Here is a 72,089-nt window from a genome sequence, read left to right as displayed (position 1 = left end):
AGCCATCCTGGCAGCATTAGGGGCCGTTGGAAGTTTGGCCGGCGGTAGCGCCGCCATCGCAAAAACCGTCATCGACTCGAAGAAGAACAAGGCAGAATTGGAAGAACAGAAACGTCACAACCTGGCTATGGAGAAGAAGGGGAAAGGTATAACCAAAAAACAAAAAAGCAACCTCGATGCTTTGAAGAAATATAAAAAAAAGAAGAAGCCCTGTCCAACTTCGATATTGAATCTCTGATCGAACTGTTGGGAATAAAAAACTTCAGGGGTGTTTTCATGTCCGATTCTCTACCCTCTGCTGTGAAGAAAAGGGAGTATGGCGTGGTCAACCTGGACAGTTACAAAAATCCTGGTACACATTGGATATGCTACCTCAAAATTGACGATAACAATGCATTTGTTTTCGATTCGTTCGGTGGCACACCGCCTGCCAGGTTGGTGAAGTATCTCAGTGTTGCCAACCTCTACTATAATGACAAACGCATTCAGGGTTTCACCGATGTTAACTGCGGCCACCTATGCCTTTCCGTTCTCGCATACATGTCTAAAATAAATAACCCGTCGGTGGAACATTTCCAGAAAGCATTGTGGAATCTTAAACACGATGGGCGTGTTTCATCTCACGAGCGAATCTTCGATCTTGAAACTCACGCTGCACGACGACATCGTCTATCCTAAATCCGTAGCTCTGCGTGCATTCTACAGCATGTACCTCATACCTAACGTCACGCAGCACAACAACAAAATTAGTGTCGGAAACGAACACATCGTCGTCACGCCAGGCCAATACAATCTTTCCACTTTGCAAGCTCAGTTACCCAAAGGCACGTACCTTTCTCAAAATTCGGTCACGCACAGAGTGGAAATCCTATCGGCGACAGAGACCGTGGACCTGGGCACCATGGGAGAACTTTTAGGTTTCGAGAACGACACCAAACTCGAAGCCGGCATCAAACACACGGCAACCAACATTCCTAAATTTCTAGCCATAGAAACTCTAAACGTTCACTGCAACGTGGCGGAAGGCATGATCACGAAATCCTCGGACGGATTGTTAGGAAGTCACAAGCAGACAGGAATCATAGCCACATTCAAACCTAGTTCCGAATTCATGGAACCGATCATCTACACACCCTCTTCGCCGATCTATTTTCCAGTATGTCGCAACCGCATAGACGACATAGAGTTGGTGGTGACAAACGAGAAAGGAGAGGTGGTGGATTTCGCAGGTGCAACAACCACTGCCATCGTGGAGATCAACGTATAATAAATAACACGCATAGTAAAAATGGAGCAAATCGAAAGTTACGAATTGCAATCTTTCCCTCCCAACCGTCGCACGTTCGCCAATTTGAACGAAGCGAACAGGGAGATCGAATACGACGTGGACGTAGGCGACGGGTTTGTTCATCCTCACAGAGCGGACCTCTACCTTCAATTCGACGTGGTGAAGAAAGAAAGCGGAGACGCATTTCCACCCAATGCAAATTTGATACTCGTGGACAACTTCGTGCCTCACCTATTCTCGCAGGTGGAGGTGAGGAAACACAACACCGTCATAGACAGAATAGACTATCCAGGCATCACGTCGACGGCAGTGGGAACATTGAAATTATCCAAAACTGACGCAGCATACTACCAGGCGGGAGGATTCGAAGCGGGGACCAAAATATCGACTAGAAGTCACACGGTGCTCTTTCCCATGCGTCTGCTGCCGGGATTCTTCTCGGACTACAAAGAGATCATGTGGAAGGGGGGATTGCGCGTCACGTTTCGAAGAGCGGCCAACGACAACGACGCACTGATGCGATACACCAACTTGAACGCTGACGGCACGCCGATAGCCAACACATTACCCGAAGCGGCCAAGTGCGTCATACGGAGCATGGAATTGAGAATGCCGATCGTGGAATACGAGACGAACTACGCCCTCAAGTACAAAGCAGAGATCTTGAAGAATCCGCAGGTGCCGATTCACTTTCACGGTTACCAGTGCGTGCAGAAGATGGCGTCGGGAAGTCACATGGAATTCGACGTGACAACTCAGTTCAACAACATACAGTTCGACATGCCAGATTTCGTCGTAGTGTTCTTTCAAACCGGGCGCGATAACAACCAGGAAAAAGATTCCAGCAAATTCGACGACTGCAAGATCAAAAACATTTATCTCAAAAATGGACGCAACGAAGTGTTCCCGCGCGAGAATTACAACCTCGACATGACCAAAGACGATTATCTCAAACTTTACGAAGCTTACACGGCTTTCAAACGCGTGACCGAGGGAAGCATGGACATGTACTACACCCCCAGCGAATTCAAAATCCGCAGGCCGATGTTCGTCATCAACACATCTAAGAGAAAGCAGGTGGTGGTCAACGATCGAACCAACATCAAGATCGTCTGCGAGTTCAACAGTCCGTTGCCCGAGGACACCGTATGCAGTGTGATCCTGGTCGCCGAGAAGTCCTTCGTCCACGACGTGAAGAACGAGAGGGTCACAGAGCAGTTTTAACAGATTTTTAACCTCTTTTCTTGCACAATAAGAAATTTTTGTACTAGCACAATCAGTTTCAATAGCACAATACAAAAATTTCACTAGTTCAAAATCAGTTACAATATTAATTTCATCAGTTATGAATTACAATATCATCAGTTTTTGTACTATAGCACAAGACAATCAGAATTTTTGCACAAAAATTTTGTTGTTGTTGTTTTTACATGAGAAAATTAACAATAAAATTCTTTTTTTTTATCGTTTCAGATGCTGTCGAACATCAAAAACACATACACATACACACACTAGAAAAAATAAGCATGCAACTTTATTTGTAACACACACATACATTCTCCATCTTCATCAAAAAATATTATAATAAACATAATTATTATTATCTATATCTCACAAAATTCTATATCCAAAAATATTACAACATCAAATAACACTAGAGTCGTTAGTACACGTTGCATGCATTACGGAGGTCCTCTGTAGGGTTTCATGGAAGTTTGGAGGAAAAAAAAAAACACGTGAAACTCTACAGAGGTGTGGTTATCTAGAGCCGCAGCCATTAGAACCTTTTTGGGTTGGGCACCACGCACCCTGGCGGGGTTAGGGGCCAGGCATCCTAAAAACAACAATTATTATTTGTTTGTTTGCGTCACAATACTGAAATAAAAAGAAGTACGTACGTGTGTGTGTGGCGCATCGTTGCCGCGAGAGAGGTTTGCAAAAATCACGATATACATTGGCGCTCGGGACTTGGAAATAATGCATATTCGCTCACCACTGTTGCCAGCTTAGTCTCTCTCTTTAGCTTACAGCAACATTGGCATCTCTATTTTTTAGTTATAGGTGGGTTGCCAATACACTCTAGTTAATAATGCTACATATTATACACACACACGCACACACATACTGTGCTACCATCCATCCATCCCTCTCTCTTTTACGGCAGTATATATTTATTACCAGCTCTCTTGCCCAGTGTATGTTACACCAGTATATAAATTAGCTAAATTCTTACCAAATAAAAAAAAGCTGTAGGTAAATATTAGCAACACTATCGGTTGTTTAACTTTTCCCTCTCCCTCTTCTCTCTTTTTTTTTTGTAAAAAGCTATGGCAAAAATACCAGTAGGTTGGCAAATTGCTTTATGCACTGTAAAACCTCAAGCAGTATTGCCAGCTCCTTGCTTGAGGTTAGGTTAGACCCAAAAACAAAAACCTTGGTGACTTTTCAAGTAAAATGTTGGCAATACTCCAAGACAAGCCTCAAGCAGTATTGCCAGCTCCTTGCTTGAGGTTAGGTTAGACCCAAAAACAAACCTTGGTGATTTTTTTCGAGTGAGGAGTTGGCAACACTGCAGAACAAGTCTCAAGCAGCGTTACCAGCTCCTTGCTTTAGGTTAGGTTAGACCCAAAAACAAACCTTGGTGATTTTTTCGAGTAAGGGGTTGGCAACACTGCAAGGCAAGCCTCAAGCAGTGTTGCCAGCTTGCTTGAGGTTAGGTTAGACCCAAAAACAAAAACCTTGGTGATTTTTTCAAGTGAGGAGTTAGCAACACTGCGAGCGCCACCGAGCGCCATTTTCGGGCGTTGAACTCTCTTTCCCCCCCTACTCACCCCCATAAACAAAACACAAGAGGGGCGAGGTCAGGAGAACGAGGTGGTCAAGTAACCAGACTACCACGAACACGACCAATCTATCTATTAGGGTAGGTGGAATTCAGATGCTCAATGATCAACCGACTGGCAGGAGCGGTACTCCGTAATGCTGCAAGATGAGGTTCAGCCTTCTGTGCAAAGGAACATCGTCTAACTGGTCTGTCAAATCATTTTGTAACAGATGAAGTTACTGCTGTGCATTCACGCGTTCAATAAGGATAGGTAGGCCAAGAAGAATGTCGCCAACCATTCCCCACCACATGTTTATGGAAAATCTGTCTTGGTACCCTGTGACAAAGGTTGAGTGAGGGTTTTCCCGAGCCCAAGTGTGTCTATTACGGCTATTATTCACACTGGTACAAGTGAAGGTTACCTCATCAGTGAATGAAATCTAATACTCCTCATTTTACCTTTTGTGTAACAAGCGTCTCGATCGAGATACCCAAATGTAACCCTCAGGGTCCCAAGCGTCTCGATCGAGACGCTGTGTCAAGGTCGTAGTTTTTACGTTATAACTTTTCTATTTTTGACTAGAATTTCGATTTTTTTTATATTGTTCCTAACACATGTATTTAACAGAAATGTTTTTTTGCATTTTTTTTGTCTTCATAAAAATGGAGGGGAAAAGGCGGGAAAAGGGACTTCTCTTATGCGTCTCTTTTCAAGGGAAAATTTTTGCCGACAAAGGAAGACTGGCTTTGTTGTTCTAAAGCAATGCTTTTCACTCCCTCCTGTTAACTGCATTCGAAGGAAGCTTGTTTATCAGTATCCGATGTCAAAATGAAAGTTTTCCGTGAGGGCGCAAGCAGGGCGTGGGGGGTGGGGGAGGGGGAAGACTGCTTGTTGAATCTGCGTTGTGAGAATGGAATTTCGAACGCGCTGAAGGAAACCTTTGTTTTTTTAGCACAAGTTGCAACAGGGGTTATCCTGCATTGTCTAAAAATATAATTTCAAGCAGCTGCAAGAATCGGCGCTCATTTTTCACTGCGTTCTAGCTTTTCGTCTGTGAATGTTGTGCATAGGTGTCGTTTTGTGCCCAAGTGCGAGGACATTTTTTGGGTGAAGTGACAATTTTTTAAAATAATTTTTGGGGATTTTCTTCCTCTCCCCCTCCATATATACGCCAAATTTGCATAAATTTTGCATTTTGTGCATTTTAATATTTTTTCGGGGGGGCAGGGGGAAACCCCATTTTTTAAAAAAAAGCATTTTCAGTGGATTTCCCCCTTTCCCCCTCTATATATACGCCGAATGTGCATACATTATGTATCGTCTGAATCTGTGATTCATTCTGCGTACAACGGTAAATCGTTCATATCTCCAGGGCAAATAGTCTCTGAGCTAAAGTCATTTCAAGGTAACTCTGCATTTTGAAGCTTGAATCAGTGGCCGACCATTCCTTTTTGGGGGTACAACTCAAGTTACATTGGTCATATGATAATAATGCAAATATTTTTGTGTTCCTTACATGTTAGCGATCATTTCCATGTGCATGTCGACACTGTCATGTACTTTCTTCTTGGGAAGAGAGTAGGGGAACCAAATTTTTTTCCCCAAAATTTTGGAATTTTGAGAGTTAGCCCCCTCTCCACCGCCACATATACGCCGAATTTGCATACATTTCATATAGTCTGAATCTCTGGTTTATTCCGCGTACAACGGTATATCACTCATCTCTCTAGGGTAATTAGTCTCCGATCTACACTCATTTAATTGAAACTCTGAATTTTGCTCAAAATCGGCTCGGGGCAGAGAAGCTTACATGTGAAAATGGCCTTGGGACTCAAAAGGTTTATTAATATATTTATTTATTTACATTTTCTTATGGATGGCGAAGTTAAGGCACAAGCCTTTTCTTACACTTAACCATCTCTACTTAATATTTTACAAATTTAGTTGAAATATCTAACAGTTTGCATAATATAAAACATCAAAATACCAAAGAAAATAAAAAAAATACAAAAAGAGAAAAACTCACAAAAAAGAAAAACAGAAATAGACAAAACACAAAAATACACTTATATGCTGTAAGAAACGTAACAAATGCACGTACAGAATGAACACACACATAACAAAAATACTTAAAATACAGAAAAGTCGGTCGGTGTTTGTCCTACAAATTTAGATCAAGAAAGGTTTCATTTTATTTTATTTTCTTGTTTTCAGTACTGGTAAGTTGCCTCCAGAAGATGCTTTCTTAATTCTGATTTGAAATTGTCGAGAGAAGAAGAGTTTCTTATGTCATTGGGGAGGTCGTTCCACGCTCTGGTGGCAGCGACAGTGAAGGAATTTCCGTAAAACGCTGTCTTGTGGGAGGGGATGGTGAGCAGGGAGTTGTTTCGTGAACGGGTAGCAAAGGTGTGTGCTGCGCTTAGGGGTTGAAATCGTGAATGTAGGTAGGGGGCTTCTCTTGAATGCACTATTTTGTAGAGCGCTGTAAGAGCGTTGAAGCGACGGCGTGTTGAAAGGTAGAACCAGCCTAGGTCTTTGAAAGCTGGGGTAAGGTGGTCAAGATGTTTGATGTTATAAATAAAACGTACACATGCATTTTGTATTCGCTGTAGACGTCTTGCTAGTTCACCGTTGAGGTCAACATACGTCAAGTCACAGTAGATGATATGATCCATATTTTTATGTGACGTCACCAGTAGAAGATATGTCACTAATTTATTTATTTTTGTAAAAGAAAGCGTAATTTCTTTGTTATCATATGAAATAATGAACCTTGTTTGTAATGTATATATCTTTTGTTTAATGTTTATTGTATTTTATGCTCTGTTATGAGTAGTTTAATGTATCTTCATGTTTGCAAGAGTACACTATACGAATTTGTATTTCTAAAGATGTGTAGATGTCAGTTTTGTTGATAGTATTCTTTTATAGATAGGGAGTGATTCATCTGTACTTTAATCTGTGTTCTCGAAAATAGTATAAAAGCGAGGATATCGCGTAAGAAATCATCACACTTTTCGCCACGGATCGACGAAGCTTCTAAAATTAAAAAGAACTCCTCGGTGTTGTGCATACATCTTGGTATGGTAGTTCGGGGCGCAAGCTAGGCCTATGTGATCATAGGTACGCCGATGCCATGCATTGATGATATGCACAATACTGCAACCATTCTACGTCAAATAATAAAGTTAGCCTAAGGATTAAATTGGAAATAAAAGGCTAAAGAGCAAATATTGGCTCAGTTATCATTGCATATCTCTTGGTGTGGTAGTTTGGGGCGCAAGCTAGTTCTATGTGATCATAGGCTTGCCGATAGCCACGCATTGAGTTTATGCGTTTTAATTGAGTCAATTCATCGACAAAGCGAAATCCTCGCCTTCGTCTCAAGTATAGTTGCATTATAATTGCAATAAATAAAGAATAAAACTTTTCAGTTTATACATACGGCAGTAATGTGGTTTTATTTCTCTGTGCTGTGAATATTGTCTTTGCCTAACACTATCCCTGTACCTGAGAGGAGTCTGTGTACTTCACCGAGTCTCATCGTTCACCGCTGAGTATTATTAAGTTAATATTAATAGTAAAATAATACGACGCGTTTAAATAAAATAAATTCCAGAACGTATCATAGTCTATTTGCGACAAAACTAGAGATTCCACAAGTGTTTTCTTTACCTCTTGTGGTAAGAAGTTTTTAGGCGGTACAGTGAGTGTAATGCTTGGTAAGGTTTTTTGCATATGGCCTTCACATGGTCACTCCAGGTGAGGTTTTGGTCCACAACAATTCCCAGGTCTTTGACCGAAAGTCATAGTGAAATGGGTTTTCGGTCTACAAGAATGTCCGGGATGGAGGACTTCGCTGTTGTGGATATGAGGTGCCGTGAGCCAACTAAAATACATTTAGTTTTCTCAGCACTTACTCGTAGACCGTTTGCCTGAGACCACTTGTAGACGGACGTTCATAATATCAGCGTTTAGGGCTTTGATGGCCATATTGATGTTTGTTTTAGGAAACGATAAGTAACATTGGACGTCATCAGCGTACAGATGGTAATTCGTTGATTGAAATGTTTCCGATATGTCATTTATGTAGATGGAGAACAGTAGCGGAGACAAAACGCTTCCTTGGGGTACACCGCAATTTATCGACAGCCATGACGACTTATATTCAGAAACGAATGTGCATTACTGTCTGGCTGCTAAGAGTGATCGAGTCCAGTCAACAGCGGGTTGGGAGAAGTTGAAATAAGATGACAATTTTGTCAACAGGATATCATAGTCGACGGTTTGGAAGGCTTTGCTGTAATCGAGGAGAACCAGCATTGTAAAGATGGGCAGGGGCTGTTGCTGACTACATCATCCACACTCACAACCGGGTCAAGAAAGTGTGAGGCGATACCCCTACACCCCCTATACGAGACTGCATTGATGTTGATGGCGGCATTTTTATTTATGTTTATATCTCAGTTCTCGTTCAAAATCTAACCCATGTTCATATGAACTTCTTTGCTTACAATCACACATACTATCTTACCAAAAGTATTACCACTTCCTCCCGGGACACCCTGTATACAATACATACATAGGCCTCCCCGATAGCGCAGTGGTAGCATGGCCGCCTTGTAATCAAGGGGTCCCGGGCTCGATACCCGGTGGAGGCACATTGTGGTTCGGTCCAGTAGGTCCAGTCCCGATTAGCCTTTCTGTGCATAAAGTGGACTTAAAACAACATATCAATCAATCAAAAAATACATACATATATACATAATCAATTCACCCACCCCATAACAAATTAACAGCAAGAATCATATATATTGTCTCTCAAATGTGCGAGGTCCTTTTCCTCCAAACAATTGTTGTTCGTGCATTTAAGAGAAATCCTTTAGCAGCAGTCCTTCTCTCCCTGGTAATTTACAAGGCATTACAGAAAACAAATTGCAAGCGAAGCGAGCAAAAAAAAAAAAAAAAAAAAAATCAGATCTAAATTTTTCTTAAATGGAAGCAATATTGATTCAATATGGCGAAAAAATTTTCATGGAGCGCCATGGCATTCACTTTTACATTTTTTTCATTAAATCTTTCGGCGTCCAGGGCCAACTACTGCCGATCTCTAGCTACGGCTCTGAACTTGACAAGACTGCAAGAAAAGCAGACATTGCGAGCGACGCGAGGAAGAAAATTTTACGAAACATATTTTTATTTATAAACAATTTGAAATCGAGGGAGCAATTGCAGCTCTGTACCCCCTGCAGGTGCTCTTGGTAGCCTGGAATTAATAATGCAAGAGAGAGACGTGCTCTATCCTAAATTTCTAGGTGAAAATATAATAATTTATGAACGTCTGAACGTCTGGAAGGGGGCCAAGGATGGGCACATCTCCCCTTAGAAACAGAATGTTAACCTACAAGTACATTTTCAAACGTATAATTTTATTTCCGTCGTAATAATTTACATTAATTATTATAATGGGGATGCAGGAATGCGATAATTTCAAATTCAAGGTATGTTTTTTTGAGGGGGGCAACACTATTTATTTGCATTTAATTGCATTTAATTGCATTTTGTATTTACCATTAAATCCTGTATTTAGTATCTATGTAACCCCCATTTTTCAGTATTTAATGATTTTATTGATTAATTTCTGTAAGAAAATTAAAAGTTTTAGAGAAATGATATCACACCAAAACTTTCTTTCATGTGTGTTACTTGGGGTGTAAGGGGTACCTTCCACGTAGGCGCCCAAAATCAACCTCACTTCCACGTAGTGCACCCTGGACTAAAGACTAACGAGGCTCTGGCGACTGGCACTATGGCCAGTATAATTTTGTGTGTGTTGTCCTGTTTTTTGTCCTTGTGTGTGCTGAGGGCCCGTTTACAGCCTCAGCTTTTAATAGAAGTCAGAACATTTTAAGAGTTTTAGTTATGCAAAGTTATAGTTGTTATTTGTAATGGTAAGGGGCTGGTCCTTGAATAATGTGACGGGAGCAAAATAGCCTAAGTGCTGACGCTCCCAAAATTTTAAATTCAAATTCAAATTCAAATGTGTGTTACTTATTATCTAAATGCTCATGTGCTGTGTTGACTGTGAAAATAAATTGAAATTCCATTATAAAATACGGAAATTTACATACTGTGGTCATAATAATAGTTACTATTAAATAACACCAGTCTGTGCCTACATAGAGTGTGTAAAATAATTAATATTATCGTGCACGCGGACGATCTGTGTTTAATTTGAGTAAATTTTAGACATGTACAATATACATTCTCAGATATCTACATTTACGTATTTATTTTTGGAGGGCTTTGATGATTGACATGTAATTGCCACGTGGTACAGTCACGGACACTGCCGGCTTGTAACGATTCCATTGAAAGTCAATGTATTTATTACAAGCCGGCAGTGTCCGTGACTGTACAGGCACGTCACAGTTCTGGGTAAAAGCGACATAGTAATGGCAGTTGCCTCAGTCAAAATGTGATTATCTTGATCTGGTATTATTGCTCAAACATGAATCAATCTTTAGCAATTGTGGCAAGATAAGAAATACAATGTTCGTATTTGAGGTTTTAAGGATCCTCACCAAGTGATCGAATATAAAGCAGTTGTCCCTAGCTTCTAATACACACTTGGCGAGAACTCAAGTATTGTTTATACACCTTTTCAGGTTCAAAAAGTGGCCACAGTGAACTTAAGTATCATTCATAAAATTTTGGTGGGTTACACTGTGTAACAATAAACACTATATTTCAAAAAGCCTCAAGTTGCTGTTATATATGTGTATGCATTTTTGGATACCTTTAAACGCCAAGTATTCTTGTACATAGGGATCCACTAGTATTGATCGGCAAATTGTCCATGACTAATTTCATTAATTTTTCCCTGACATCCTATGTGTTTTTAAGCCATGGATTTTTAACTATGCTGGCGCAGAAGTTGTCAACAGCTTGTTTGAGTTTTCTTTTAATTCTTGAAGCTCCTATTGGGTCAAATAAAGTGAACGTACATGATAATGGAAAATTTTCGCGGCAATACTCATGAATCCCACTGTACCTGATCAAAAATTACATTGTTTAGAAACAAAAAATGCAATGTTCCAAGGAATTGTTTCTTCCTACAAAATTTCGAAAAAGAACCTCTTCACTATTACACGTTTTTCCTCAGTCTGGTCATGTATTCTGAAAACAAATATTACTGAGTGAGTATGGAATTTCAACGTTGCAATAAACACTTACCTGGTGTATTGTCCCCAAATGTGGAATGAAGAAAACTAAGCCAAATACTAGTAATCCATACAACAATGAAAACCATTTGGCAAGCGTCAATACTTTCTGTTCTGAAATCCTCCAATAGGAAGCAACGAAGTCCTCCATCGTTATGGTGGCCAGCGAGTTAAGAATAGTAGACAAAGTGCTGTTAATTATTTCACATTACGTTAATACATGCAGATATCTAAGTTACAGTACTTTCTTAAGTATTCTTGAACTAGACTTATAGAATTAAAACTAGTTGGAGAGCCACTACGTGCTATGTAGGAAGTTTGATATATCAACACTCTATTAGTTATAGCAACTGACTAATGAGAATAATTTGCTCATAAGTAAAATGTACTCATGAGAATAATTTACCTCTTATCAACGACTGACAATGTAAATGTTTATCTACAAATTGTTAACGAACCAATATATTTTGGCTGTGGTCAATTTGCGATGTCATTGTTTCAGCTTTGCTATCGTCTGATGCCAACATACAACAAATACAGATATATTGAGAGTCTTTTCGGTCCATGTACAGAATTTTGCAAGGAGCTACGAGAATGCAGACTCCAACTGCTAATATAACATTAGGACAATTTCCTCAACCAACCACAAGCACCATCCGAGTGTGAGATAAACCACTTGCATTCTAACTTCAGCCACTTTTGGGAGCTGCTTAGCTGTAGTAGTGGTCTTTGGTTCTTACTTTGTTGTAAACAGACAAAAAATTTGAATAATAGTGGAATGATTTTCCAAATTACAAATTACATTTATCTTATTTGCTACCGAAAGACAAATTAATTATATTTTTTATCCATCTCCATCTAGTTTCCAGAATGCAGTGTCAAATCTGGTAGATAGAACACTGGAACTCTCAAATCAAAGCTGCTCTTGCGTTCAATTGTTCTATCTGAAATTTGAATGATTAATTACAGCATAAATACCTAAACAAACAACTAACAAACTTTCAGCACAATCGTGAGAAAGTTCCAATACGAGGGTCACTATTTATATTTTGAGCCTAAAAATGAAAAAACAGGAATTTGGCATTGAAAACTGCTTTCTTGTTTTTCGAAGTATTCTCCTTTATGGTCAATACACTTTTGCATTCGTTCGAACTATTTGTCAAAGCAGTTTTTCCAATCTTCTTGAGACACCTCCAAAATATGGTTTTTGAACGCATCAACGGCATCTTCCGCCGACGAAAATCGTTGTCCACGCAATTTATTCTTGACATTCGGGAACAAGAAGTCATTGGGTGCCAATGACCCATCAATTCGATTTTTTGACTGTTCATAAAGTCGGTTCTTATACGAGATGTGTGACAGCTGGCTGTTTACGTTCCGGCTCATATGCATATATCCATGATTCGTCACCTGTTACAATCTTATATACGTCTTTTGAAGCACCACGATTGTATTTATTGAGCATTTGTTTGCACCAATTGACGCGAGCGTCTTTTTGGGTTTATGTCAAATTGTGTGGGATCCAACGAGAACATACCTTTCTCACAACTAAATGATCATGTAATGTTTTATATATGCTGGTGGAACTAATGCCTATGGTTGCCTCACTCTCACTGTATGTCACATGACGATCTTGCAGTATTAGGTTTTGCACAGCATCAATGTTTTCTTGAACAACAACTGATTTTGGACGACCTTCGCGAATCTCGTCGGTGAGCGAATGGCGGCCACGATTAAATTCGTTATACCAGCGTTTCACAGTGGCAAAGGATGGGGCTTCATCGCCAAATGTTGAAATAAGTTGATCGATGCACTCTTGTCTTGATAATCCACGTCGAAAATCGTAAAAAATCATCGCACGAAAATGTTCACGAATTAATTCAATTTTATTGTTGTCGCGCAATCTCCAAGGCAACATAAACAACACAAATCAAGCTATTGACAAAACATTTGAAGTACGTTATGGTCAATAATGCCAGACGATTCCGTGCAAACGTCAAATCGCGCCTAACTTCAATCAGTGTTGCCAAGGCTCAAAATATAAATAGTGGCCCTCGTATATATATCATCTCAAACCTTAAAGTGATCTCCTTAAATAAATGATAAATTGTACATAGAACATTTACATTCTCAGTGGACGACGTATCTAGATATACGTATCTCAGGAATATTATTATTATTATTATCATTAATAATAATAATAATAATAATAATAATGTTTAAATTAAAATAATTACATTAAATCAAATTAATTCTAATTACAATATATAAATTAATATTATATTTTTATCAAATGAATAGATTAAAAGACGGTATATAGAATAGAGACATAACAGCGCATATTCATTATGTAGCTTACCTGTGGTTAAGATCTAAATAATTTACATATGCAAATACCCTTTCACTAAACTAAAAAAAAAGGTGACGAATTTAATATTTATTGAATAGCAAATATGATGTTAGATGCAGTTGGAGAAATGTAAGGTTTCTGATTAATATTTTATAAATATTATTATAAATATTCTTTCTTAAGTCTTTCAAAGCCGTATGATCCTAATATAATCCTTGCCTTCCAATACGTTCAGAGGAAATTAATAACCATCGATTATACAACAAACGCTAAAAAAGTATATTTTCATTACTTATTTTTAGTATACTTTGTGAGTCTCTCGGGGGGGGGGGGGGAGTCAGAGGTCCGGACACCCTGAACCCCCATAAATACATCTTTTCTTGTCCAGGCTCTGCTCTTCAGCTTTTGAACGTCATGTGCCAGAAAGCTATTTGTCAAACATCTGAGCTAAATATTATTTATACCGAGACTCTTGTTCTATACGCTGAAGGAATTTTAATGAAATTCTAGTTGCGTATTAATGCCTGTGTATATTTCGGGAATAGAGAAATATAGTTAAACACGTTGTTGTAATTAATTGTGTGAAGACTTTAAATATATTTTGGTTTTTGCAGAAAGTATTAACCAAACTTGAAACTTTTGGATATTCTAATAAATTAGAATATGAGTTCGATTCCAATCACAAAAGTGAATGTATGTAATATTCGTAGTTTACTAGAAACGAAATCGAGATAAAGTTTGGAAATTTCACCTCAAAATATCGTTAGTCTAGTTTCATGAATACGTTGAACTCTTCCCGATTGTTAATATCATGTTTTTAGTTTCATTGGAATGAAGACAGGTTTTATTGGTGTTGAAAAGTTAAGGAATCGCTGGTTTGGAAATTTCCTTGCACTCAACTGCTACTGTACATTCACGATGTGATGATAAATGATGATGAAGATAAACTAACAAGCACGCCCATTCCCAGGTCGAGCTTGAAATCAGGATCCCCTGGCATTATAGCCCAGTGTGCTAACTACTCCACCACAGAGATCTGCATTGATGGCAGGCATTATACTCAATAGATCATATTAAGCTGTTCCTTTACGAACAGTTTTCCCTTTCTTAAGTATGGTGTTACCTTTGGTCCAAGAAGCACATTGTCCAATGATACAATTTTACTTTCAATTATCATGTAGTACTATGGATGAAAAAATAATACACAGCCTGTAAATTAAAATAGGTATTTATTAGACGAATACAAACAGACTCACGTGAAAGGACCCTTCGTACACTACTTCTCAACTAGTCCCTTCCCGGTTCAGGGATTTATCCCAGCGCTACATAAGGTTGATGATGTCTGTCACATAGAACTCGGGATCCTGTTGTCGGAGCCCAACGCTTGCGTCCTGGCCTGGAGGGTTTTGGGTGTCATGTGCTCCATCATCCAGCATACTTCCCGGAGCTTGCTCTGAGCAATTACCATCGCTTTGCTCCTTTGAAGAAGCATCTCAGAGGACGCCGGTTTCACTCGGATGATGTTGTCAAGCACGAAGCAAGGGTTGGACTCCAACAACAGGACCCCCAGTTCTACGAGACAGGCATTATGAACCTCACGAAGCGCTGGGATAAATGCCTGAACCGGGGAGGGACTATGTTGAGAAGTAGTGTATGAAATGTCCTTTCACGTGAGTCCGTTTGTATTCGCCTAATATATACCTACTGAAATTTGTAGGCTTTGTATTATTTTCTTTTCGAGGGGCTGTATATATTTTGGCATTTAATTTGAATACTACATATTCTTTTCACAAATATCCAAAGATAAATAGTATATACGAGTATATTGTACGGAATGGAGTAATGAAGGCCATACCTCAATGTCCCACAGAGAATTAATCCCACAAATAATCCTGCAATGCCTGGATAATGGCCCATCAGATCCATCATGAAGTAGGGAATTATTTGGTCTGATTTCGCTATTTTCTGCAACAGTTAAAGATGTTTCTGTTTTACATACAATCAAAGGAGAATACCTTTTTATCTCATTAGGTAATCCCAGTAATAGATTTACTGTAAGGTTACCAATATGTCTTAAAGTAACGAAACCCACAATGAACAGATATTTTACTTATTTTAATAACGACCATTCTGACAATCAGTTGTCTCTACGTGTATGTGTGTGTGGATTAATATCTTTCCTTCACCATGATTTCGCACCCTGGGGAAGGGGGAGGGGCAGTGGCCGGTTTTGGGAGTTTATCATCGTTACTATACTTGACCCTTAAAAATCTATATATCAGTATCGGTGATTTATTGCTAAAACTTAGGAGAATGGGGGTTAAATGTAGAAAGTATTGATAACATTAAATTTCAAAGAACAAAAATATTCGAGTGATCACTATTATTTCAAATAACGCAGAACTATTTCTATTTCACAAAATCTATTAATACAAACAAAATAGGGTAGAACGAGGGAAATTGGTTCACGTGTGAATTTGGCTGGGTTTTGAATTTGCGCTTTTATAACTCTCAGACCACACGGAAACAATTCATTCCAGCTTCAATATTATGTTCCCACCTCCGTAAAGAAATGAACACTTCATGTTACGAGCCCAGGAAGAGCGTCAGTTGAGGTTGGTCTGCCTTTTTTGTTGGTGCCATTCTTAAGCTTTCTAATGCTCTTGTTTTGTAAAATTTAAAGTGCAATGGATTTTTGTTTATATGTATAAATATGATTATTTAACAGACCTGTCCCTCTTGTACGGTATATTATGTACTGACTGCATTTGGTGAACAATGTATTGTTCTGTCAATAATTTGGGGCGATTCAGGTCTCTTCTAGTGTGGTAAGTATGGTAATTATTTTGTTTTCCCTTAGAACTAATTTCATCAATATTTTCGTGCTACATATATTAGATACATAAATTTCCCACGAGAACTGTAGAATAAGTATATTGTTGATCTGCCTAATTGGCAATACGGGGATATATAGGTAGAGACACTCGATTTAATTTGTCACCCAATATTTTTTACGACACCCAGACCATACGGACCCGAATGCGGACTAGAAGAATACCCTCTCACTTCCCTAACGCAATCTCTCTCCTCTCCTGGTACCTCCTCACTTCAGTACGCCATTCTCTCTCCCTCGCACCACTTTCTCCCAAAGATCTCCAAACGCAATTCCCGATGTGCCACTACTTCCTCCCTGCCAATGTCTCTCACTTTTCCTGACTCAGCAATGACATTGCCCGATCGGAACTCTCACCTGCATTCCTATTTCAACATCTCCTTCTCTGTCCACAATATTTTAGTTCTGACCCATCACAAGAGGATAAATTGGCACCCAAGTGATTAAGAATTGTTGTCAATATATTTTTAACACGACAAATTGTTTTAATTGAAAATGTTTTATTAATATCAGGAATCTTTGCAATATATTCAACCCTTCGTCGTTCTAGTTAAGAGCAGTTTCCTAGAGGCTCTTCTCTCCGAGTCAATGTAGCCAACTAATTTGGCTGTGAACTGGGGCGCCCACTCCCGTGCCTACTGGCTCTGGCCCACTTTTGCCATGAGTATACATTTTGTACGTGACGTGATATTGTTATATTGGCTGCGTCGCCCCTTACCTCCCTCCCTACTTTTTTATAGACGGAAAACTAAGAATAAATTGTCATCACTTTAACGTTAACGGCAATAGCAGCGTCCCCACATCTTTGGCACCTAAAATTACCCTAGAGGCAACTTTATCCCGCCTTCGTGTATCTAGCTCCTTGAAAGTCAGTTTTAACTTAATTTAACGTGAAAGTTAGTTCCTTTATGTGCATCAGGTTTGGCAATACTGCCAGGATGGCCATAGAAGACAAGGGGAAATGCATTGCGTTTATGGGAGTATTTTTTTATTGTTCTCTTGGGAATATTAAACTTCGGATGCCATAAAAAATATATCAACGTAAACACGAGAGATTTATTATGATTTTAACCATCGAAAAAGTCGAAACTTTCATTCGATTAGCTGCAACTTGAAGTTGAAGTTGTTGAGTTGTTTTCTCCATAAGGATTACGTGGGATTCTGAAAATTCTCACTCATAACAGTTATCAAATATCGTGTCTAGCTTAATAATCCAAATGGAAAAGCACTTCCACATGTAACGTGGGGAGAAATTCATACTCTCTCATACGCCAGGATTTTTTTTATTAGTAGCCGTATCCATTCGAACGAGATAGAAATAAATACGCAACTGGTGCGTAACTGAAACTCCTTATCTTAAGGTGGGGCCAGTGTCCCTACCAACATGAAAAAATCCATGGGATGAAAAGTGTGAAATAATTATTTCGTGAATTGCAAAATATCTAAGAATGCTGTACTTTTCCCAGTAAATTAATTCTACATTAAAAAATGGGGAAAACAGGTTAGTAAACAGTAAAGAAGAAGAAGGGACCCAAGAGCAGAAGGAAGAAGAAGAAACATGTGTAACTTCTGCACGTTATCATACGGTTTTCAAAAAGGTCATACGGTAGGTGACTGGATTTAATGTCAGATTGTGATATCAAGATCGTTTGGTTAAGCATTGGGCCGCAAACAGTTGCCTATGGAGTATGTATGTACTGTTGGATCCATGTATTACCGTGCGAATGTCCATCACCATGTTCGTGCACTTTATTTGACCCAATAAGAGCTTCAAGAATTAAAAGAAAACTCAAAATAAGTTGTTGACAACATACATTAAAAAATCCATACCTTAAAGACACATAGAATGCAAGAAAAAGATAAATGAAAATATCCATGGACAACTTGCCAAGCAATACTAGTGTATCCCACTGTAAAAGCAATAAAATAACTGTGTGACTTGGTTTACCCAGCACTGATCCGCTGATATCATGGGAAATATCTTGTCACAACATACTTTTGTTTAACATGCATTATACAGTTGCTCAGAGATGAATTAAAGTTGAGTGTTACATGTTGTTTGGATACTTCAAAGTCTGCTTTCTGTATTGATAGTTCCTAGAAGAAAATATAATTTTCACCAAGTTAAAGAACTGTTTTGAAATAGTGACCCGGTTTCTCACAATCTACAATCTACAATCTACCATACTACTAAAGGGGCCTTGGATTTGTTTCCTGGAGGAGTTACATTGTACAGGGCTTTGCAATTGGAATCCATTTTGGTGGTTCAGACCCGGTCAGTTTATCTCACCACAAACTGAACCTAAACAAGCCCTTCTAATTGTCCTGATGTCAATATTATATAGAAAGAGCTGTTTTCAACGCATCGAAAAAGATAAACGTTATATTTCCAGCATTTCGTCTTATCACATGCGTACATCATGTTCTGAGCTTTTCCAAGAAAAATATCAAGACCCGCCTATGATACGGAACATACGGAATGTAATCTGTTGATTTATGGAACATGCTTCTTGGTGAAAGAAAGACACTTCATTCTTAAACACACAAATGAGAGAAATTCAAAGGCATGATCGGAAATAGAGGTTTCGTATTCGAATTCCATCCTCAGTTTTCATTCCTGTTTATCCGCAATTTCTCAGGAAAAACTTTTCTTGGCGCCATCACAGATAAGTATATGTGCGATGGATGTTAGAACAGACACCGATTTCTTATTTAGTTTTCACAAGGCTTAATCAGATTTATCCCCTTTAATTTCAGTTCACTGGAGCTGTTAGTGAACATTTTGTAATATGATGTGTGATGGAGTACTATAGCTCTCGAAATGGGTGAAAGACACCCATTTTTTTGAGCAGGATAACTGAAGCAAAATTTGACCTTTCAAGATGACATTCATAAAGCTACTGGACACTTTGTAAAGCTGGTCTGAGATAATTCACTGAAGAAATGTTCTGTAACAACTGCGGTACGAAAATTAAATATGGGAGATTAATAATTTAATCTACCGTAAAAAATTGAAAATCACTTAGTTGGTGAAGAGTAAAGATATTTAGACTTTGAGCACAATATTTTCCGTAATTTTGGAATTCTATTACCTCCAGGAAATTCCGTAGTGTATAAAAAGAAACCAAAGGATTTATTATCGGTTAATATTTATGTCCAACATTTGAAAACTCGTAACATATATAAATTTAATGTTAATAGTGGCTACTGCAGATTCATAGTGAAGATACTTTAATTTTTTAAAAATTTCCTCAAGAATGAAAATTTGAACAAAGCGGGTAAAAGAACGAACTACGGTTGAGTTTTTGTTTTAAGTCTACTTTCTACACAGTATCGCTAATAGGACTATACCTACAATTTAAAATTGGATGCGAACCACTATGTGCCTCCACCGGGTATCGAAATCGAGACCCCTAGATTCTTAGGTTTTATATAGTATTTCTCGTTACAGCATTACTTGATACAAGATTTTTGGCAAATGTGCTTACCTGAGATAATATAGGATCGCAGTTATAGTACTTGGCGTATACAATCAAACCAATGAAGCAAGTGGGGATGAAGAAAAATAATTTCAGAATCCCATAATACATCACCGTCCTGAAAAATAGATAGATCCAAATGTATTCTCCAATTTTCTATGATTGATTAAAAGTTTTCTTCTATTTTCTAGAATACTGAATGCAAGTGAATTATCCTAACACACACGCGAGTAGTGGTATTGACTGTATTATAAACCCAAGAAAGGAAGAGCTCCCCTCAAGCAGAATTGGCTACACTTAAAACAAGCTCAACATGCCCATATGAGCTTTTTGCTCAAGTGTAGAACCCTGCCTAATCCAAGATTTTTGTAAAAAAGCCCTCATGGATTCCATGAGAAAGGAAGAGCCCCCTCAGATTGATGTGCCTATACTTACAAAAGGCACTTCTGTGAGATTGTTGTCCATAATCCTGTCAAAAATATGCTCCTCTTGATATTTTTTTTGGCCACACTTAAAACTAGGCCAAGACACACACACCCATACTCACCCATATACATACACACCCACCCACACCCACACACACATATACATACACACCCACACCCACACATATTTACTTCCGGTCTAAGTTCAATTGGGCACCAGGCTCAACTTGTATATCTAGTATTAAAATAATATAATTCTTCTAGAATTGCTCTGTGACCCTCTCATTTCTTACATCATAAACATATGATTTTTCACCTATGAGAATAACACTACATATAGTGTCATCAGGTAAAGCCTCATGGAATTCACAGATAATTTTAATATTTGTTCTGTCATTCACCACAACTTGTTTCCTTTTTGAAGCATTGATTACAAACATGGGTCTCTGTGCTTTGAATTCATCTGGTGTGTAATACATGTCAGTATTGCCAGTTGTGACCATTTTGAAGGATGTAAATGCCTCATATAATTTGAGGAAATCATTCTTGGACATGTCTAAATTATAATTCTCTCTAGGAAATACCTCATTTCTGCCATTTTTAAGATATATGTTCTTGATGTTGCAGCTATCAAATTTGCTTGAATTTTTTTCCTGATTGTTGTGTCTCCCAGTCTGAAACAATACCACCACAAAATCAGGCATGTCATATTGAATACTGGAGAATGAATTTGTAGCATCAAATTCATAATATGAACCAGATGCGGGCTTCTGTACGCATTGATATGTATAAAATTGCAGAGGAATCTGTGGATTTTTTATTATATCAGCTTTGTATTTAAGAGCATAACTGGCCTCATACTCAACAACAGGGATTCTTAACTCCATAGTCTGAATAATGCATTTGCCTGCATCTGGTAGGGTATTAGGCAGAGCTTCTCCTGTGAGGTTTATTGCACTGTACCTCATCAAGGCATTATTATCATTTGCAGCTCTTCTAAATGTGATTCTTAACCCACCCTTCCACATAATATCTTTGTAATCTGAGAAGAATCCTGGCAACAGGCGCATAGGGAACAGCACAGTGTGGTTCTTAGATAATATCTTATCACCAGCCTCAAATCCCCCGATTTTGTAGTATGAAGCCTCGGTTTTGGATAATTTTAATGTGGCCAAAGCTGTGGAGGTAATGCCGGGATAATCCACTCTGTTTATAACAACGCCATGCTTTCTGATCTCAATTTCAGAGAATAGATGAGGCACAAAATTGTCCACCAATCTTATATTTGAATTTGCCGGATAATCTGTTCCATCGAGCTTTACAACATCAAATTTGATGTATAGATCTGCTCTGTGGGGGTGTATAAAGCCATCCCCTACATCAAGATCAACCTCAATCTCTGTGTTGGGTTGATTTAAATTTGCAAATGTCCTCCTGTTTGGGGGGAATGATTGTAGCTCATAACTCTCAATATTTTCCATTTTCTTCTTGTATGTATTTTTATTTAAATGTTAATCTCTATGATTGCAGTTGTTGTGGCTCCAGCAAAATCAACTAATTCTTCTTTTTCATTAGTGACCATCAATTCAATATAATCTATTCTATTATGGCACACAGGAAAATATAATGTTGGGGATGGATTGTAGATGATAGGCTCCATGAATTCAGAATTAGGTTTGAATGTTGCAATAATGCCTGTTTGTTTGTGAGTGCCTATGCCATTTGATTTCGTGATCATACCCTCAGCCACATTGCAGTGAATATTCAGAGTCTCTATGGCTAAGAATTTAGGTATATTCATAGCAGTGTGTTTGATGCCTGGTTCAAGTTTTGTGTTGTTCTCAAATCCTAACAGCTCTCCTATAGTAGCCAGATCCACTGTTTCTGTGGCAGATACAATTTCTACTCTGTGAGTGACAGAATTTTGACTTAACACTACACCTCTGGGTAATTGAGCATTTAGAGTGGAGAGATTATATTGCCCTGGAGTAATGACAATTTTTTCATCCCCTACTGCAATTGTGTTGTTGTGGTGTGTAATATTTGGGAACAGGTACATGCCATAAAATGCCCTGAGAGCTATTGTTTTGGGATATACAATGTCATCATGTAATTTGAGTTTCAATATTGAATTTTGGCTGGTGAGATGGAATACCCCCATGATGTTTTAAATACCACAAGGCTTTTTGAAAATCTTCAATTGATGGTTTATTTATTTGAGACATATATCTAAGAACAGATAAACACAAATGTCCGCAATTAACATCTTTGAAGTTTTGAACACGGGCATTATTGTAATAAAGATTAGCTGATTTTAGATATTTTATTAAATTTTCAGGTGGAACACCTCCAAATGAATCAAACACAAATGCCTCATTTTTTAAATATTTAAGATAACAAATCCAGTGAGTGCCCTGATTTTTGTAATTATCCAAATTAACAATGCCACACTCTTTGCTGAGTGGTTGTTCCGGTAAAGAATCAGACATGTACACACCTCTAAAATGTTTGATGCCCAATGGCTTGATTAAAGCTTCAATATCTTGGTTTGTAAGCGGCTCTTGTTTTTTTTAAACTTATTCATGGCTCTTTTAACACCTTTGCCCTGTTTCTCCATGGCCAGGTTATGGCGCTTCTGTTCATCTAATTCTGCCCTATTTTTCTTGGCATCTATTACTGTTTTTGCTATGGCAGCTGAACCCCCAGCCAAGCTCCCAACAGCCCCGAGAGCAGCTAAGATGGCAGGGATGGTAAATATAAATCCCCCCACATGTGATTTTTTTCTTGATTGCTGTAATTTTTTTAATTGGGGGGTACTAAGTAACAATTTCATACCATGCCCCTTTGCAATACAAGAATTTTTTTTCTTGCGCTGCTTTTTGGTCAAAAGACTGTCAATAGTTTTAAGAGATTTGAGACCTGCATAAGGTATTTGATACATAACACCCTTGGCCTTCATTATAGGTTTATTATATACATATTCACAACCCCCACCCCAATTTTTGTTTGGTGCTCATAGCTATGGTGGTTCCCAATGCTGCTATTTTTTCACTCAAAGAAGCATCTTTGCTTACAAATCTGCCAAATGCAGCCTCTTCTAATTTCTTGTCTGCAACATGTCTCTTATCAAGATAAGAATGTGTGTTGTATGCAATATCATGGTCTCTACAAGCAGCATCTAAAGGATTAACACCAGGATCCCCTCTGTTTAATCTATGATCCAGTTTTGTACCGGGACCACAATACTGATAGCCTGGAATGTGTAGTTCAAATGGCAGCTTGTTTATAATGTCATTAACAAGGCCCCGACCCTCAGAAATATTCCAAAATTTAGGTGGTAGAGTATTAATAATTTTTATGAGATATCCAATCCCCTTAGTGTCATTCACTATAAAATTAGACAATTTGGTGCTTATCATGTCCATAATTCCAACTTTTTCATTGTAAAAATTGTTGTTGCCAGCATTTTCCTCCCCAGCTATCACCAATAACCTATCTACAAGTTTCCTGACATCATCAACCCACACAAATTCTTTAGGCAGGGTGTTGTATTGTTTGATTCCACTGCCAGTCTTGATCTGTGACCATATGGGCTTGATTAAATTATTGTATTTTGCCCCACTGCTCGACTTGACTCTTTTTTTGTGGGATCATTGTTCTGGTATAGAGCATCTGATTTTATTAATATTTCTTTGTAATCCTCATAATCTTGATCTGTATAGCTGCCAGGCCTTTTCCTAGTCATCAGTTCCCACAATCCAGGCGTGCCGGTGTACTTAACAAAAGCACCTTTTTCTCCAAGTCGAGATTCTGAATATACAATTATATCATCTCCCATAAATGTTACTCTGAAATTGCCAATTCTATGTATGATGCTGCCATCAAGCTCTGTGTCAGCATATAAGCCAAACACCTCATCTTTATTGTCTTTAGGTGTGGTTAAATATTTTTGAGCAAGAAGACCCAATTCAATAGGATCCTGACTAGCCTCAATTCTTCTAGGAGCAATAGGACTAGGTGTATGAATACTGGAAAGTGGGGTGAATGGATAATCTAATATGTTCCTAGCAGCTACAGGTACAAGCTCTGTGAGCAAATTTTGATTCTGCTCTGTAACAGTTTTGATATTCTTACCTAAATTATTAATAGCATCAATTACAGGCTGTTCTGTTTGTTTGTGTTTTTCATAAATTCCACGGTTCTCTGATTTCCATCCCTTAAATCTTTTTACAAGATAATCTCTTAACTTAAGATCATCAATTATTGGCCTTTTCATGGTTATTTATTTATGTTTCAATGTCTAGAAAATTGTTGATTTTATTTCTGTATTTGCCACTATTGGGTGTTCTTGTCATATCAATTGTGACAAACCCATAACTGTCCTGGTTCCAGCACTTGCTGCAAAACTTGGAAAAATCATTGTAGCTCAAGTCCCCACCTACATATTCATCATGTATGTGTTTGAGGTTGGTATGGTCTTGATGAAACACACATATAAAATTGCTGTTGTCCCGGATCAGCTGCTTGGGTATTTTTGAAAAAGTCTGTGCCAGGTAGAAACAATCAATGTTTTTGTGCCGGCCCTGTGTAAAAAAATTCCTAACCTTGTTTTGATTATCCAATATAATGTCATCAAACACAACAACAGAATTATCGAGACATTCATGAAGTGGCTTAACATCTGGTTCAAAAGTTGCAATATCCAATCCATCATATAGCTTCATCAGCTGCTGATATTTTAATTGTTCCAAGCTCTTAGAGAAGATATACAAGTGCCTGTTTTTCCAGTCTAACCAGTTGGGTGCCAATAAAAAATTATCAACCATTAGTGTAGTTTTACCACAAGCAGATGGCCCAACAATAAGACACCTAATATTATCAGGCAGCAAGTTGCCATTTCTCTTATTCTGCTGTTCAGGTTCTGGGAGCCTTTTTATAACATCCCAGGTGCTCATATTATTATTTTGTTTGCATCGATCCAGCTGTGTTCTGGAAGTCCTAGCCATTTGACAAGTAACTTGTTGCCTTTTCTGCGGATGATTTTTTCTATGAGATATGTGTCAGGCTGTTTAGTTTTGCTGAGCTCTTGTTCATAGAACCTGCCTTTGAGAATTTCTCCTCGGTGATCCTTTATTATATATGTGTTAAGAGTCCCGGGTTTAACCTGAACCACTGTAAATAATTCAGTGCTCCAGTTTCTTGAAAAGCCTCTCTTGAATAAGTGCTTATATTTGCTGATTCTTACTTGATCACCCACCTTGTATTTGGCCTTTCTTGCTGTTGGCCGATATTTAGGATAATAAACAGTGCTGATCAATTTTTGCTCATCAGATGAAGTTACTTCAGAGGGTTTCATGTTGATTGTGGAATGGACCGAGTTGTTATATTTATGTAGAAGTTCTGGAAGAATATTAATCCATTTATAATTACCTTGAAGTGTGAATTGTTTATACATAAGATTTTTTAAGGTTCTGTTGAATCTCTCTACAATTGAGGCCTTGAGGTCACTGTAACTCGAATAATGTTTTATTGCCCGGCTTTTAATAAATTGTTGAAACACAGAATTATAAAATTCTTTGCCATTATCTGTTTGCAAATAGCGCGGTGATCTTCCACTCTGATTGATGATTGTCCTGATGGATTCTGTAACACATTTTCCAGTCTTGGATTTGAGTGGCACAGCCCAGGCAAATTTTGAAAATGTATCTATTACAGTGAGTAGATACTTGTAGCCCTTGTTGATTTTGTCTAAGTTTTTCAACTGCCCACTTGCCATTTCAATCAAGTCGCTTTGCCATAAATCATCTATGCTTTTTGTGACTACTGGGAGTCTCTTAAAATTATGTCGGGCTTGTCTGTGTAATTCATCAACAATAATTTGTCTAGACATAATATGTAAACAAGAATATTGCAACTATGGGGTGTTCAGCAGCTGAGACTGCAGGATTTTCTAAATATAATTTGTCCCCTATTTGTATTTTAAATTCCAAAGAGCCATCATCTTCAACATATGCTGTTTCTAATGTATTGGGATCTGTAAAATCCTGTAACTCTACACTGGTGATTTTCACTTTGTTATCAGCATTTGTTATTAATAAGGTGGGGTAGTGGTGTGCCTGTGGTTGAAGCCAATATTTGATCTTGATTGGTCTCAATGTGCCCCCAACAAAAAATTGGTAATAAAATTGTGCAGGGGACAGCATATATATGTTGCCACCTGGTGTAAATGGAGAATCATATTCTTTGTTGGGGATGCTGTACAATTCAAGAGTTACTGAATGTTTTGGATTCTCGATTATGCCTGTTATTTCCTTTTCTGCTGTGAGCAATCTGCTTGTTACAGATTCAAGATGCTCATTGATGGTCCTAACAACATCATCATGGCCCGGCTTGATTTTTATGTCCACAGCAAGTCTCTTGTATTGCTGCACAATTTCTTGTAGCTGGGTGGCAAAAACAGACAGAGCATTTGCTTGATTGGATTCCATGGTTCCTAGCTGTTGCTTGATATTAGATACAATTTGTTGCAAATTTTCAACAACTGCCAATTTTGAATTTTGAGCAGTAAGATCATGGACCTGTCTTCTGATATCCTCAAACAGGGCATGCAATTCATTAATATGTTGATTGGTTGGAAGAGTGGCCACTGTCTGAGTGAGATGTTTGATCTCTGCTTGGATATTCTTGATAACTTCTGATTTCAATATCCTATTCACTGCTCTCTTAATATTTTTAAGCTCCTGTGATGTAGGCAGATTTGATACTGTATTTTCCAAAGATTCAAGTGCCAATTTTACAGTGTTTAATTCAGATGCATCAGCCACATTTTGCATAGCATTTTGGAGCAGGGCTATATCTGCCTGAGAGGGTGTTGATTGTTGTAAAATTTCAAGTTTTGTTTGGATATCATCTATCAAGTGATGAAAATGAGACAGTTCAGATTCAGTGTTGACGTTTTCAAGCTTTGTGATTTGTTGCTGGACACTGACAAGGGTATCTACAATCCCAGGCAATCTGGATTCTAGTACATTTGCCAAATCACTTTGCACTGCTGCTATTGTACCTTCAAGATGGGTTATGGAACTTTGAATTTTTCCAAAATCTTCATATGTTTCAAGTTGCAGCTTAATATTTGCTACACTCCGAGTTATTGCATTCAAAGCATCAGAAGATGGTAAATTGTTCATAAAATTTTCAAGTGTCTCAATTTTTTCTTTAACCTCGGCTATGGCATTGTTCAGAGGGTCCAGATTAGGTATTTGGAGTGACTGAATCTGTTCCTTTAGAGTGGAAATCACCAGATCAAAATGTTCTTGTGATTTTATGCTTTTGACAATTGTTTGGAGCTGTGCCTGGACATTATTTATTTGCTCTTCCAATTGTTGTTTCAATTGCTCAGAATTGGTGGCTTGGGTTTTAAATTTGGCTTGAAGAGCTGCTACAGCCTCTTCCAAACTTTGAAAATTATCCAATGTGGCCAGGTCAGTATATTTCTGAAGCAGCAATTTGAGTTCTGAGTCAATTTTAAGAAGAGGGTCCATGCATTGTGATTGCAAATTTGTAATTTCTAATTGAAGACTGGCATTGAGTGTAGTTTGTAAAGCTTGTAAATCACTTCTTAATTTCTTGACTCTGACATCAAGCATCAAAATCTCATCACTATGATCCTCATGTCTTGTATGGCCAAAAATATCATTAGGCATTTTGTTTAGTGGTTATTTATTATTGAATATCTGATTCTTAATTCTATAAAAAAAGGGTATAAGCTTGTCATAGGATCCAGGGACCTCAATATATAAGCAGTCACCAGCAGAAACAGTATAAACAGTGCCAGAAACCATGTTTGAGTGCTTAATTCTGTAAATATTTCCCCCTACTGAAATTTTAATATCACCCTCAGGAGTTGTAATAAATTGCAATTGCCCACCTACAGGTAATTGGTAATGATTTAAATTATTGTTAAATATGTACAATATTTTGCCTGTTTCATCATCAACATCTGTAAATATGCTGTTCAGATGAATAATTAACAAGCCACTCAGTTTAGACAGCATATCAGAAGAGGGTTGTGGTGTTGGCAGGTCCATAATAGCCTGTTTTTTGAACCCAAATAAGTTCATGGGCATGTTTATTTATTTCAAATCATGCTCTGTAATTGGGCATTGATTCCCATTTTTCAAATCACAATGACCCCATGGTAAAGTATGTATGCCACATGATAAAATGCATCTCTTATCATCATGTGGGTCCAGAGCCACTTTTCTTACAACATTTGAAGTCAATAAGTGATCCACACTCTGGATTCTGGATTCTGATGTTTTGATTAAATTCTGGGATTTGAGACAATTTTTATAATCTTCAAATTGGAGCTCTTTTTCCACAGCTACTTTGCCAATGCCCTTGGCCTTTTTGGCAGCAACACCACTACATGTGATAAAACTGTACATCTTGGCACTTAACCCAGCAAATTCCACAATAACATCACCAAGTGTCTCATCTTTTAACTTGCCAGGCACCTTTTTTTTTGTGGGGTTGAATATTCAAATGGCCTGGCAATTCACTGGTGTCAAAATATTTAAACAATTCAGGCTGTGCCATATCTTGATAAACATCTTCTGTTTGAATATCAAGAACAAAACTATCCGTGTCCATGTACATCAATTTTATATTATCACCATAAAAAGGTTTCAACACATCATAATACAATGTTAACATATGTGATTTGGCCAATTCCAATATTGCAGCCCCTACATAAATAGGTTTATCAAACTTAATTTTTGTTTTTTTCATGTTGAAAAGTGCCATATTTTTATCATAAATTCTTCTGAAGTTGAAATTAGGTTTTGCAACCATTTTTTTGCTCAGGCTGGAGTCAGTAATTATTTTAACATCGGTATGTTTTCTGACATTTTCAATAGTTTTGCCATACACAGAATTAACCATCAATTTAAACAAGGCCTTATCAAATTGGCTCTTTGCAGATGTTCGAAGCTCCGTATTTGTATCAATGTATGATTTCAACCATCTTGAGTGCCTGAACCTCAAAACTTTTCTAAGTTTGGTCACTTGGACACCATGTTTCATCAGGAACTGGAGGTTCTTGTAATATATGACATAGCCTTGTTTTGGATCCAGTGTCATCATGAGCTTCTTCTGTTTAGAGCCAGGTGAGCACTGAACCTCAGGAATTGGGGGCAGATCAGAAAATTTGTTATGTAAATGATCTGGAATTGTCAAATCAACCTCTAAGAATAAGCCATAATTACTATCAGCAAAGTCCTGAAGATCCTCAATATTAAAATCTTCAACCCATTCAAGCCCTGCATATGGCAGTTTTTGCATCATGGCATGACCATAGAGGCTGTTTGCATCCACATACAATATATAATTTGATGGCCGTGCTGGATCATAACCATGAATATATTTGTTATTTGCTCTGGCATATCTCTGGGAACATTGCACCATGCCTCCTCTTATACCTTGCTCCATAAACAAGTACATATCTTGATCCTGGATCAGATCCAATTGCTTTTTGGTGTTTAAAAACATTGCAGACCATGCTAGGCCCGGGGCACTGTAAAAATACACTGGGTCCAGTCCATAATTTTGCATAGAAGATTTTCTGAATGTCTGCATTATATCTGCTAAGATGGTTACATCAAGTTTCAAATATGCCATGTGATAATCACCAAATGTCCGGCATTTTAAATTGTTCCACACCAATTGGGCATGGTGATAATCTTCATCTGTGATTCCAGAACCTCTGATTTTGCTGTAAAACTCATGTTGTGGAGGCAGGGAACACTCATCAAATTTAGAAAAATCTGTAACATAATCATATGGATATACACCCTTCCGCCTAATTAATTTCTGGTCCTGATTTGGAAACAATGCGCGTGTGATTTTGAATTGATCATCAGATAATTGAGTGGCCAGTGTATCCATGCTAGCAGGTAAAAATCTGTAAGAATCAAGAAATCTTATGTGAATAGGAACACCATTAACTTTAATTATTTTGCTAATAGATATATATTTCTCATCATTTTCAGCTAAAATATTTAAATTCTGCTTCTCAAACCCCTCGTACCTGATTAGATGATGGAAATCATAATTGGATGCTCCATGGCAAAATATGGGGATAAATTTTGGTCTCTTGATCTTAATATTACAGCTATTACACAGGGCCTGTTTATATCGACCATCTGTATGAGAATGGTGTTTCACCTTGATATTTGTATCTGAAAATTCAGAATCACATACCGGGCATTTTTCTGCATTGTTGAAATCTTCAATCTGTTTCTCTGTTAAAGGCAACATGGGTTTTGATTTTAATAAGATGTTAGATGCTATGTCACGGCACTCATTTTCTATTTTATGTGCAAATATTTTGATGGCATCTGGCCCCATGTATGAATATTCTTTACTAACAACACCATCCTGTACAACCACATAACAAAAGCTGGAAGGTTCATGTAGCTGGTATGGTGTAATTGAAGATTCTTCAGGATCTGGATTGCAGGATGCAAGAGATTTGAGGATTGATTCAAAATCACAGACAATATATGCTGGGTGTTCCAACAAGGCTTCAAACTTTTTGAATTTGCAATTCTCACTTGGCATTGGCATCACCATATGAACAGGTTTATGGTTCCCACAGTATTTCAGATGCTCAATTAACTTGTTTTTTGCAATTTCTGAACTCTCTTCACGAACCCCCTTCACCATTTTTTGACCATAAAATACAGTTAAGCATCTTCTGCACAACTTAAATATTATATTAGATTTGTCTAGTTGTGTTCTCACTAAAGCTTCAAGATTATGTATCAGAGTATAATGATATTTGCCATCCCCTTCAATTAAGAGCAAATCAATCGGAATAGCAGAATCATCATCAATTGTACTGATTCTGAGAGGTTCTATCGGGCAATTGCCAGTGGAGCAAGTAAATACATTAATAGATAATTGTTTGCCATTAATATCCCGGGCCTTTTTTTCAAATTTATCAATATTCTGAACTAACATTGGATATTCTAAACCCTTCATTGCATCGTCAAAAAAGTGTTCATGTTGTTTATAACAACTTATTCTTTCAGGATGCCTTGAAACTAGAAACAAAGCAGCTAATATACACCACAAAAAGCATTTCTGGTCGGTATTTTCTATATTAACCACGGCTCTTCTGTTTTTAATATTATCAGGTAATGGCAGATATGTAGATCCTTGTAATGGGCAGAATTCAGAAATATTAACATATAACTTGTGTGGAGAACCGCATAGGCTCCATCCAGACTCTTTTGCTGCAAATTCAGAGTGTTTAATGTTCAATTGATCTATCAACCTGCTTATTATTGTGTCTGAATTTGCATTTGAATATATAGGTACAGTTGCTGTTATGTGGGGCTGTATAAATTTTGTGCCATTTGGTTTCTTATATTGAGTATACAATTTGAGGGACAGCTTATAAGAGCCATTTTGTGCATTTAGAATTGCCTGCAGATCAGGTTTTTTACTGTTCAAAAAATTCTTAATGCCACATCTTGGCTCTGATACAAGCCGATAATCCCTAAGTTGGGCATTAAAACTGCTATGGATGGGTTCATAGCGTGGCTGCTTTGCAGGTCCAGCATTAACAGGTGCTTCATGCTTCCTTTTCAGACCAGATGTAGATGGTTGTGGGGGCAATGTTGATGACTGTGCAGAACAAGTATCTTTATGTTTATATGTGAAGTATTGCATGTTATATTTTCTATTGCATTTGGGGCATATTTTTGTGGGAGTTCTGTATTTGTCTGGGTCACAAATCTTTTGGTGTCTGGCCCAATTAGAGCTAAATATATTTTTATTGCATTGATTACAATATTTTTGATTTGGCATTTTTGCTGTTGTTTATTATATACAATTTCCTGGGTTTCAAATCAAAATTCTATGCTTAATCAGTTGGGTTCAGCAGTGTGATATGTGTGTGTGTGTGTGTGTGTGTGTGTGTGTATGTGTATGTGTGTATGTGTATGTGTGTTAATATTTTTGGCTTTAGTATTTATATAAAATTTCTTGGGAATCAAATCAAAACTCTATACTTAATCAGTTGGGTTCAGCAGTGTGATTTGTAATTCAATTTATACAAATCTGCAATTAAAAAATATAAGCAGCACTGGAACAATACAACCTTACTCTTCAACAGCTCTTACAATACTGGCTGATATGCAATGCAAAATCTCTTTATATACCCTAAGCACGGACCGCATGGAAAACATCTAGGTAGGTGTAGTCAAGGTCAAGGTCAAGATCAACGTCAACGTCGTCAACGTCAACGTCGTCAACGTCGTCAACGTCAACATCGTCAACGTCGTCAACGTCAACGTCAACGTCAACGTCAGGGTCAAGGTCGAGGTCAAGGTCAAGGTCAAGGTCAATATATGTGTATGTATGGGTATAGGTGTGTATGTATATGTGTGTGTGGGTGGGTGTGGGTGTGTCTTGGCCTAGTTTTAAGTGTGGCCAAAAAAAATATCAAGAGGAGCATATTTTTGACAGGATTATGGACAACAATCTCACAGAAGTGCCTTTTGTAAGTATAGGCACATCAATCTGAGGGGGCTCTTCCTTTCTCATGGAATCCATGAGGGCTTTTTTACAAAAATCTTGGATTAGGCAGGGTTCTACACTTGAGCAAAAAGCTCATATGGGCATGTTGAGCTTGTTTTAAGTGTAGCCAATTCTGCTTGAGGGGAGCTCTTCCTTTCTTGGGTTTATAATACAGTCAATACCACTACTCACGCGCACACTTACAAAATATAGACGAGTATCATTTTTAAAAAAGTGATTTTATATTAATATAATTGTGCAGGCCGAGATTATTTTATTGACAAGCTTTGAACACACTTAATGTCAGCCCTGTGGACGTGTTTCCCTCCGCAATTGCACAAATATGTTTATTGAGTTGGAGTTTTAAATCCTCTTTATTTACAGTAAGGCTAATCGGGATTTCATCTATACAGTTTAAAGTGGGATCCGAACCACCATGTGCCTCCACCCGGTAACGAGCCTGGGAATCCTTGATTGCAAAGCAAAGACACTACCATTGCGCCATCGGCGAGGCTCGTGCACAACTATATGTAAACAATGTAAAGCGTTGAGTCACGAACACCGTTAATTTCCACTACCATATATACCGTTAAAAATGTCTGTAACTGATTTTAAATTCATAGTTATTAAAGGGATTTTAATTATTTAATTTCGAATATATATATGTGGGATATATATGATAATACATATAATGTAACGTACGTATGTATGTAATATATGTACGTATGTATTAGGTGCAAAATTCTGTAAAACTTTATACTTTTTAGGATTTGAGTGTAAATGAGTTTTAAATGTATTTATAATAAGTTGTTACACTATTATAAATTTTAACATTTTTTTGTGTTTAACATAAATGGGACTTCGGTCCTGTGATGGACAAATAAATAAAATAAAATATTAGATCTTTGCGTTTGCTGGTTTAGGGTATAACTTATTAGCCAGATGTATATTTTACATTTATTTTCAGATATTTGTAATAGTCTCTGCAAAACATATAATCAAATATTTTTGTAATCTTGTCTTGCTCACACAATTATCAACATGCCTCCTTTATCCGTAAACTCTTCTGAACCACTCATTGCATTTTCAAGTTTATCTCTGATCCAAAGGATGCTCCAAATTATAATGAGATTTGTTACCTAAGATCCTTAGCTTCCTAATCCGATTTCACTTGTAAAATCCTTCCTTCCCAGCTTAATTTCGGCGCAAAATTGAAATTCTGCACTGCTGTTAATATTTTTTAATCTTCAAAACTACGTATCCTATAGTTACGAATATACCTCGTTATGTTCAGAATAGATCGGGATATAAGCACAAATATTAAAAATGACAGTTGTGCATTATTGTTTATAAGAAGAGGATGAAGGAAACGAAAAAAAAGTTGGGGACCCACCAGAGGACAAAGCCGGGACTGGGTGCTTGAAAATAATCAAGGCGGGTATGAGGGTATGCACCATGTGTAGCAATCTGCTGGTAAAAAAATATCCGCCTGTCTTCCATAGAGTTGGAGAATAAAAAATTCTAATATTATGCAACATACTTCGTTCATACGCGAAAAAAGTAATTCCTAACTGCTGGAAATATTTCTGTCATCTTAGAAACTCGTATCCTAGGGTTACGAATCAAACACGTTATTTCTGACACTCGAAGATCATGTAGAGTCATGTAGCAATAGAAACATTCACTGAAGAACATTATTGGACCTGAGGGTATTCAGAAAACTGACGTCGTGCATGACGTTACGTCATGGCATACGTTATGTAAAATAGGCTGTCCCATGCGGGGAGGAAGGCAAATACCTGTATGGGACATACGTTTTCCCATACGGGAAGGAAAGGGGTAGACACGGTTTTGAAAATACCAAAAATAGACCAAAATGGAAATATTTCGTTAGAAAGATATACAGTATTTTTGTGTAGTCAATATCTTCTCCTTTGCCCATATTTCGTATTTTCAAAACGTGTGCTTGGATAACGAATTTCTGGATCTTAAGTAACTAAACTTGCACACAAATCCTACACAAACCAACACTGGTAATATTCAAGCACAGCGTATAATCCGCGTTCGGTAAATGCCAAGTTGTCATGAGTGCATGAGGATCTCAGGAATAAAATACTTTATTCTGAATTTGCATTGCGTTGCATATCTACTTACTTCTGCGCTTCCTTGACACTACGAGTGCTCAGGCACCGCTGCATGGCGCCTTGGCTTCCGATCAGAAATGCAATGCTCAAAACTGAACGTCCAACAGCAACAGACCAAAAAGTGTGGCGTATTGTGGGATCGGGATTCATGCTGAAACGAAACGAAGGAAATTTCCAATATACAGCGTGTCCCAAAATATTTATCGGGGTTTCATAATCGTTTAAGTTCCCTTATATGTGAGGTACAAGGACAAAGCTTATATGGGAGTAAACAACAACAACTCAACAGGTTTACATAGCGTATTTCATAAATGTTCAATGTGAACATCTTTCGTGACACGGCACACATCCATCCGGTAGCCCAAGGCTTCTCGACGCTTTCGATCGACACAATTGGACGTCCCGAATTCATCCCTTTGTAGACACATCAAGTTGTTGGAAATTTATTAAACCATCGTCGAAATCACTTCAAAATCGCCGTAGAAAAGATCGCCGAACCGAAACAGCATAACCACACATTGCACATTCAATGACACCTACGCTGTTGTGACTGATGGGAAACAAATGATAAGGTAGCAAACTTCCACAGCCTTTCGATATAAACATTTACTTTCCTTTTTTGCAATATACCAATTACTTGAATCCCATGTAATCATTTTGGTACACTTTTTGCATAGGCTATATGACGCAAATTGATAGATAATTAGTATTTCTAATGCATAAGTGTGGTGATTATACCCAGTATCTCTGTGTCAGTATGCTAATAACTAGTGGAGCTCTTAGCATAATGAATTCTATATTTGTTTATGTTTTGTGAGTAATAGAGTGGTATCGATTACATTTTTCGTTGAAAAGAATATAAAAATGGGAGGCGAATCGAGAATTCTCCGGCTAAATATAGTGAGAAAATTGATAAATCTACAGAGACTCCTGCTAATATAAGTTTGATTCACAATTGTGTCAAATGATTACATTAAATATACGTATCATGAATTCTTTCGCATGTATCACAACAATAAAACTTTTTCGGTTGTTGTTTTCCAACCCCTTTTCTGTCATAGACAAAATAATGTACGTACAATGAGTAAGTTGTAAGATATAATAGGAATTTTACTCTTTAAAATTTTAGATCTTGATTTTTGTTAATTTATGTAATTTTGATATGTCACATGTTGATATGTTTTCTCTGACAACTTTAAAGCAGGCCACACACGATCGCCGATGGCCGCGCAGGAAACTTTAAAACACTGCGGCAGACAAGCTAACTACGTTACCAGAATATCTTTTTGCCATGCCTGCAAGTAGTACTAATATATTCTTTCTGCGGGCGACCTTGTCCAAGGCCAATTGATACCATAGCCTATTTTGAGAAAAAAGCTATATTTTCGTATCTTCTGGTGGATTTAGCTAATTTCTAGGTGTAGCAAATTGTCTAAACATGCTACGAATACTAAATTCTTGTACTAAGATTCTTGAATCTAGCTTGGGAATTGTACTCTAAGAGTCATGTGACATTCTGTTGATTGGTTGAGAGTGTACTTAACTTATGCTCCAAACAGGTGGCTAGTTTTGTTTGAGAATGGTGCCAAGGTAGTTTCTTAGGTATGACAAAACTACAGACTACTTGATTACTAGTTATTTTCTGCTTTACTTATATCTAAGGTAGTTTCTTAAATATTATTTAATCTTTAATTTAATTATTTAATACATATTTATCTAATACTTTTGTGGCATCCTATGTAAGAGACTAGTTTAAGTCTAGTCTAGTAAATTAAACAACTAAAATTGTTCTGTGACTCTATCATTCTTCACATCTATGTATCATCTATACTTTTGTAAATATGTGCTATCATATTTATTTCTACTCAAAATAAATTATTAAATATGATATAAACCTCTAAGCTATCATATTTGTTATTGCTAAAAACAATTTCTTAGATATAAAAAACTGACTACATGGTTACCAATAAAAAATAGATACTACTTTTAATACACCCTAATTCTTCATCCTTATTTGTCACAAGTTGTTATATAAAGAAAATAGATACTACTTTTAACACACAATGTCTTTTATTCTCATTTGCCGTGACTTAACATTAGGAGATACTGTCTATTGTTAACCTACACATACTAGTATTGATCCAGTCTGGAATTTCTTGCACAAGGTTGTACGCATGTGTATTGACTTTTTAGTTTATTTTTCTGTTGCGCATGTGTCATTAGTAGAATTCCTTTTCTCTAACATGCGTGAACATGTTACTTGAGCGGAATGCTTTTCAAGGAAGTGTTGAATATTGACAGAGTTTGTTAAAATTGTTGGTTTAAGTAAGTTTTTCTTTAGAATATCATACTAGTAATGTCTAGTAAATTAGAAGAGTTTCTAAATTTACAACATTTCACTATTTTGAGTGGTATGGAAATCTATTATATACAATTTTGATTAATGTATAGTGTGTTTAGTTTCCTTGAAGAGCTGGTGTACAAAGTTTTAGTTACTATAGAAGCTGTAAGGCTCAAATATTGCCAAGATTGGTATGTATGGTATTTCTTTATTTCTCTCTCTCTCTCTCTCTTTCTCTCTCTCTCTCTCTCTCTCTCTCTCTATATATATATATATATATATAGTAATACCCAAAATGTTTCCAAACAAAGTTCCAAGTGGCGAAGCCCTATGCTTCGGCATATCAAACTGATCGCGAAGGTGCAACTTTTATTACAGTGACAGCAGTTAAGGAACAGAAAGATGATGTGCATCGTACATTAATGTAAAGACTAGATTCTGGAGAATACCTGGATATTTTACTCTTTCCTCGCGGATAAGGGGTTAGTGAAAAAATAACGTGAGAAAATCGGACAGTTTTTCAAGAAACATGTTAACAATTTACTACAGGAACTACACTGATATACGATAGAAATCAGTATTTGTTTCTTAACTGCTGTCATAGTAACAAACAATATCATTCTGCGATCAGTTTTCACCACGTAAGCGCTAAAAGCGCCTATGTTACGAACAGTGACGGCCCCAGCCTAAAATAAGAGTTGGCCCTACACATTTCGAACTCAAATTCTCGGAGAGCTAACTAATATCGGATAAAACGTAATAGTTTACTTCTGTGTAATTTTACCAGTGACATATTTCAGTCAAACACCGAGATGCTATGTTGCATTTTGTTCGATAGGTACAAATCTTTTATGTCAAATAAAATGTGCAATGATTTTATTGCTTTCTTTTCCTAAGCCATTATGGAGACGAATAATACCACAGACTTACAATTAATGTGAACAGTAAACAAAGTACACCAGAATAACTACACTCATTATCAACTCGCTGGATGTACGTTTAAATGCTAGACATAACACCCTTTCTATGTAAAGAGTGTGAATGCCTTTTTTTGTCAAATAAGAAAATAACCACTGCAAGAAACTACGATAAGATACGCCTGTTTTTATGAGCAGCTACAATCTTGTTTAAATCCAAAGATTTTGGAAGCTCTCAAAGGACAGAATAGATAGAGCACTGAACCACTCATTACCAATTCGATTACGAAGGTAACACTTGATTTGCCGCAAGCAGCCGTGCAATGACATAAAGCTTATAAAGTTCGTAAAAGGCCATTTTGAATGTTTCAATTGCAAGGAGGTGCTGAAAGGTTTTTATCTTTTGTTCCTTTCTGCCTCATAGTGTGCCATAACTCTAACTAAACTACAAATTACAACAGTAGGGAGAGGCAAAATATTGTAGCTTTTCGTGCTTCATAAAAGCAGCACTAACGTAATAAAGTAGGTATGAAATAAACAATACCACCCTTGAATAGAAAGTGTGTTAATGATACCATTTTTTCATGATAAAATATCTTACGTTTTCTTGTTCAACGATTGAAATTCAGAGCTTAGGTCTGAAAATGGGGAGGATGCAAGAAATATCGTGCACTTAGGAGAGGTGCCACTCTCGAGGAACAAATTCAGCTCCACTAGGAGACAAATACATTGACATAAAAACAATGAATATTGTTGCAACTATTGCGCTGGGCATTTTGATTAGTGAAAATAACTGCTGAAGATTGTAATTTAATTTCAGAATATATTATGCATAAATACTGATCAGATTGGAACAATAGTTTTAGATGTGCTTCAAAGATTTATTCTCCTGCACGGAATCATGTTTGGCCACTATCGGGGTTCTGCAAAAATTGTTTTCTAACCTTAAAAAATATAAGTATTTAACAGGACTGCGAGTAATAAAGTTGCCCAAGCGAGCTGATCTTCGCACCTTATTGCAATGATTACTTGATTGGATTTGTATTAAGGTTCAATATATTCACATTGCTAATCGGGACGAGAGCTACTGCTTCTAGTGGAATTGAATTATTTCTGAAGTCCACTTTATGCACAGATAGGTTAATCGTGAATGGGCCTACAATTTAAAGTGGAATCCGAACCATTTAATGAAATGTTACCTCCACCAGAGATCGTATCTAGGACCCCTTGATATCAACGCAGGAATTTTATTGCTAAGACTTTAGAGGCTGGGGGCCCAAATTTAATCTTTCCAATGAATAGCATTTAGGAATTAGGTAGTTTGTGTAATCATTTGTTCTTCAACTTCGTATTTCTCCTTCTCGAATATTTGCAGCGATAAGGATAGGAAGGCTTGTCTTGCTGGAAATCATAAACCTTCGGGTTTAAGAATGCTGGAGAGTTAATAAAGAATAGATATAGCATTGACACCAATAAGAGAACTTCGCTAACACTCAATTGTTAGTACTCCAATGAGAAACTAACAAACAGATATTGAACGTTGCCCTAGCTATAAAAATTCCTTTTTCACACCTGTTAGACCTATTCCGAAATATAGTGATACGATTTACAGAGGAGCCGGCCCCGTGGTGCAGTTGTTAGCACATCGTGCTACGATGCTAGGGGTCCCAGATTCGAATCCCGGCCTGGGCATGGATGTTTGTGAGTGTCCATTCAACAATTTCAACTAATCCCCATCTTCGCAAATTAGCAAAAAGTGGTACAGTGTCTCTCAAAAGTTTTAGGACAACGACATTTTAAACTAGGCAACCCAATTTACACAAGGCGTTGGTGGGTTGCGTGTAGAGTTAGGCTCAATTTCAGGGTTGCCACATTCACAATAAATATTTATAAAATACGCGAAAGAAATAAAAAGAAGTATTAGTGTATAAAAAGTATTAAAAATATCAATATTATATCGCAAGTGACAAAATTCTTTCTGAAAGAAAAGTAATAGGTTTTCTAGCATTTCATCGCTGATGAGTCTACAGAAAGGAGAAGAGGTAAGAGAAAACGAGAGGTGACAAAGGACAGGAGAAAGAGAAAGCGAGAGCAGAAGAGGAAAAGTAGAGGAGAGAAGAAAGAGAGCATAGACGAGGAGAGGAGATGTAGTGAGGAAAATGGAAAAATATTGTAGGAGAGATGAGGAAAATTGAGCAAAGAAGAGAAAAGAGAAGGAAAACGAGATGAGAGAAGAGTGGAGAGTAGAGTAAAGGAGAGAAAAAGAGAAGAACGAAAAGAAGAGGAGAAAAGTGCGTGGAATCGGAAATCTAAGACAGGAAGGAGATACGAGGAGTGGAGATGAGTGGGCTGGAGATAAGATGCGAGAAAAGTAGGGAAGGCGATATGAGATAAAAGCAGAGCGAGCAGAAGGAGGGGAGAGGAAAAGGAGAAGAGAAGAACAGAAGGGACTGAAGAGAAGAGGTAGTTGCAGAAAATATCGTCTCAGCGTCAAGAATTGATGCATTGGTCAAATTATCGACATGAAACATTCAATAACATTTTGAAATGTATTGGAGAATGTATTAAATCGGTGCGAAATGCCTTTTGGCTTAGTTCAGAGCAAGGTAAAATCTTCCATTTAAGATCTTTGATTTTACCTGCGATTATACCACTAAAAACATGAATATAATTTTAATATTTATAATAATTATCCAATTTTTGTCCACTTCTCGGTTCGTTGAAATGGAGATTTTGTAATTTAATATTTCCCGTCACCCCATCGTTAATTCCAAACTGAATCATTCCGTTTCACACGGGGTGAACAATGAACACAATGGGATAGGTCTAAAATTTACGAAAATTTTCTGCCACCGGAAGGGTTTGAACCTACGACCATCAGATTGACAGTCCTGAACGTTAAACACTACCCTACAAGCTTTCGCTCCTGAAAGTAAGTAGAAGGAGCTGACCAATGTGAAATGTAGATGCAACTCTCCTTCTACATGTAATGTGCAAACAATACTTGTTTGTAACAAAGAAAACGAAGGTAGTACGACTCGGAGAAAACATTTAATGGAGAATTGCACATGATGAGAACTTTTCATTCGATATTTGCGGAGGTATCCTTGCATTGAACTCGAGTGGGAAAAAGGGTAAAATTAGTATGTCCTGAATTGCCACAAATATAAATAGTTTTTTCATTAATATTTGTCAATGTCTTTGAAGCAGTACACAATTATCGTTAAGGTATTATAATTCACGATCTTATACATGAAAATATCCCTTTGAACGTGTGTCAATTCATGTATTTGTTTATTTTTTTTTATAAATTCCATTTGCAGAACAATGTAGCTACTATACACTGCTATTACAATTAATGTTACCATGCTCTTGTTTGTAATAGAAGCCCCCCTGTAGCGCCGTCCCTGCTTACGAAGGCTTCATTTCTTTACGTGTTTCCTAAAAAAAAATACTCAATTTTCTTACGTTATTTCTTAATCAACCCCTCATCTGTAAGCAATTGGTAAAATATCTGTGTATTCACCAGAATCTAATTTTTGTACTGATGTGCGACACATCTCACTATTTCGCTTGCTAACAGCTGTCACTGTAACAAAAGCTCAATCTCTAAGATACGTTTTCAATACGAAAGGATAGGATTGAAGTTTTGTTTGGAAACATACATCCTGGACACTGGCTCTGGTGACGTCATCGCTTAACCAGTAAATTCTTGATACACTTAAGCAAAGATTAGTTTCTATTTAATTTTTTTAAAGGTATTTGTGCCAAATATATTAACAATGGTTAATCCTACTTGTAAAATTGAGTGCCACAAATGTGGTAAATTAATATCTCAAACAAATTCGTCAAAACACTTCGCAATATTCACTGGCCAAACCAAAACTCTAAAATTCCCAACCCAACCCTGCCCCTATTGTGGAAATCTTATTAACATAATTCATAAGAGCAGACATAAGAATATGAGTTGCAAATCTCAACTATCAACCAGCCAGACTAATGCTAGAAAACGACAAGCCGATATAGATCCAACTGATGGTCCTGAACCAAAACAAAGTAAATTTTTGACTACACCTATTGCAACAACTTTTGGTGGTCATCTCAATGATTACCTTTTTGAATCAGATCCACACTGTGATATCAAACAATGTCTTGAAGAACATAAAATCTTCAATAATAGAACTCCTGAAAAATGAACTCTTAAAAATGAATCTATCAAGTTTTATACTACTCTCTCCTCTGAATATGGGAAACCTGATGAAACACATCGTACATTTTGCCATTGTTCCAAGACTCAGCCTCTATATTTGAGTGATATAGATAATTTGGAACAAATTTATGCCCAGCCTATGGACATATTACTCACAAAACATGAGGAATTTGAGGCTAAAGGATCTGGTTGGAAATTATGTGGACTCCCACATCAACTAAAACTGAAAATAAGTCACTCACCTTTTTCCCTCTTCCAGTGAATATTCAAAATCAGAAAGCAGTGGTTAATATAAAAATATAAAGATAACAAGTGTTTTCTGTGGTGTGTCTTGGCAAAACTTTACCAGTTGATAGGAAAAACAATCCAAAGCTAGTTCATCATTATATACACTATGAGACAGAGTATAAACATATTATATCATGTACACAATATCCTGTTGCTATATCTGATATAACAAAATTTTAAATACAAGCAAAAGAACTCTTGGCAATCAATGTGTATGCTTATACAGAGAATAATTTTGTATATCCTCTCAGAATAAGTAATATTAATAATGATAATGCTACTGAGGTTGATTTCTTACTTATTTCAGATGAAAAAAAATTTCCATGACTGTCTCATTCGTAAACTTTCTCGTCTGGTTAAAAGTCAAATAACTAAATATCACGGGGAAATCAAAATTTGTCGTAGGTGTTTGACTACATTTAATAATTGTAAACAACAGAACTATGTTAAATTTAATAATCAAGAAATTGCCATCCAGAAACTTAAAGAACACAAACAATACTATGGTGAGAACAAGCCTGTACGTATGATTATGCCAAAATCAAAAGAAGTTGAGAAATTCAAACAACACAAAGCCTTGTTGTTGCATCCAGCTATAACAATAGCAGATTTTAAGGCATTACCAAACCATTCAACTATTCAGATCCTGATCCTGAAATATCTTCTACTACACCTTATCAACTCCACGAGGTCTGTAGTTATGCTTACGTAGTTGAGGGGGGAAATTCATTAAAATCTAATGAGCTTTATGTATAAATAGGGCCTAATGATGTCAAACATTTTTTAAAAAAAATAAAGGAAGAAGAAAAAAATGGTAAAATATTATGTGTCAAAACCATGAGTTACATTATCTGCTGCTAGAGAACAATTATATGATGCTACTGAGATCTGCCCACAGGGTAATTTATATTTTACAAATGAAAATATGAAAGTTTATCACAATTCTTATTTCACAGGAAAGAATCTTCGGGTCTTGTGTTATAGCTGTAATCTCAAAATACAAAGAGACAAATTTGTCCCCATATTCTTTCATAATGGCATTAAATGCCTATTTAATTAGGCATCTAAGTTATGATACAGAGCATATAGATGTTCTAGGAGAAAATCAAGAAAGATACAATAGTCTTACCAAAGCAGTAAAGATTTCTGAAAACAGTACTATTGAGATGAGATTTCTAGACTCTATGAGATTTTTCTATGCTGGCTAGGATGCTCTTGACAAAAAAATCTGATGAACAGTTCAAAATTACGACTAATAGTTTTCCTGGCCTAGGCATAGAACATATTAGACAATAATTGATCTCTCCATATGAATATGTGACTAACCATACTAAGTTTAATGATGAATCTCTTCCTCCTCTCAAGGAGTTCGACAGCCAACTTAGAGAAAAGAATATTACAGATAAAGATTACCATCATGCACAATTAATGTGGAAGAAATTTAGGTGCAAGACACTGGGAGATTACCATGATTCTTATCTAAAATTAGATGTGACAATTCATCCTGACGTATTCCGAGCTTTTAGAAAATTGTCTATGAATATTTATAAATTATACCCAGCACATATTTACAGTCTGCCAGGGTTAGCTTGGTCAGCTATGTTGCTAGAAACAAAAATTGAGTTGGAGATAATTTCAGATGTGGGTATGTTTCTTTTAATACAAACGTTTGGGGATGGTACAATGCACACAAAGATATGCAAGGGCCAGCAACATACGTACGACAAAAGAATATAATTTAAATTAACCTTCTAGCTACATGTCCTATGTTGATGTGAATAATTTATACGGTTATTCAATGATTCAGAAACGCCCCTATGGTCATTTTCAGTGAATAGACCTTACATCAATAGACATAGAAAATGTTGATGATACTGAGTAGGTTTTTTTCCTGAGGTAGATCTTGTTTTACGCCACGAGTTACATAATCTGCTTTCTGATTTGACACCAGCCCTTGAGTTTAAGTGTCTATCTGAATCTAAAACAAAACAGCTTCTAAAGAAAGGTATGTCATACACTATACGAAACTCAAATTTTTAATAGAGAAAATGTTCATATAGTGCAAATTCGAAGAATCCTTAGATTCAAGCATTCAGAGTGGTTGAGGCCTTATATTGAAACTAACACAAGACACAGAACACTTGCTACTTGAGATTTACATAAGGAGTTCTAAAAATTAATGAATAATGCTGTCTATGGTAAGACCATGGAAAATATTAGGAAGCATATAGATGTAAGACAGGTCTGTGATCCAAGAAAATAATATATTAGGTGCAGATCCAAAATTTAAATTTAGTAGAATATATCATGAAGATTTGTCAGTTTTCAAATGGAAAGGCCATGGTTCGAATTTAAGAAACCTTTCTATGTGGGAGCTGCAGTTCTGGATATGTCTAAGCTACATATGTTTAGCTTCACTATGATACAATAAAGCCTTTTTATAATGATGACCTTTCTCTTCTGTATATGGACACAGCTAGTTTTATATATCATATAAAGACACCTAATCTGTATGAAGATATAAAACATTCTAAGTTGTTTGATTATTTTGATACATCTTCATACCCTTCTACTTTTGATATTGTTTCCCACAACAAAAAGTTGCCTAGCAAACGAAAAGATTAAAAAGTAATGATATTATAAAGTAACACCATTAAGCCTTGTTTCCATGATTATGAAAAACTAAATATGCTGACCAAGGCAGTAATTTATTTTATTAAAAACATAAACTAAACGTAACGTTTCAACCTTCTAGCAAGGTCTTCTTCAGACTCTGTATCAAGTACAAAAGTAACAAGATACAAAAACAGGGCCTTATATATACACAAACATTACTCCCTCCAGACTATTTAGAAAATTGTTTGGAACTTTCTAGAAGGTGACTTTCACTTTCACCAACTTTACTTTCACCTCAAAGGCTAAACTCAATTACTTCCATATAGAATGTGGTTGGACTTTTAATCTCATGATCTTTTCCCTTCATTTTTCTTCCTTCTCCTCTCCTCTTTCTCTCTTGTCCTTTCCACTCTTTCTAACATCTTCTTCCATTCTTTGTTTAACTTCAGACCCCCATTCCAGTTCATTGTGTCTTCTTCACCTTTCATCTCTATTTCCTTGGCTTCCTTCCATTTTCTCACTAGCCTTCTCTTCTCCCTTCCTATCTGCTTAGCCTCATCCCACTCTATGTCATGTCCTGTATCTCTCGTGTGTTTAAATATTGCATTTCTCTCTCTCTTAAGTCGTACATCATCCCTATGTTGTTTTAACCTGTCTTTCAGCATTTTCTTAGTTTCTCCTATGTACACACTCTGACATTCTTTACATTTCACTTCGGAGATAATCCCTTGCTCTTCCTCTTCTCTGTTTTCCTTATTCTTGTTAGCATTCCTCGCAAGTTAAAGGCATTTTTTGGATTTCGAGCAAAGATTTATGCAATTAGATCAGAAAAATATATTATTAATAAAAAAGCCAAGGGAGTAGGTAGAACCATAGTAGAGAATAAACTCTCCTTTGATGATTATTACAACTGTCTCAAAACTAAGTCTCCCAAACTAAGGGAAGAAAGAAAAAAATCAATGTGTTGATCACATACCAACTACAAATAAAATAAGAAAAATTGCCCTGGATTCAGAGAATGACAAGAGACAGATTCTCTCATTTGAAATACATACATTACTATGGGGTCACTATTGCCTAGGAGATGAAAACCAATATGAGATTTGTCAATAAAATAACCATGAATCTATTTGGGTTTAGAAAACAAGCTATGGAAGTGCCTGTTCATATAGTCTCACCAAATTTCACTAATTTCTTGTCTAAACTAAATTGACTACTAATTATTCACTTGAACAGTATCCTAACAGAATATAATGACGATACTGGTATTTTTTTATAATAATCTAAATTATTATAAATTCCCCATTGGTGGGAAACTGAAATTTACACATAATACTGAGAATAAGGGTGATATAAAATATTTACTATCCTATTAAATATGATAAGATGGACACTGCAAGTACATATGATATATCTGCAAATGATTGTTTGTATATGTATGCTGGGAGAGTATGATTGACTTTTACCTTAATTTATAGAATTGAAAATCACTTATCCTATAATAAATAATTATTACCAAAATGCCTAATACTTATCAGGTTAAATGTTCTATAACAAAACTACTATGCTTGTATACGCAAAATGAGAAAACAATATGATTTTAATGTTGCATGTTGCCTTGGAAGTAGAACGTCAATACAAAGATCTGCATGTGGAAAATCAATATCCCCATGTGCTAGACAGGACAGGACAACAGGGTGTGTTAAAAGTAATATACACTTTCTTAATAAGGCAGCTATAGTCCATGTGTTCCCGTAAGCAATGAGTTGTGTTACATAGAAACTGTTCTTACATTTTTCATGAACTATTTAGGCTATGCTACACCTTAAAAGAGATGAGACAACAGTGTGTGTTAAAAGTAATATACACTTTCTCTATAAGGTAGATATAACTTATGTATTGCCATTAGCAAGGGACTATGTTATGTAGAAACTGTTCTTATATTTTTGATTAACTATTTAGGCTATGCTGTACCTTAAAAGCAAGATTAGACAACAGGGTGTGTTAAAGGTAATATACTCTTTTTCAATAAAGCATCTATAGCCTATGTATTCCCATAAGCAAGGGACTATGTTAAGGAGAAAATATTTTTACATATAATCGTATTTGAGGATCTAGAAAATAAGAGCTATTAGAGTAATATGGTAGTATATGGTCCTACCAAAAACTTTAAAGTTAGAATTAAAAGAAATATTTTTCAAAATTTTCAAATTTTTCAGAAACTCATACTTCTGTTTTGAAGTTTAAAATTATCTATATTATAAGAAATAACCATTACCAAAATGCCTAATGATATTTTTGGTCATACAAAACACAATAATCACAGTGATGAAATTCTTCTACTTGATATTAGTCCAAAAAATACGTAATGATCTACGAACATTACCGGAAACTCTGAACTCTAGTCTACAATCTGAGATAACTAGCCTCCAGTCTCAGTGTCTGGATCCTATTCTCAAAATTGATGCTAAATTCATATCCTTAATGCAAAAATACACTAATTTAGTCTCAATAGACAATCTTCAAAATTTAGAGGAAAGTGTAGGCAAATTAATAAATGAGGTTGGGAAATTCAGACAAGGTCAGACTACTAATGTAGAACAACTGAAACAAAAATAATAGAATCAAACACACAGTACTCGTACAAAACTACAAGCAATTATCCAAAGTATTAAAACTCAAGAAGATTATGATAGTATAATTACTGATTTGTGTAAGCACTTTCAATCGTTTGAAATTCCTACATTCAAAAATATAAAAATTGAACTACAAACAGATGAGCTGCTTACTGCTATAACTGAAGTCCTAGCCAAACTTCAAATATTAGAAAATTTTATAAATAATCTACACTCCTCCAGTGAACTTAATGTCATTGCTCGTAATGTCAGTAACATCAAACTCCAGCTTGAGGCTTACGAGGTTTTGAGAAAATTCAAAGTACCATAGCCACATTGAGGATACCTTGACAACAATGAAAAATGAAATAAGTAGTGTCCAGGAAATACTGGAATCAAAATTAATTGGCATTACTGAAACTCTGAGTATAGACCAACAACAAATTACTAAGCTGGAAAATCTGAATTATCTCATTTTCATAATTTGACAGATGACATACAAAAGGCATAACACAACTCCAAAATGCCTTAAGTACTGTAGCTAATGCCACTGAATTAGATGCTGTGAAAGAAACTGACAATACTTCAAAATACTGAAGCTGGCTTACCTACTTCTCAGGAACTAAGAGCTGTGAAAAGATCAGTAAATAGAATACTCAAACCTGAAGATATTAAAAATATTCAGGTGGAAATTGCACAAATTCAAGAAACTATTGCCACTTTGCCCACCAGCCAAATTGTCAGTGAACTTCTCTCATTATTTATGGAAATCAGAAGCCAAGTACACGATTTTTCTAGTCAGAGTTCCATATTGAGATTGTGGAGAGTTTACAGCAAATTATTTCAAATATTAAGCTTCAAATTAGGACTATAGGAAGAATTAAAAAATCAGCCTTATCAAGTTCATCTGAATAAGATAAGTCATGGTTCTAAGTATTTGCTTACTGTAATAGACACTTTTAGTAAATATGCTTGGGCTGTTCCTCTGAAATCTAAAACAAGAGCTTGTGTCACTGAGGCTTTTAAGTCTATTTTTGAACAAGGCAGAATACCTCGTCACCTACAAACAAACAGAAAAAGAATTTTACAATTCCACATTCACTAAATTAATGGTCTAGCATGATATTAGACATTATTCTACATACAGTAATTTGAAAGCTAGGAGTAGTATATTTCATTCTATAATAAACTCAGGAAAGGAAGAGCCCCCCTCAAGCAGGTTTGGCTATACTTAAAACAAGCTCAACATGAGCATATGAGCTTTTTGCTCAAGTGTGGAACCCTGCCTAATCCAAGATTTTTGTAAAAATGCCCTCGGGAATTTTTTGTGAAAGGAAGAGCCTCCTCAGATTGATTTGTCTATACTTAAAACTATGCTAAGTTCTCTTATTATTTTATTGCTTATAGTGTGTTTTTCTGTCAAAATCCCAGGAATCTTGAATTGATATTTATTGGGTTCTGAGAGCCAGTAGAGTGTGGTGCATGGTTTTTATTGCCTTGTAATCAAAAGGCTCGGGTTTAAGTCCTCATAAAAGTCCTGTCTTGTAAACAAGGGGCTCTGGGTTCGAGTCCTGATAGATTGAAATATGTGTGGCAAAATAATATTTCCATACGTGAGATTTTGAGAATAATTACTGCTAGTTGATATACAACTCCCAGATCTGAAAACCTGGTAAAAGTGTTATACAACAGAGCAAAATTATTCTATATTGGGGATCACCAGAGCTTAGTTAATAGCTGTTGTCTGGGTATAAAATCATATTAACTGTTGTTATATTTTTATGAAGCAAAACTCCTTGATCAATACAATGGAATAGAGGTCAAGCAAACATAATTAATTGTTTGCATGTTCTTCTAATCTTTTAATCAATCCTATGTTTTGGACAGCAATAAATTATTGCTTGCCCGGGAAATTTAATGCCAACAGATATAATCTACACTGCGTTTTTTCAGAGAGAAATAACATATTATTCATCATCAAAAAATAATTGCTTTCTTTCTGTATGCCTGGGAGATTTTATCTGCTGGCATAACTTGCACTATGTTTTTTTCAGAGGGAAATTACATGTCATTTATCATGGGACTCAAAGAGAAAATTCTTATCTACACTGTGCACCCTTTCAGGGAAAATTACTTGCCATCCATCATATTGAGGAAATTCCTAGTAATAATTATATTGACTTCTTGGATATTGCCATGCAAACTGAATTGTATTTTAGGTTTCGTCTTGTCGCAATAATATAAGCCCCGAGTCTGTAACTTACAGAATATATTTCTGTATTTCAGCTTTCCTGCCACAGGCAGATATAGTATAAAATTTAGGTAAGTAATAAAGCTTTCCTGCTGCAAGAAGAAGTGTTGTAGACAAAATTTTATGGCCTATAATCAAGATTTCAAACCTGGCAGAGTGCATAGGCCTCCCTGACAGCAAAGTGTGTTGTGCAACAGCATAATATCTTCTAGAATTGCTCTGTGACCCTCTCATTTCTTACATCATAAACATATTACTTTTCTCCTATGAGAATAACACTACATATGGTGTCATCAGGTAATGCCTCATGGAATTCACAGATAATTTTAATGTTTGTCCTGTCATTCACCACAACTTGTTTTCTTTTTGAAGTGTTGATTACAAACATGGGTCTCTGTGCTTTGAATTCATCTGGAGTGTAATACATATCAGTATTGCCTGTAGTGACACGTTTGAAGGAAGAAAATGCCTCATATAATTTGAGGAAGTCATTCTTGGACATGTCTAAATTGTAATTCTCTCTGGGAAATACCTCATTTCTGCCATTTTTAAGATATATGTTCTTGATGTTGCAGTTATCAAATTTACTTGAATTTTTTTCCTGATTATTGTGTCTTCCAGTCTGAAACAATACTACTACAAAATCAGGCATGTCAAATTGTATGCTGGAGAATGAATTTGTAGCATCAAATTCATAATATGTACCAGATGCGGGCTTCTGTACGCATTGATATGTATAAAATTGCAGAGGAATCTGTGGATTTTTTATTATATCAGCTTTGTATTTAAGAGCATAACTGTCTTCGTATTCAACAACAGGGATTCTTAACTCCATAGTCTGAATAATGCATTTGCCTGCATCTGGTAGGGTATTAGGCAGAGCTTCCCCTGTAGAGTTTATTGCACTGTACCTCATCAAAGCATTGTTATCATTTGCAGCTCTTCTAAATGTGATTCTTAACCCACCCTTCCACATAATTTCTTTGTAATCTGAGAAGAATCCTGGCAATAGGCGCATGGGGAACAGCACTGTGTGGTTTTTAGATAATATCTTATCACCAGCCTCAAATCCACCGATTTTGTAGTATGAAGCCTCGGTTTTGGATAATTTTAATGTGGCCAAAGCTGTGGAGCTAATGCCGGGATAATCCACTCTGTTTATAACAACGCCATGCTTTCTGATCTCAATTTCAGAGAATAGATGTGGCACAAAATTATCTACCAATCTTATATTTGTATTTGCCGGATAATCTGTTCCATCGAGCTTTACAACATCAAATTTGATGTATAAATCTGCTCTGTGGGGGTGTATAAATCCATCCCCTACATCAAGATCAACCTCAACCTCTGTGTTGGGTTGATTTAAATTTGCAAATGTCCTCCTGTTTGGGGGGAATGATTGTAGCTCATAACTCTCAATATTTTCCATTTTTTTTGTATGTATTTTTATTTAAATGTTAATCTCTATGATAGCAGTTGTTGTGGCTCCAGCAAAATCAACTAATTCTTCTTTTTCATTAGTGACCATCAATTCAATGTAATCTATTCTATTATGGCACACAGGAAAATATAATGTTGGGGATGGATTGTAGATGATTGGCTCCATGAATTCAGAATTAGGTTTGAATGTTGCAATGATCCCAGTTTGTTTGTGAGTGCCTATGCCATTTGATTTCGTGATCATACCCTCAGCCACATTACAGTGAATATTCAGAGTCTCTATGGCTAAGAATTTAGGTATATTCATAGCAGTGTGTTTGATGCCTGGTTCAAGTTTTGTGTTGTTCTCAAATCCTAACAGCTCTCCTATAGTACCCAGATCCACTGTTTCTGTGGCAGATACAATCTCTACTCTGTGAGTGACAGAATTTTGACTTAACACTACACCTCTGGGTAATTGAGCATTTAGAGTGGAGAGATTATATTGCCCTGGAGTGATGACAATTTTTTCATCCCCTATTGCAATTTTGTTGTTGTGGTGTGTAATATTAGGGATTAGGTACATGCCATAAAATGCCCTGAGAGCTATTGTTTTGGGATACACTATGTCATCATGCAATTTGAGTTTCAATATTGAATTTTGGCTGGTGAGATGAAATACCCCCATGATGTTTCAGATACCACAAGGCCTTTTGAAAATCTTCAATTGATGGTTTATTTATTTGAGACATATATCTAAGAACGGATAAACACAAATGTCCGCAATTAACATCTTTGAAATTTTGAACACGGGCATTATTGTAATAAAGATTAGCTGATTTTAGATATTTTACTAAATTTTCAGGTGGAACACCTCCAAATGAATCAAACACAAATGCCTCATCTTTTAAATATTTAAGATAACAAATCCAGTGAGTGCCCTGATTTTTGTACTTATCCAAATTAACAATGCCACACTCTTTGTTGAGTGGTTGTTCTGGTAAAGAATCAGACATGTACACACCTCTAAAATGTTTGATGTCCAGTGGCTTGATTAAAGCTTCAATATCTTGGTTTGTAAGCGGCTCTTGTTTTTTTTAAACTTATTCATGGCTCTTTTAACACCTTTGCCTTGTTTCTCCATTGCCAGGTTATGGCGCTTCTGCTCATCTAATTCTGCCCTATTTTTCTTGGCATCTATTACTGTTTTTGCTATTGCGGCTGATCCCCCGGCCAAGCTCCCAACAGCCCCGAGAGCAGCTAAGATGGCAGGGATGGTAAATATAAATCCCCCCACATGTGATTTTTTTCTTGATTGCTGTAATTTTTTTAATTGGGGGGTACTAAGCAACAATTTCATACCATGCCCCTTTGCAATACAAGAATTTTTTTTCTTGCGCTGCTTTTTGGTCAAAAGACTGTCAATAGTTTTAAGAGATTTGAGACCTGCATAAGGTATTTGATACATAACACCCTTGGCCTTCATTGTAGGTTTATTATATACATATTCACAACCCCCACCCCAATTTTTGTTTGGTGCTCATAGCTATGGTGGTTCCCAATGCTGCTATTTTTTCACTCAAAGAAGCATCTTTGCTTACAAATCTGCCAAATGCAGCCTCTTCTAATTTCTTGTCTGCAACATGTCTCTTGTCAAGATAAGAATGTGTGTTGTATGCAATATCATGGTCTCTACAAGCAGCATCTAAGGGATTAACACCAGGATCACCTCTGTTTAATCTATGGTCCAATTTTGTGCCTGGACCACAATACTGATAGCCTGGAATATGTAGTTCAAATGGCAGCTTGTTTATAATGTCATTAACAAGGCCCCGACCCTCAAAAATATTCCAAAATTTAGGTGGTAGAGTATTAATAATTTTTATGAGATATCCAATCCCCTTAGTGTCATTCACTATAAAATTAGACAATTTTGTGCTTATCATGTCCATAATTCCAACCTTTTCATTGTGAAAATTGTGGTTCCCAGCATTTTCCTCCCCAGCTATTACCAATAACCTATCTACAAGTTTCCTGACATCATCAACCCACACAAATTCTTTAGGCAGGGTGTTGTATTGTTTGATTCCACTGCCAGTCTTGATCTGAGACCATATGGGTTTGATTAAATTATTGTATTTTGCCCCACTGCTCGACTTGACTCTTTTTTGTGTGGGATCATTGTTCTGGTATAGAGCATCTGATTTTATTAATATTTCTTTGTAATCCTCATAATCTTGATCTGTATAGCTGCCAGGCCTTTTCCTGGTCATCAGTTCCCATAATCCAGGTGTTCCGGAGTACTTAACAAAAACACCTTTTTCTCCAAGTCGAGATTCTGAATATACAATTATATCATCTCCCATAAATGTTACTCTGAAATTGCCAATTCTATGTATGATGCTACCATCAAGCTCTGTGTCAGCATATGAGCCAAACACCTCATCTTTATTGTCTTTAGGTGTGGTTAAATATTTTTGAGCAAGAAGACCCAATTCAATAGGATCCTGACTAGCCTCAATTCTTCTAGGAGCAATAGGACTAGGTGTATGAATACTGGAAAGTGGGGTGAATGGATAATCTAATATGTTCCTAGCAGCTACAGGTACAAGCTCTGTGAGCAAATTTTGATTTTGCTCTGTAACAGTTTTGATATTCTTACCTAAATTATTAATAGCATCAATTAAAGGCTGTTCTGTTTGTTTGTATTTTTCATAAATTCCACGGTTCTCTGATTTCCATCCCTTAAATCTTTTTACAAGATAATCTCTTAACTTAAGATCATCAATGATTGGCCTTTTCATGGTTATTTATTTATGTTTCAATGTCTAGAAAATTGTTGATTTTATTTCTGTATTTGCCACTATTGGGTGTTCTTGTCATATCAATTGTGACAAACCCATAACTGTCCTGGCTCCAGCACTTGCTGCAAAACTTGGAAAAATCATTGTAGCTCAGGTCCCCACCTACATATTCATCATGTATGTGTTTGAGGTTGGTATGGTCTTGATGAAACACACATATAAAATTGCTGTTGTCTCGGATCAGCTGCTTGGGTATTTTTGAAAATGTCTGTGCCAGGTAGAAGCAATCAATGTTTTTGTGCCGGCCCTGTGTAAAGAAATTTCTAACCTTGTTTTGATTATCCAGTATAATGTCATCAAACACAACAACAGAATTATCGAGACATTCATGAAGTGGCTTAACATCTGGTTCAAAAGTGGCTATATCCAATCCATCATATAGCTTCATCAGCTGCTGATATTTTAATTGTTCCAAGCTCTTAGAAAAAACATACAAGTGCCTGTTTTTCCAGTCTAACCAGTTGGGTGCCAATAAAAAATTATCAACCATTAGTGTAGTTTTACCACAAGCAGATGGCCCAACAATAAGACATCTAATATTATCAGGTAGCAATTTGCCATTTCTCTTATTCTGTTGTTCAGGTTCTGGCAGCCTTTTTATAACATCCCAGGTGTTCATATTATTATTTTGTTTGCATCGATCCAGCTGTGTTCTGGGAGTCCTAGCCATTTGACAAGTAACTTTTTGCCTTTTCTGCGGATAATTTTTTCTATGAGATATGTGTCAGGCTGTTTAGTTTTGCTGATCTCTTGTTCATAGAACCTGCCTTTGAGAATTTCTCCTCGGTGATCCTTTATTATATATGTGTTAAGGGTCCCGGGTTTAACTTGAACCACTGTAAATAATTCAGTGCTCCAGTTTCTTGTAAAGCCTCTTTTGAATAAGTGCTTATATTTGCTGATTCTTACTTGATCACCCACCCTGTATTTGGCCTTTCTTGTTGTTGGCTGGTATCTAGGATAATAAACAGTGCTGATCAATTTTTGCTCATCAGATGAAGTTACTTCAGAGGGTTTCATGTTGATTGTGGAATGGACAGAGTTGTTATATTTATGTAGAAGTTCTGGAAGAATATTAATCCATTTATAATTACCTTGGAGGGTAAATTGTTTATACATAAGATTTTTTAAGGTTCTGTTGAATCTCTCTACAATTGAGGCCTTGAGATCACTGTAACTCGAGTAATGTTTTATTGCCTGGCTTTTAATAAATTGTTGAAACACTGAATTATAAAATTCTTTGCCATTATCTGTTTGCAAATAGCGCGGGGATCTTCCACTCTGATTGATGATTGTTCTGAGGGCTTCTGTAACACATTTTCCAGTCTTGGATTTGAGTGGCACAGCCCAGGCAAATTTTGAAAATGTGTCTATTACAGTGAGTAGATACTTGTGGCCCTTGTTGATTTTGTCTAAGTTTTTCAACTGCCCACTTGCCATTTCAATCAAGTCGCTTTGCCATAAATCATCTATGCCCTTTGTGACTACTGGGAGTCTCTTATAATTATGTCTGGCTTGTCTGTGTAATTCATCAACAATAATTTGTCTAGACATAATATGTAAACAAGAATATTGCAACTATGGGGTGTTCAGCAGCTGATACTGCAGGATTTTCTAAATATAATTTGTCCCCTATTTGTATTTTAAATTCCAGAGAGCCATCATCTTCAGCATAGGCTGTTTCTAATGTATTGGGGTCTGTAAAATCCTGTAACTCTACACTGGTGATTTTCACTTTGTTATCAGCATTTGTTATTGATAAGGTGGGGTAGTGGTGTGCCTGTGGCTGAAGCCAATATTTGATCTTGATTGGTCTCAATGTGCCCCCAACAAAAAATTGGTAATAAAATTGTGCAGGGGACAGCATATATATTTTGCCACCTGGTGTAAATGGAGAATCATATTCTTTGTTGGGGATGCTGTACTATTCAAGAATTACTGAATGTTTTGGATTCTCGATTATGCCTGTTATTTCCTTTTCTGCTGTGAGCAATCTGCTTGTTACAGATTGATGGTTCTAACAACATCATCATGGCCTGGCTTAATTTTTATGTCCACAACGAGTTTCTTGTATTGTTGCACAATTTCTTGGAGCTGGGTGGCAAAAACAGACAGAGCATTTGCTTGATTGGATTCCATGGTCCCTAGCTGTTGCTTGATATTAGCTACAATTTGTTGCAAATTTTCAACAATTGCCAATTTTGAATTTTGAGCAGTAAGATCATGGACCTGTCTTCTGATATCCTCAAACAGGGCATGCAATTCATTAATATGTTGATTGGTTGGAAGAGTGGCCACTGTCTGTGTGAGATGTTTGATCTCTGCTTGGATATTCTTGATATCTTCTGATTTCAATATCATATTCACTGCTCTCTTAATATTTTTAAGTTCCTGTGATGTAGGAAGATTTGATACTGTATTTTGCAAAAATTCAAGTGCCAATTTCACAGTGTTTAATTCAGAAGCATCAGCCACATTTTGCATAGCATTTTGGAGCAGGGCTATATCTGCCTGAGAGGGTGTGGATTGTTGTAAAATTTCAAGTTTTGTTTGGATATCATCTATCAAGTGATGAAAATGAGACAGTTCAGATTCAGTGTTGAGGTTTTCAAGCTTTGTGATTTGTTGCTGGACACTGACAAGTGTATCTACAATACCGGGCAGGCGGGATTCTAGTACATTTGCCAAATCACTTTGCACTGCTGCTATTGTACCTTCAAGATGGGTTATGGAACTTTGAATTTTTCCAAAATCTTCATATGTTTCAAGTTGCAGCTTAATATTTGCAACACTCCGAGTTATTGCATTTAAAGCATCAGAAGATGGCAAGTTGTTCATAAAATTTTCAAGTGTCTCAATTTTTTCTTTAACCTCGGCTATGGCATTGTTCAGAGGGTCCAGATTAGGTATCTGTAGTGACTGAATCTGTTCTTTTAGAGTGGAAATAACTAGATCAAAATCTTCTTGTGATTTTATGCTTTTGACAATTGTTTGAAGCTGTGCCTGGACATTATTTATTTGCTCTTCTAATTGTTGTTTCAATTGCTCAGAATTGGTGGCTTGGGTCTTAAATTTGGCTTGAAGAGCTGCTACAGCCTCTTCCAAACTTTGAAAATTATCTAATGTGGCCAAATCAGTATATTTCTGAAGCAGCAATTTGAGTTCAGAATCAATTTTAAGAAGAGGGTCCATGCATTCTGATTGCAAATTTGTAATTTCTAATTGAAGACTGGCATTGAGTGTTGTTTGTAAAGCTTGTAAATCTCTTCTTAATTTCTTGACTCTGACATCAAGCATCAAAATCTCATCACTGTGATCTTCATGTCTTGTATGGCCAAAAATATCATTAGGCATTTTGTTTAGTGGTTACTTATTATTGAATATCTGATTCTTAATTCTATAAAAAAGGGTATAAGCTTGTCATAAGATCCAGGGACCTCAATATATAAGCAGTCACCAGCAGAAACAGTATAAACAGTGCCAGAAACCATGTTTGAGTGCTTAATTCTATAAATATTTCTCCCTACTGAAATTTTAACATCACCCTCAGGAGTTGTAATAAATTGCAATTGCCCACCTACAGGTAATTGGTAATGATTTAAATTATTGTTAAATATGTACAATATTTTGCCTGTCTCATCATCAACATCTGTAAATATGCTATTCAGATGAATAATTAACAAGCCACTCAGTTTAGACTGCATATCAGAAGAGGGTTGTGGTGTTGGCAGCTCCATAATAGCCTGTTTTTTGAACCCAAATAAGTTCATAGGCATGTTTATTTATTTCAAATCATGCTCTGTAATTGGGCATTGATTCCCATTTTTCAAATCACAATGACCCCATGGTAAAGTATGTATGCCACATGACAAAATACATCTCTTATCATCATGTGGGTCCAGAGCCACTTTTCTTACAATATTGCTAGTCAATAAGTGATCTGCACTCTGAATTCTGGATTCTGATGTTCTGATTAAACTCTGGGATTTGAGGCAATTTTTATAATCTTCAAATTCAAGCTCTTTTTCCACAGTTACTTTGCCAATGCCCTTGGCCTTTTTGGCAGCAACACCACTACATGTTTTAAAACTGTACATCTTGGCACTTAACCCAGCAAATTCCACAATAACATCACCAAGTGTCTCATCTTTTAACTTGCCAGGCACCTTTTTGTTGTGGGGTTGAATATTCAAATGGCCTGGCAATTCACTGGTATCAAAATATTTAAACAATTCAGGCTGTGCCATATCTTTATAAACATCTTCTGTTTTAATATCAAGAACAAAACTATCCGTGTCCATGTACATCAATTTTACACGATCCTTATAAAAAGGTTTCAACACATCATAATACAATATTAACATATGTAATTTGGCCAAATCCAATATTGCAGCCCCTACATAAATAGGTTTATCAAACTTAATTTTTGTTTTTTTCATGTTGAAAAGTGCCATATTTTCATCATAAATTCTTCTATAATTGAAATTAGGCTTTGCAACCAATTTTTTGCTGAGGCTGGGGTCAGTAATTATTTTAACATCGGTATGTTTTCTGACATTTTCAATTGTTTTGCCATATACAGAATTGACCATCAATTTAAACAATGCCTTATCAAATTGGCTCTTTGCAGATGTTCGAAGCTTTGTGTTTGTATCAATATATGGCTTCAACCATCTTGAGTGCCTGAACCTCAAAACTTTGCCAAGTTTGGTCACTTGGACACCATGACGCATCAGGAACTGGAGGTTTTTGTAATATATGACATAGCCTTGTTTTGGCTCCAGTGTCATCATGAGCTTCTTCTGTTTAGAGCCAGGTGAGCACTGAACCTCAGGAATTGGGGGCAGATCAGAAAATGTGTTATGTAAATCATCAGGAATTGTCAGATCAACCTCTAAGAAGAGTCCATAGTCACTGTCATCAAAGTCCTGAAGATCTTCAATATTGAAATCTTCAACCCATTCAAGCCCTGTATATGGCAATTTATCCATCATAGCGTGACCATAGAGGCTGTTGGCATCTACATACAGTATATAATTTGATGGCAATGCTGGATCATAATCAGGCATATATTTGTTATTTGCTCTGGCATATCTCTGAGAACATTGCACCATGCCTCCTCTTATATCTTTCTCCATAAACAGATACTTATTTTGATCCTGGATCAGATCCAATTGCTTTTTAGTGTTTAAAAACATTGCATCCCATGCTAGGCCCGGGGCACTGAAAAAATACACTGGGTCCAGCCCATAATTTTGCATGGAAGATTTTCTGAATGCTTGAAGTATATCAGCTAAGAGGGTCACATCAAGTTTTAAATATGCCATGTGATAATCACCAAATGTCTGGCATTTTAAATTGTTCCACATCAATTGGGCATGGTGATAATCTTCATCAGTGATTCCAGATCCTCTGATTTTGCTGTAAAACTCTTCTTGTGGTGGCAGAGAACACTCATCAAATTTAGAAAAATCTGTAACATAATCATATGGATATACACCCTTCCGCCTAATTAATTTCAGGTCCTGATTTGGAAACATGGCACATGTAATTTTGAATTGATCATCAGATAATTGAGTTGCCAGTGTAACCAGGCTAGCCGATAAAATTCTGTAGGAATCAAGAAATCTTATGTGAATAGGAACACCATTAACTTTAATTATTTTGCTAATAGATATATATTTTTCATCCTTTTCAGCTAAAATATTTAAATTCTGCTTGTCAAACCCCTCATATCTGATCAGATGATGAAAATCATAATTGGATGCTCCATGGCAAAATATGGGGACAAATTTTGGTCTCTTGATCTTAATATTACAGCTATTACACAGGGCCATTAAGAATTTACCATCTGTATGAGAATGGTGATGTGCCTTGATATTTGTATCTGAAAATTCAGAATCACATACCGGGCATTTTTCTGCATTGTTGAAATCTTCAATCTTTTTCTCTGTTAAAGGCAACATGGGTTTTGATTTTAATAAGATGTTAGATGCTATGTCACGGCACTCATTTTCTATTCTATGTGCAAATATTTTGATGGCATCTGCTCCCATGTATGAATCTTTTTTAGTAACAACACCATCCTGTACAACCACATAATAAAAGCTGGAAGGTTCATGTAGCTGGTATGGTGTAATTGAAGATTCTTCAGGATCTGGATTGCAGAATGCAAGATGTTTGAGGATTGATTCAAAATCACAGACAATATATACTGGGTGTTCCAACAAGGCTTCAAACTTTTTGAATTTGCAATTTTCACTTGGATTAGGCATCACCATATGAAGAGGTTTATGGTTGCCACAATATTTCAGATGCTCAATTAACTTGTTTTTTGCAATTTCTGCATTTTTTTCCTGAACCCCATTCACCATTTTTTGACCATCAAGTACAGTTAAACATCTTCTGCACAACTTAAATATTCTATTAGATTTGTCTAGTTGTGTTCTCACTAAAGCTTCAAGATTATGTATCAGAGTATAATGATATGTGCCATCCCCTTCAATTAAGAGCAAATCAATCGGAACAGCAGATTCATCATCAAATATACTGATTCTGAGAGGTTCTATCGGGCAATTGCCACGGCCAGTGGAACAAATAAATACATTAATAGATAATTGTTTGCCATTAATATCCCGGGCCTTTTTTTCAAATTTATCAATATTCTGTACAGACATTGGATATTCTAAACCCTCCATTGCATCGTCAAAAAAATGTTCATGTTGTTTGTAATAACTTATTCTCTGAGGATTCCTTGAAACTGGATACAAAACAGCTAAAATACACCGCAAAAAACATTTCTGGTCGGTATTTTCTATATTAACCACGGCTCTTTTGTTTTTAATATTGTCAGGTAATGGCAGATATGTAGATCCTTGTAATGGGCAGAATTCAGAAATATTAACATATAACTTGTGTGGAGATCCGAATACGCTCCATCCTGACTCTTTTCCAGCAAATTCAGAGTGTTTGATATTCAATTGATCTATCAACCTGCTTATTATTGTGTCTGAATTTGCATTTGAATATACAGGTACAGTTTCTGTTTTGTGGGGCTGTGTAAATTTTGTGCCATTTGGCTTCTTATATTGTGTATACAATTTGAGGGACAGCTTATAAGAGCCATTTTGTGCATTTAGAATTGCCTGCAGATCAGGATTTATACTGTTCAAAAAATTGTTAATGCCACATCTTGGCTCTGATACAAACCGGTAATCTCTAAGTTGGCCATTAAAACTGCTATGGATAGGTTCATAGCATGGCTGCTTTGCAGGTCCAGCATTAACAGGTGCTTCATGCTTTCTTTTCAGACCAGATGTGGATGGTTGTGGGGGCAATATTGATGATTGTGCAGAGCAAGTATCTTTATGTGTATATGTGAAGTATTGCATGCTGTATTTTCTATTGCATTTGGGGCAAATTTTTGTGGGAGTTCTGTATTTGTCTGGGTTACAAATCTTTTGGTGTCTGGCCCAATTAGAGCTAAATATATTTTTATTGCACTGATTGCAATATTTTTGATTTGGCATTTTTGCTGTTGTTTATTATATACAATTTCCTGGGTTTCAATTCAAAACTTTATACTGAATAAAAAATATCAGTTGGGTTCAGCTGTGTGATTTGTGTGTATATATATGTGTATGTGTGTGTATGTGTGTTAATATTTTTGGCTTTTGTATTTATATAAAATTTCCTGGGTTTTAAATCAAATCTCTATGTTTATCTTATGACAGGTTGTAAAGCCAATAGCCCACAAGTGGAAAAAGAGAATAAATATTCATTCACACTGACCTTCCGCAAATACCTGCACGGACATGCATGTCTAGAATGGTAATAACCTTGTTATGTATTGATTTTTGTATAACAAGCTGGGACAGATATAATCCTGACCCTAAATAAGAGTGGATTACAACAAACAAGCTAGATGTAACAAATATCAGGCAAAATATTGTTCAATATATATTTAATATTCATATTAAATCAAACAGGCCTGTAAGTATGAGAAGCACTGTAACAACACATCTGTTCTCCTCAACCACTCTCACAATACTGGCTGATGCAATACTCGGGAATTTCTGTAAGTACTGGCGCTGAGGAGAACATGCAAACCAAAAAATCAATACTACCGTCTCGGGAATTGTACACACTGACACAGAGGAGAAACATGCAAACATATAATATAAGAAATGAGAGTGTCACGGAGCAATTCTAGAGAGTCTCTGCATATTGCATTGTTTTAATATTAGATAAACAATTTGAACCTGGTATCCAATTGAACTTAAACTGGAAGTAAATATGTGTGTATGGGTATGGGTTTTTGGCTTAATTTCAGGTGTGGCCAAAAAAATATCAATTTTTGACAAGTTTATAGACAAAAATCTGGCTGATGCAACTTTTGTAAGTATAGACAAATCAATCTGAAGAGGCTCTTCCTTTCACAAAAAATTCCCGAGGGCATTTTTACAAAAATCTTGGATTAGGCAGGGTTCCACACTTGAGCAAAAAGCTCATATGCTCATGTTGAGCTTGTTTTAAGTATAGCCAAACCTGCTTGAGGGGGGCTCTTCAATTCCTGAGTTTATTATAGCATTAAATATACTACTGCTAGGATAAATGAGACATTCATCAGGACACTAAAAATCATATGTGGATACAATTTAGTTTACAGGGTAACTATAACTGGGAAACAATTTTATCTGATCTTGTTCATAATTACAATAACTCTATACATAGCACCATACGTATAAAGCCTGCTAAAGTAACTAAATCTGATGAATTACAACTGATTTCTACTGTTTACTGTCCTAAATATCAACATACAACCAAGAAACCCAAGTACAAAGTAGGAGATCAAGTGAGAGTTAGTAAATTGAAACATCATTTTGAAAAGGGTTTTACTGAAAATTGGAGTACAGAGTTGTTCACTGTGGTTGAAGTCTTACCAGGGTACAGGTATACATACAGAATAAAAGAAAATTGCAATGAAATATTGAATGGAAGATTTTATGAAGAAGAACTTAACAAAACAAAACACCCAGATACATATCTCATTGAGAAAGTATTACGTAGAAAAAACAAAATGTTATTAGTGAAATGGCTGGGACTTCCACAGACCAAACAATTGTTTGACATCAACATGGAATGTGGTAAGACGTTTGCCTGATTTACTAGAAACTAGTTAGAAAAATTAAAGATGAGTTGCTACCTTATAATATTAGGTGTATCAGCCGGATATGAGTCACGAATGATTTATACAGTCGGGGTACTTGAAGTTAATGCGTTTTCAGGACACGTTTTGGCTATTCTAAGCCATTTGGTGGCGTCAGGCAAGGTTTACAGGCGTCGATGACGTCACGTGGCGACGGTGCTGGAACATATTAGGTATAATTAAGGATCTGGATTTATCCCAATTCAACCGGTCCCGATGCGATCGGAGGTAGAAGATATTACAACACAATATATGGCGTTAGCCTATGTTCGCTTTAAAGTCGAAGAAATTGAACGATGTAGCCTACATGAAAACGAAGTATACGGTCAGAATGCATGTTATTAATAATAATTGTTCTTAAAAAAAAGGGGGGAAGAATACCACAAGAACCTGCTACGAGGTTGCGAACGAAAGTTGCACCAGAATAGAAGAATACTTCATTGATCGTCACCCCAAACCGCGAGCGATCATTACCGCGCGAAGGGGAGAAAAGACTCCATTGTTATGTTCCCCTTACGGTAGCTTAATGGAAGTCAGGTGCCGCCAATATTTTGACACCCTTGCATTGATTTTCTTTCTTTTCCAATTTTATTTTGTGGAAAAAATAATACTGGGTTTTTTATCTTCCGCTTTTCGTAACATTGCAAAGACTATTTGACCTAAAGTGTAAGAGTAGTTTCAATATGTACCTTTGAGGCCAACACTGATTTTTTGACCTCTAAGAAAACCGCACCAAAACCTCAAAAACTCACTTTCTCTCCACGTTCCGCGCCTCATTTATTGCGCTGACGATGTTTCACAGCGAAGAATAGCAGGTACGAGAGAATACACTTCTCGTACTTCAAGTACGAATGCACCTTATCGTAATTTTCTAAGTCCGGCCATGTTTATATATCGTGACCTTTGTAAACCTCGGAACGATGTGATATTTCTGCCACACACACACACACACACACGCGCGCGCGCGCGCCTCTCATTATTTCTGTATTGTGACGTGTTTTTTTCAAGCAAATAAACAAATAATAATTGTTTTTTTAATTAGCAAACCTACACTTTGCTAAACTACACTGAGGGAAGACGTTTTGACCAAGTTGTTGTTTTTGTTCATGATCATGTACATAACTTAATCTTTCACTATATTTAAAATCTAACATAACATAACAACAAAGCGTCAAACATACATTCAGCTCAAGGCTGACTATGATTGCAGAGGGGGGGGTGTTTGTTTCTGTCTGCTGTGTCTCTTGGCTAATAGACATTCGCAAACAAAAATGACCGGATGCGTGGTGCCGACCACATCATATATGCGAGTTGTTCTGAATCCAAAAAGGCGAGAGTTAGGTTAGATCCGTGACCAAAAAGTTACATTGTTGTAGGTCCCATAGGAGCCGAGAAAATTAATGTCTTGGAAAACGTCTTGAGACAAATATCTTAATCTTTAAGAAAGTCGACTTCCGGTCTGTCAAGATGTTACTTCCGGTCTGTCAAGAAAATTTTCTTAAGAAAAAATATCTTAAGACGTTTTCCACGACATTGACTTTCTCGGCTCCTAATTGAGCTAGGATGATGATTGTGGGTCTGTTGGATAGGTTTTGATGAAAACTACTCAACTAGCAAGCGTCCCCTCAAGTTTTTCAAGAAATTTGATTTGTCAAGTTAGTTTTGATCCTAAAAACTCTGCAACCTATTGGAGAGATAAGCGTTTTAGATTAAAAATTTTGTAATGGGTTTCTCTTGCTCGACGAAGGCGATATTTAAAACTACTCCGTCACCCTCTCGTTCTTCACATCTTGGACGAAGAACTTCTCGGCGACCTTAGGATGACGCTGCACACACGGTGTCGTCGGGCAGTGCATTGTGAAATTCGCACACTATCTTGATGTTGGTGCGCACCACCTGTTTCCTCTTCGTTGGTAGGGTATGGGAAAAAAATTGAACCTATCGAAAAACAGCATATGCTTGGTTAATTAACATGGATGCATGGAATGTGTGATAACTAAAGTTTCTTTTCTCGTCTGATAGGAGGGAAAAAAAAGTTGATTTCGGCATCTGAAAAAAGAAAAAGATCGCTCAACAACATTGGAATTGACCATCATTATTTATCCTCGTCGTTGCGATGTAAAGAGGAGAAGATTTTTCCATGTGAGTTTTCGTTGGTTATATTATTGTCTCGTTCTTTAGATCTGTTAGGAGACACAAACTTCCAACTTCTTAGGATTTTATGTATTTATAATATAAGAATATTAGTTTCTGCGATATTATACATATATTCTCTTATTTATTCTTCGCTTTTACATTAACTATTTCTCTGTCATCTAGTTTCATATTCTTATTAACAATTCTACAAGCAACAACGTTTTTCTTGTTCAATGCAACATGATTTTATTTTTTAAACACACTTAATGTACGTACCTCTATCAATGAAAGGAACGAAGTTTTTTGCATCCATGGACAAAATTATTACTTTGTATATATTTTAACTTTCAGAAGACAGAGAAAAGTAACACACACACATTTTCCGAATTAATATCATTTTTCATTTGTTAGTACTTGAATTTTGGAAACTGACACACACACTAGCATTTTTTTACGATTGGTTATTGTGAGTATGTGTTAAATCACCACGCCCTTCCTTGAGCAATATTATTCCCTTGCTGCGACGAACAACAGTCAACTGCCTTTGTTGTACATTTAAAAAAAAGTAGAGAACATGTTTGTAAGAGGTAGGGAGATAATTGATCAAGGTAGATATCGGAGAAAAGAGAAAAATTTGTAAGCGGAGGATAATGAAAATTTTTTACATTTTGAGTTCCCTATCGTGATAAACGGATCAACTTTTGCAACACTTTATTCTTTGCTATCATGTCACCCATTTGCATTATCATCGGTTGGATTAAAAAATAATGTGAAGTTTAAAAAATAGAAAGGGCATCGAATAACACACTTATAACCCAAAACAAATATACATTAGAATCTTCGATACTAGGTGCACGTCACTATAAAAAACTGCATGTTCCGAATAAATCTATCAATTCATCAAGTTCAAGGATGCACTCTCAGTCTGCTTTTTTCAGCTCTCCATGCTAACAATCTACTTCCGTGCCACATCACGCCAAGAGTATAATTCGATAGCACACACTTTCGCTAAACTCTAAGAAAAATCACTGGGGTGTGAAAATATATTTCTCCCATAAAACTACAACATACCATCATCGAAAAGAAAATGATCTGTGAAATTGCTACATGGAAAACTGTAAAAATCCCTTTTCAAAAAAATAATCACAAACGAAACTATAATTTTTTAAAATAACGATTATTGACTTTTCTAACACGGAACATAAAAAATTGACGGAATATTTTTTTCTGCTTTTTACACCAACAACGGAAAAAAAACTATTCATCACCCTTCCACCTTACCAATGGGCAAAATTTGCACACACACAATATTTTTTCTGTTGCTTCGGATGAATTGGGCGCTTCTTACAAATCGGTGGAAATCAAAGAAAGGCGGATCTCGAACATGGACACCCTCATCAAAATTAATTGGAGACCAAACCTTATAAATATGGAATGAGTGATATTCTCGAAAAAATTCAACCCCCCTCGCCCCCGGAAGAAAATTGAATCCTGTTAAAACAAAAAAAACTTCAACACGGCCAACAAACATGCTTCACAAGAAATATTAGCATATAAAACAACGATTATTTTTTTTAAGAAACCTATTTCGTTTAATTAAAAAAATCCTAATGAAAGCACATGCCACTATACAAACTATAAAAAAATACAATCGCTGGCATAAAATGAACTTTAAAGAAAATTAATGAAACTTATTTCTACATAATGGACCTCAAAGTATACATTTGTACATTTCTTTTTCATTCTGTGTACCTCCAAAAATATGAATTATATAGATTCGATATTTTGCAGGATTTAAATGAAACAGACGTAAATAAAAATTGGGAGCACGTACGTAATGCAATAGAATCAGCAGTTAAATAAAGTATAAATCAAGAAAAAGTAAGCCATGGTTCGCATAACCTAATAGAAATAGACTTAGGTGGTTAAAGAACAGCATGTTTAGAAGATTACTTGAAAAGTAAAATTAACGAAATTGAAATAAAAGTGTCAGAGGTGCAAATGAATTGAGAAAGAGGTGGCAACCTAAAGTAAACTTCGTAAAAAAAATGGCTGACTATTTTAAATAGATGGAAGAACTACTTTAATGACGTTTTAAATGTTCATGTGGGAGATAAATCAGAAATAAATTAAGTACGCACAGCAGAACCTAACTTGATTGAAGTTAAAGATGCCAAAGAGATAAATTAGTCGAGAAGAAACTTGTTAATATGTCTGACAAATGTATAATTCATGATGGATTAAAAAAAGAAAGAAGAAGGTGCTCTTTTTAATTTTGCCTTAGAATATGCTTTTAGGAAGGTAAAAGAAACTAACGAAGTACTGTTAGCATATGCAGATGATGTAGACTTACTGGGGAATGATGTAAATACAATTAAGAATAATGCTAAAATATTTTTTCAAAGCAGCTAAAGAGATAGGTTTTAGAAGTTAGCAATGAGAAATCTAAAGATGTATGTGCTTACAGGCCGAAACCAAGTGATAACAACTTGTTTGAACCAGTTTTCCAAATCCAAATACTTAGGAGTAATACTAACAAATGAAAATGATATTAAAGAGGAAATGAAAAGAATGCTTAATTCATGATACTTTTCTCTTCATAAAACTTTTACTGGAACGTTGAAACGTTTATACAGAAAGGTTGTGCAAATTTTGCCCATTGGTAAGGTGGAAGGGTGGTGAATAGTTTTTTTTCCGTTGTTGGTGTAAAAAGCAGAAAAAATATTCCGTCAATTTTTTGTGTTCCGTGTTAGAAAAGTCTATAATCGTTATTTTAAAAAATTATAGTTTCGTTTGTGATTATTTTTTTGAAAAGGGATTTTTACAGTTTTCCATGTAGCAATTTCACAGATCATTTTCTTTTCGATGATGGTATGTTGTAGTTTTATGGGAGAAATATATTTTCACACCCCAGTGATTTTTCTTAGAGTTTAGCGAAAGTGTGTGCTATCGAATTATACTCTTGGCGTGATGTGGCACGGAAGTAGAGTGTTAGCATGGAGAGCTGAAAAAAGGAGACAGAGTGCATCCTTGAACTTGATGAATTGATAGATTTATTCGGAACATGCAGTTTTTTATAGTGACGTGCACCTAGTATCGAAGATTCTAATGTATTTTTGTTTTGGGTTATATGTGTGTTATTCGATGCCCTTTCTATTTTTTAAACTCCACATTATTTTTTAATCCAACCGATGATAATGCAAATGGGTGACATGATAGCAAAGAATAAAATGTTGCAAAAGTTGATCCGTTTATCACGATAGGGAACTCAAAATGTAAAAAATTTTCATTATCCTCCGCTTACAAATTTTTCTCTTTTCTCCGATATCTACCTTGATCAATTATCTCCCTACCTCTTACAAACATGTTCCGTACCTTTTTTTAAATGTACAACAAAGGCAGTTGACTGTTGTTCGTCGCAGCAAGGGAATAATATTGCTCAAGGAAGGGCGTGGTGATTTAACACATACTCACAATAACCAATCGTAAAAAAATGCTAGTGTGTGTGTCAGTTTCCAAAATTCAAGTACTAACAAATGAAAAATGATATTAATTCGGAAAATGTGTGTGTGTTACTTTTCTCTGTCTTCTGAAAGTTAAAATATATACAAAGTAATAATTTTGTCCGTGGATGCAAAAAACCTCGTTCCTTTCATTGATTGAGGTACGTACATTAAGTGTGTTTAAAAAATAAAATCATGTTGCATTGAACAAAAAAAAACGTTGTTGCTTGTAGAATTGTTAATAAGAATATGAAACTAGATGACAGAGAAATAGTTAATGTAAAAGCGAAGAATAAATAAGAGAATATATGTATAATATCGCAGAAACTAAAATTCTTATATTATAAATACATAAAATCCTAAGAAGTTGGAAGTTTGTGTCTCCTAACAGATCTAAAGAACGAGACAATAATATAACCAACGAAAACTCACATGGAAAAATCTTCTCCTCTTTACATCGCAACGACGAGGTTAAATAATGATGGTCAATTCCAATGTTGTTGAGCGATCTTTTTCTTTTTTCAGATGCCGAAATCAACTTTTTTCCCCTCCTATCAGACGAGAAAAGAAACTTTAGTTATCACACATTCCATGCATCCATGTTAATTAACCAAGCATATGCTGTTTTTCGATAGGTTCAATTTTTTTCCCATACCCTACCAACGAAGAGGAAACAGGTGGTGCGCACCAACATCAAGATAGTGTGCGAATTTCACAATGCACTGCCCGACGACACCGTGTGTGCAGCGTCATCCTAAGGTCGCCGAGAAGTTCTTCGTCCAAGATGTGAAGAACCAGAGGGTGACGGAGTAGTTTTAAATATCGCCTTCGTCGAGCAAGAAAAACCCATTACAAAATTTTTAATCTAAAACGCTTATCTCTCCAATAGGTTGCAGAGTTTTTAGGATCAAAACTAACTTGACAAATCAAATTTCTTGAAAAACTTGAGGGGACGCTTGCTAGTTGAGTAGTTATCATCAAAACCTATCCAACAGACCCACAATCATCATCCTAGCTCAATTAGGAGCCGAGAAAGTCAATGTCGTGGAAAACGTCTTAAGATATCTTTTCTTAAGAAAATTTTCTTGACAGACCGGAAGTAACATCTTGACAGACCGGAAGTCGACTTTCTTAAAGATTAAGATATTTGTCTCAAGACGTTTTCCAAGACATTAATTTTCTCGGCTCCTATGGGACCTACAACAATGTAACTTTTTGGTCACGGATCTAACCTAACTCTCGCCTTTTTGGATTCAGAACAACTCGCATATGTGATGTGGTCCGCACCACGCATCCGGTCATTTTTGTTTGCGAATGTCTATTAGCCAAGAGACACAGCAGACAGAAACAAACACCCCCCCCCCCTCTGCAATCATAGTCAGCATTGAGCTAAATGTATGTTTGACGCTTTGTTGAACAAGCACGAGACTTTCCAAAAACGTGGATCGGGTTGGACACTTTGCGCTTTGCCTCACACTTTAACTTTGAAGGTAGCACGATACAACCCAGTTACATCAATTTGCCTCCGGAAATAGCCAGTAAGAAAGCCATCATCAACATTCAAAATGAGGATTTTCAGTTTCGAAGTGACAGAGGAAATATATGATTCGGCAGCAGATTTATTTTCATGCACTAATTATTCCTGTGATAGCATTATACTCCCAGACAATTTTATTTTTTCTTCCCAGGTGACAAATTTAAGAATAGAGGGAATTTGTATCCACCCATAAATACACTTTATTATTCAATTCTTATGATGTTGAATGAGGCAAGAAATAATTTCTAATTTATTTCGCATACTCCCCTGTATGCACTTGAAAGACTCATTCGTAAACTGTAAAAATGTTATGTTAGATTTTAAATATAGTGAAAGATTAAGTTATGTACATGATCATGAACAAAAACAACAACTTGGTCAAAACGTCTTCCCTCAGTGTAGTTTAGCAAAGTGTAGGTTTGCTAATTAAAAAAAAACAATTATTATTTGTTTGTTTGCTTGAAAAAAAAAACACGTCACAATACAGAAATAATGAGAGGCGCGCGCGCTCGTGTGTGTGTGTGTGTGTGTGTGGCAGAAATATCACATCGTTCCGAGGTTTACAAAGGTCACGATATATAAACATGGCCGGACTTAGAAAATTACGATAAGGCGCATTCGTACTTGAAGTACGAGAAGTGTATTCTCTCGTACCTGCTATTCTTCGCTGTGAAACATCGTCAGCGCAATAAATGAGGCGCGGAACGTGGAGAGAAAGTGAGTTTTTGAGGTTTTGGTGCGGTTTTCTTAGAGGTCAAAAAATCAGGGTTGGCCTCGAAGGTACATATGGACACCACTTGTAAGGAATTTGGCTGAACTAGGAACAATCAGTCCCAGTATGCAGTCTTCCTGATTGGTCTGCCAAAGTTAGTAGTCAATAAAAATATACTAACATAGAAAAATCCTGATTTAGTTGGATTCTCAAAAGTATGTACAATCAGTGTTCTTGCTCCATTTAGCACCTAATATAGT

The sequence above is a fragment of the Lepisma saccharinum genome, chromosome 16, assembly GCF_977018435.1.
Source record: "Lepisma saccharinum chromosome 16, izLepSacc3.1, whole genome shotgun sequence".
Classification (NCBI taxonomy): Eukaryota; Metazoa; Arthropoda; class Insecta; order Zygentoma; family Lepismatidae; genus Lepisma; species Lepisma saccharinum.
The sequence above is the reverse complement of the archived record's forward strand: the minus strand, read 5'-3'. Positions refer to the sequence as shown.